This window comes from Lytechinus pictus, chromosome 16, assembly GCF_037042905.1.
Source record: "Lytechinus pictus isolate F3 Inbred chromosome 16, Lp3.0, whole genome shotgun sequence".
In the NCBI taxonomy this organism is placed as follows: Eukaryota; Metazoa; Echinodermata; class Echinoidea; order Temnopleuroida; family Toxopneustidae; genus Lytechinus; species Lytechinus pictus.
In genome coordinates, this window is record NC_087260.1 from 14,376,383 (window position 1) to 14,448,471 (window position 72,089).

General features: G+C 37.3%; 1 protein-coding gene and 1 long non-coding RNA gene across 2 annotated transcripts; both read left to right on the top strand.

Moving 5' to 3' along the window:
• The first annotated feature begins 35,358 nt into the window (after window positions 1–35,358).
• Window positions 35,359–46,443, top strand: LOC129279345 (histamine H2 receptor-like). Its single transcript, XM_064110859.1, has one exon. The coding sequence runs from the start codon at window positions 36,364–36,366 to the stop codon at window positions 37,723–37,725; it is 1,362 nt and encodes a 453-aa protein (XP_063966929.1). The 5' UTR covers window positions 35,359–36,363; the 3' UTR covers window positions 37,726–46,443.
• Window positions 46,444–56,816: 10,373 nt separating this feature from the next.
• On the top strand, window positions 56,817–57,247 carry LOC135157064 (uncharacterized). Its single transcript, XR_010296145.1, has 2 exons — window positions 56,817–56,856; window positions 56,915–57,247. It is a non-coding gene; the product is annotated as an uncharacterized LOC135157064 (long non-coding RNA).
• The last annotated feature ends 14,842 nt before the right edge of the window (window positions 57,248–72,089 follow it).

A 72,089-nucleotide genomic window follows, 5' to 3' on the forward strand; every position in this document is an offset into this window, starting at 1 on the left:
TGTGAAATAAAATAGAAGATAAAGAAGGAGGAATGGAGAGCGAGCGAAATAAGAATACAGAAGACATAAAGAGGGGGAGAGAGGTGGAGAGAGAACTGGATAGAGGGCGGGGGATAAGGATTAAAGTACGGATGTGGCTTTAAGGCATGCGAGAGAGCATTAGAGATATAAGGAGTGAAAAGATATTCGGTACGTGTGAGATTGCGGGTGGATGCGCGCGTGTGCGTGGGTGTGTGTGTGTATGAATATGGTAATTGTATTGGTACTTAAATCCATCAAGATTTAAATTAAGCCTGTAATTGACATGATAAAAATAAATGTATTTCTGCGCGTGCTAACAGGAATCGATAAGAAAGAAAGAGGGGAATTAGGGCACGGTATAAGATAGAATAACGGAGATGCGACAAGAAGAAGGGGAGGGAGTGTGGCTGACGGCAAAACTGAACCAAAGATTTTTCAAACAGAATGAAAAGGTTAGCTTGTATGAAAACAAAAAAATCGAAGAATAAAATCAACTAAAGTTTCAAAATAATCGTACACTCCATAAGATAGTTATGAGCATTTGAATGTTGATATCACTGTTGATGAGGACATCCTTCCATTAGCAATGGGAGCGACATGTGTGATGTAACAACTCCCCTGAATACTTGAATATATATTTTACTTAAATTGTGATTTTTAGCAAGTTCAACACCTATAAATCAGCTATTGCTTTCATGAGAGGATATTTAAAGGTCACTCTACCTCAGGAAAATGTTGATTTGAATAAATTGAGAAAAATCGGACAAGGATAATGCTGACAATTTCATCAAATATTGGATGTAAAATAAGAAAGTTATGACGTTTTTATATTTTGCTTAATTTCACAAAACAGTTATATTCACGTCGTGGTCGGTATTCAAATGGGGGGACTGATGTCATCGCTCACTCGCTATTTCTTTTGTATCTTATTATATGAAATACAAAATATTCAAATTTTCTCACTGTTGTCCTATAAAACAAAGTTTTATTCCTCCCTGAACATGTGGTATTACCATTATTTTTATGATTCAATCAAAGTGGTCCTAATTGTCAAAACTGTAAAAATAGAAATATTGTATATTAATTCAAACAATAAAAAACAAAAGAAATATTGAGTGAGGTACATCATCGACACTCTCATTTGCATGTCCCTGGGTTGTGCATATATCTGTTTTGAAAAAAAAACAGCAAAACTTTAAATTGTCGTAACTTTCTTATTTCACCTCCGATTTTGACGAAACTTTCAGCGTTAAGCTTGTTTGATTTTCTATATTGATTGAAATCAACACTTTTATGGGGTGGGCTTGACCTTTAAAAGTTACGTAAGACATGTAAAACTTATCATGATGGACAAATGTACACTCTTAAAATAGTTTGGCAAAAATGCCAAATTTTTAACCAACCCTGGACAACATATTGTCCACATATCCATTGGTTAAATCTGCACAAATTGGGTAATAAAAACTAAAAATTGGGTGATAGATTTGCTCAATTGGATAATAATTTACCAGAAATTTTACCAACAAATTTTACCAACATACAGTACCCAACACAGTGGACAGTATGTGGCCTAACACTTGAGTGTGTATGGCACACTATGACAGGGTTGTCAATTATGTGATGATGAATATGTTCACTTAAATGAGATGGATTAGATGGTGTTTGTACTTTCTTCAAGTTTTGCTTTGATAGCTTAACTAGACTCGCAGCTGTCTTGCATGCAAGCGTGACATTACAAACTTCACATGATATTAAGCAAACGTCTGGGCATGTACCACCGGTAACTGTAGCAGCCGCGATAGATAAGTAACATACTCAGGCCAAAGATGATCGCCCTGTGGTGTCACAGGGTGTTTAATTCCATTCGATAAATAGGTCAACATTGTATCCAATATTATGTCTGAGCTGTATACCATGCTGTGCCCAGCTCCCACTCCGTCCATGGTAGGTGGCACGCGTGTTGCGCATGCGGAAGTAGCGGACACCTTTCAGTGATAATGAGTGGTGACAGCTCGTAGTCTTGAGGTAAACCAAACCCCGACGCGTGTCAAACTGCAAAATGATGTGGCAATCTAAAGTAATCTGAGAAACGGTATTGAAAAGTAAGCTATTTTTTTCTAAAAATTACCATTTCAGAACAAGTGTGTGACGTCTTCATGTGACCTACTACCCAGATCAACAATAAGTCGCTATTGGGAAAGGTCTCTACAAAATAGCCAAAACAGTAATCTAGTCATAAAGAAAAAGAAAAAATATGTGAAAAGTATTTATCCTTCAAACTGCCAAAATTCGAAATTTTGAATTTTTAAGACAAGATAGAATAGTTCTTTGACACCTTTTTATGTGGACAGCTTGGAAGTTTCACCGAGATCGTGTGGTCCAGTGGTTAGAGCATTGGACTCATAATCGCAAGGTTGTGAGTTCGAATCCCTACTCTACCATTGTCTCTACTTTGATAAAAAGGCCCGAGAGTAATATATGTCGTCTATAAGGTCAGCCACTATGACTGATTAACCTAGACGTAAAATGTTTCCTAGGTAGTTGGTTATATACCAGCTTGGCGTTAACCAGCAAAAATGCTGTCCTGCCGAGTTCCTACGGGAGTTACCACAAACAGAAACAGAAACAGATTGCACAGTGTAGGCCTACACATCCCATGCTTGAGTGAACCCCGAATTTCAGAACTTGCGTTTTCCTTATTTTGGAAGTTCTCACCAACTTCCTTTTGCATTCAATCTAGTACGTGTGATGGCTATTTTCGGTCAATATTGAATATTTATACATCACTTCAAGGCTAAGGATGCGGTGCTCAATGGCAATCTCAAAAAACATTTTTAGTGACTAATAGTTTGTTTTGGTTTGGCAGGTCACCTTTTATATAGCGCTCGCCGGCGCTCATCTTCTCCCCCCACCCTCCTCTTCCTCCCTTTCTTTTAATGATTACATTAGTATACATGTACTATAAAAAGTACCACCCTTTTGTATGTGAACAAGAGTCTATTGCCCATTACCTTCACATACCACATATGTGAAAAATATCATGTTCAGGCGTATGATTGGACCATAGCGGCTCTGGCTGTGACACCTTCTCGAATCAATATATCTTGTCTGACAGGAGACGAATTAGTTTGTAATAATGGTTTGATATCTGTAGCCAGTGAAGTCGTTACGAGTAATCTCACAAATCTGTCATTGATGTGTGGGTGTTTGTGTGTGGTTTGGGGGTGACACGACAATCGCTCCTGTGACATTTGCTCCGGTCTTAATATAGGGCAGAAGGCATAGGGTTAGTGACAGGATTGTATTAAGAGTTTTCGGTTCAGAATAATGTAAAGATAAGGATGAGGGTTTATTTAGTTATGTAGATTAGATTTTACGCCTGGCTTCCATCGGAGTAGTTGTCGCCGGAGCAAATATCTTGCAACCGGTTTTGGGTCTTGAAAGACAGGTTGATGTACATGTATCAATCGGACATGTTCTCTGTAAGATTGACCTTTCATGCCGCCAGCGTTGTGGCCCAGTGGATTAGTGTTCTGACTTTGAAACAGAGGGTCGTGGGTTCGAATCCCAGTCATGGCGTAATTTCCTTCAGCAAGAAATTTATCCACATTGTGCTGCACTCAATCCCAGGTGAGGTGAATGGGTACCCGGCATGATTAATTCCTTGAATGCAGTGAGCGCTGAAAGGCAGCTCGAGCTAAAGCCAGGGTAATAATAATAATAATAAACAATACGCCTCGGAATAAATTATGTCTAGATAGATGGCGCTATATAAATGCCTATTATTATTCTTATTATCCAAAAGGCGTGACCCTGAGTTCGAATCGGGTTTGTGACTTCAGCATATAATGCAACAGTCACACCCACCAACCGACTCCAAACCAATCGATGGTTTGTCATTGGAAATAACGTAATAGCTTTGGTCAGTCAGGAAACGGGATGGCCAGTGTGACTGCGGCATGACATACAGGAGCTCGTTAACATACCTTTTTGTTTTGATTCAATGTGAGGATAGTTCATGTTAAAAATGTTTAGATAAATGCAATATGTGCATTGCAACGAGTTCGTAGTAATTTAGATTTTGGCAGGGTGAATGCAATCTAGGTAATGTATCACGACAGCTGCTTTGCAGTAGACCGTAGATTGTTCCAATATGGGTTTTTTTTCCGATACTGTAGCATTTCGCCGCTCTACTATTACAGTGGAGGCATGATAAATATATCATAGGACAATTTGGTATAGTACATTTATCGAAAAATGCAAAACGTAAAGTATAACTGTTACATGGATCGTTGTCAATCAAATGAAACGATTGTACCCAATTATTTAAAGCAAATCGTATCAACTCTGCTACATTTTTATCTTAATAGATGATTCTTCTTTAATTTAAAATCACATGCTATATTCAGTATCCATTATATTGCAGGTTTGGCGTATTATATTACTCTGATTGAATTACGAACTTGTTTAGGAAAAGGTGAATTTCCTAATCAAACATGACTGGACGAATTCAATTATGCATGCATATTTGAACTGGATGGTGTTGGTCGACTTGGTACATTATTCGCTTGTAAATGGATATCAAACAAAATATTGAACCTCTCAGCAGTCTTAACGATTCTGCGAAGGTGAATGTCGTTATTATGTATTTGTAGCAGCAGCAAATGTGACGTCATGAAATGTATAAATTGTATTCGATGGTAGACCCGTTGGTCGGTGGATCAAAGAAGGAAAAGGATTAATTTTGTCCGAGGTTTTTTTTTTCCAAACAATCTTATCAAATTTGCTGGAAAATTTGATAAAAAAGAATACGTCTTTTATTGCAACGTTATCAAAAGCAGTGATGCATTGTATGATCATATCGGTACGCACATTCGTGAGACGATGGTGTCGCTTCTACTAATCGGTATCTTTTCTTTCTTTTCTTTTCTGTTTCTTTCTTTTCTTTTCTGTTTGTTTTACTCAAATACATCATAGGTTTAACAGTGGGTTGGGCAGACTAGTTCTTAAAGCATAAGTTGTTTCTTCACTGCAAATGAACCTGATGAAGAGAATGTGTCGTTCTCGAGTAATTCCTTTATGAAATTATTAGTCTGTAAAACGCCATCATGGTATTTATTCGGGCTCAGCCATTCCAGTCATTCAGTGACAGAGCTCGTGTTATTCATCAGATCACTTATCCGAAATAGAAACAAGGGTCATAATTTTTTCGTCATGGGCACAAGGCTGGAGGGGGAGAATTATTTTCAATGCAAACAAAATCCATTTACAGCGACAACAAGAGTGGAATCCATAGTCCGCCCCTGGAGAACGCTCTGAACCCATCCAGTGCACTCCACCTACGAGTGGATGGTGGGGAGCAGACACGAGTAGGAGGAGAAGGGTGAATTGGTCTAGGGATCGAGCAGGGGTAATAGATGTGAAGAAGGAGAAGACGAAGAAGCAAAAGAAGGAGAAGAAGAAGAATAAGAACAAGATGATGAAGAAGAAGAAGAAGATGATGATGATGAAGAAGAAGAAGAAGAAGCAAAAGAAGAAGAAGAAGGGGAAGGATAAGGAGTAAGTCGGTCTAAAGAGCTTGGGGGTTATACATGAAGATAAAGATTAAAAGGGGTATGAAATAAGTGGAGCTAGACAGCAGTGGGTAAACAGGGATGAAGATGAAGATGAAGATGGGGAGGTAAGGGTTAGGTGGATCTAGGAATCGAGCAGCGGTAATAGAGGAGGGTAATCCAGTGAGGAGGCGAAGAGGAGGAGGGATAAAGAGTAAGTGGATCTAGGGAGCAAGGGGTACTCGCGAAGAAGGGGAAGAGGAGGAGGGGTAAGAAGTAAGTGGATACAGTGAGCATGGGTAATAGAGATGAGGGTGTGGCTATAGGGAGGAGAAGAGGTAGATTACGGTAAGGGAAGTAGAGTGGAGTGTTGGGAATGGCGAGATAGGGGAAGCAGAAGCGTGAGACAGAAGAGAGAAAGATAATGTGGCATGAATGGTAAATAAATTAGATGCAACTGGTTAAACGAGGATCAACGGATATTGGAATTGAATGATAGATGAACTCTACAATTATTCGAAAACATTGCATTAACCACAATAAGTTTTGCAAAGCGGCATCACGACATTTAAAAAAAAATGTGAAGTACAAAAATCAGGCAAAATGGAAAGGGCAACTTTGAAAATAAAATATATCTATTGTTCTTTACATCAGCTAGGGAGATTTTAATGTGTTATAATTATTAGAGTACAAATAGTGTGGGCGATCTCCCGGTGCGATACGGGGATCCTCACATGCACGAAGCGGCAGAGAAGTACAAAGCCTCCTTCATTTTGTAGTGACATTTCAATCGGGTAAAAGCAAAAAGGAGCCTCTAAAAATACGTCATGATTTGCTATGCGAGGACTCAGCACAAGTGGGTATGCTTGAGATAAGGTATCGCCGCGTTAAACTCTCCTCGGGCTAGACTCCCGAAGTATTGGCAAGTTCGTTCGTTCGGTCAGAAGTTCTTGGGGGTTTTGAGGGCAACATATTTTTTTCCTAACCGTGTATATGATTGTATTTGGTGCTTGTTACGACCAGAGAAGCATGGTTTTGAGAGGTACGCCGAGGCCCTCACGGGAGACTGCCACTTCATGAATTAAACATGAGACAGTGATGGGGCATTTATAGGGCGAGATACCACGTGTGATATTATGCATTCACATATCGAGAGAAACATGAGAAATGGAATAGGCAAAAGTAAATCTAGGCCCTCGATCCTAGTAATTAAAGGAGAAGTTAAAGCCCCGGAAAAAAGGGAGAAAAGGGACTTCTTGTGGATTCGAGTACATATTTCATGTAATCTTGATAATATTTTATGAATAGTATTGGGATGAAATTATAATTGGCCTGTTATTGTGTGTCCTGAGTCAATTTTGTTAGAGTAATTCTTATTCAAACCGGGGGACCGTTTCATCAACATTTCTGTCTGACAAGTTGTCAAATCTGACATCTTTCCTTGATTCTGATTGGCTGAGAGGCACTGTTACTATAGTTACTGTCGGATCAAATGGGACTTGTCAGATAAAACGTCCGACAAATCCTTTCATGAAACGCTCACCGGAACTGCAGATGCAGATCCTGGTTGGAAATCATTTAATTTTTTCGTTAACAATATAGGCAACCCTATCGCCTTTTTGGACAGAGGTGTGGCATGGATGACCAGTCCTGCTTTGAATTTTATCTCCATTTACCAGCATCCACTTTTGTGAAACAGTCGATGTTTGCCATGTTATATCGGGAAGCTGACATGACAAGTTAAGTTTTGCTTATAATATAGCATGACAACGAAACTATGAGGTCAAGGCCTATTATGAACAGACCGACTGAAATACACCCCGAAATTCTATGGTGTCTTCTAAGGGTGAAAATATAAAATTTCCCCTAAATATTGTTTATTCCTTCCTTTTGTGCTTCTTGTTAAACATTCTAAGTTGATATTTCAATCCAACACGGAATTTGGCGAATGGGGGGTGTCAGCATCGGAAGCATATAAGTCCCCTCCCCTATTTTTTTTTTTATACAGAAGGGCCTATATAATACACGAAAGAAAATTTCGCCAACTAATTTATAACGGAAATTTGACATTGATCACGTCCATGACTGATTGCACGGATTAGGAAGCATAATCTGGGAATCACTTTTCAACTTTGCAAATAATTTATGTTGGCAATACTCCTTGACATGCATAATTATATGGAAATAAAATAAGACTTCGTGCCCTCCGTGGAATTCTGGGTCGTATTGCAGTTAGCTATCCCTAAGGTTACCTCGAATCTAGTATAACAAAACCTCAAAAGGCTCAATTCAAGAAATGGAGGGACGATACAAAAAGGGATTTCCATTTACTTCAAACATTTGGCATATAGATATAAAAGAAATCGTTAATGCCAAAATTGAAAATGAGAGTGGTATGTTTTCCATCTCCTTTTCTTGGTCCACATTCTCCTTTTTTTATCCTTGTTTGAATTTATTTTCATTTCCATGTACTAATACCTCTCCTCCTTTTTTCCGTCTTATTTCGCTTAAAAAGTCATTCATCATGTTGATTTATATACCTTGCTAATCATGCTAATAATCTATTACTTATATGTTGATTTATTTACATATTCGTTTTTATAGGCCTATATGTTTACGTATCCAACCATGTTTTCATTTTCATATAATTTTTTTTTCTCGCAAACCTTCGTCATCTTATTTTCTGGAACCTCTTTATTAGGTTCACTGTTCGCTGCTGGTGTATTATCTTCTCTTTTTTTTTCTGATGATGTGATGGTGGAAAGTAAATTAAAGTAAAAATTAGAGACAATTACAGCCGGATGCTTAGGTTAGACTTTCTTCTTCTCTTCGTTGCTTCCATCTTCTATCCTAATGACATTTCCATCTTTCACCTCTTGTCTTATTATCCATTTGTTCCATTTTTGTCATCAAGCAGGGCCAATTATCATGATTATGGAAGATATGACTTGGGTTCTAAATTTCTTCCATTTTCCTCTTCCCTGTTTTCCATGCCCTTCTTCTCCTCTTCATCATCAACTTCTCATTCCTCCTCAGGGTTTTTCTTTGGCTTGTCATTTTGAAGACGGGAAGGTATGAACGATATAGGCTACGGCTCTACGTTTCCCTATTTTCCCTTTCTCTGTTTTTCCATCTCCTTCCTCCTCGCGATTTTGTTTTGCTGGTCATTTTGAAGATCGGGGAAGAATAATGAGAGGAAGGTTTGAGTGGCAATGAGAGGAACGAATTACAGTTCAAGAGCTAGATCTCGGGCATCGGCAGACAAAATATTCATGAAATAGATGATGCTTGGGGGCATGAGAGCAAGAAGGAGGAATAGATTGATCTTGCATTCACCCAGGACGGACGGCCACGGGTTCTACGAAAAGAGATATGTCAAAACTCGGACAATCACCGTATTCATTTATGAATTTATAATCAAAGGAACCGTTTGAGTTATGGATTGCGATGGTCAAGATATATTCGAGATGTGATTTGTTTTCATTCGAGCGTAAGTTACATCGATCATACATGTTCATGTCCGATAATGTCTGTATTAGAAAGTGCACTGCTTGATTTAATTTCCTCCGTGTTTTAACAATATTCTGTTTTGAATAAAACATTATTACATGTACGTGCATTTGTATGAGTTTTCGCTTGTTATTAAGCACTGCCCGAAGCAATCATGACAATGCAGCTTAACATGTGACACATCTGATATATACTGAAAAAATTATTGAGAATTCGTTAAAAGAATAATCTTTAAAATAAATGTCTCATCTTATTAGGTATCGCATTTATGCCCTCAATATGATTTTCTTTTCATTATTGGCAGATTGAAACGTTCTTAATTCATCATTATAAATGAATATTAATAGCTGTTTGTAGTGTTTGTGGAGACGCCCGAAAACCGAAATGGAGAACTTAAAAATCGGGGTAGTATGTAGTAGTGGAGGGGGGGGGGCAACCTTATACTCCCAGTTTCCCATCCCAAATTACTGTTTAAGACGCCGGTGCACACCGAAAGACCTATCCCAAACCATTTCCCGATATACCGATAAAACATCATATCGGAATGATCCACAATATTCATAATGAATAGTGTTTCTCTAACAAGGGCCCGTTTCATAAATAATAACTGTTGTAACTTTGACATTATGGCAACTTCCATGGTAACCTTGCTTTTGATTGGCTGCTGAGCCCTGTTACTTGCCAAAATTGCAAACTTACAACAGTTGCAAGTCCTTTATGAAACGGGCCTCAGGTCTGCGAGTGTCGGTTCTGTTCCTCCATAAGTATGGGTACATAATCCAATCCATCTTTAAAATCTAATTTGAATCCCGGATATTCTCTCGTGCTATGAATAACCTTTCAAGTTTGAAGAATATATACGCCTTCGGCATTCAATTTTCTGGATACAGAGGTTCGTGTCTGCTCGTTCACTGTGCGGAAGGTATTAACTCCTAACATGTTGGATAGATTGCTTTGCATGTGTTGACGGCTTCGGCATGTGATAGTTTAAATAAAGCATGTAAAGAGATCGGACATGGGGCGCCAACCCAATGAAATATCGTGCGTGTCAGAGAAATAGAGAGAGGGAGCGGGGTCCCTATACCAGCTTCATATTTACTCTCGTCCTTTTAGCAGCCTGAAGAATCCTCGTCGTCCATTTCCATTTTGACCCCAAAATAATAATAAATAACTTATGAATGAAGACTGAAATAATAAATAGATAAATAAAAACATACATAAATGAATAAATAAACATGTATACATACATATATGTATACATATGTATAAATAAATATATACAAAAAATCATTCAATAAATGAATAAATAAATAGATGAATATATACAAAGAATGAATAAATAGATAAATTAGTAAATAAATAAATCAATTAATAAATAAGTAAATGAATTAATGAATATACACAAAAAAATACCCAAATGAATAAACAAATGTTCCAGAAATAAAAATACAAATGAAAATAAGTTTTCTATGCACTCATGTGCACCAAACATTATAAATCAATATGCCTAATGATAAAACGTCGCTCAAACGAAATTTCATGCATAAATCAAATCGGAAATTCGATATCTCACCCACTTGTTACCAATGGATACCAATTAGCTGGCACTGAGTGTATTATCAAACGTGACAAAATACAAGTTTAAAATTTGGACTGAAGTTGATTTGCTTCTTTTATTTTACCAGAGTTAATGATGCTAGACAACGCCCTCTGCAAAGGTTGACGATATCATTGCCTCATCCAAGAGAGCCGAGTCATTATTGTACAAATAAAAAGTCATCAATTGGTTTTGGAGGTTGAGCGATATACCCTGCCCCCCTATCTCCCGGAGTATTGGATGTACAGTTATATCTAGTCCTACCTCTGCTCGTGGCGGAACAATCGTGTAATACATTCTTATTGTTGATGCCTGTAAAGTTGGATGGCGCCCTCCTGAAAATGATAATTTTCCGAGTTCGTTTAATTGGACATTTACGTTATTTATTCCATAGGTACTCAGGGGTTACAAAAATAATTATATCAGAATACCTACGAGCGAGGGAGCGAAGCAGCCGAGCTGGTTAAAACAGAAATATTTATTTGAATCAAAATTGAAGGATATGATGCACATATTTTTGTGTGTTAATCTGGCAAAAAAGGGATTTTCATAGGCTTTTAATCGTGGTATCTTTAGGGGGGGTCCCTTGTCACGAACGCTTATAGTTTAAACATATATTTGTTAATCTTTTTATTTTATTTTAAAAGCAATCTTACCATTCCAAATGGGCGATGTTTTCCCCAAAATAATCACGAGTTCTGCTTGTTACTTCAGTCAAAATATCCAATAATAGCATCACATATATCATAGTTCAATCCTAAACAGCTAAAGAGTTCTCAAACAATCTAAAACATATTTAAGATAGAAAGGAAAATTATCCCAGAATATCTATATATATATCGCTTGATTATTCTGTGATGCAAAATCATTTGTAGATCATGTAGATATAAGGCCTTATACAATCATGCACAAAAATTAACCAGTTAATCATATAAACGACTCATAATATAATACAAGTGGTTGATTACAAGAGCAGGTGCCGTCCTTCCCGACTTGTTCCCTCAGATCGAATTATCAAAAATTAACCTAATTCCATTTTATTTTACCTTGAGGCATCCCCGACTATTCAATTTAATTGAGTTAGATACGGAGTATTGACGGAGCAGATAATATGTTGTCTACAACATGTAGATCCCCTTCACCTGCATTGAATAAAGGCGTGCGGTTGAATGAGCAACTGAAGATTTGACGAGAAACAAGAATTAGGTGAAAAGATGAAAGTGAGAACTTGAGAAGGAGAAAAATTATTGAGCAACATATCATTACCCCCCCCCCCCAAAAAAAAAAAAAAAAAAAAAAAAAAAAATCTGTGATTGTGCTTAACAACCCGACTCGTTTATTTTTTTCTTCTCACAAATCTAATCGATATCAATTACTTTGTATATGATAGCCCTGTTCTATCAATGCCCGAATTCGGATTTATTTTCTCTTCATGACATAAAAAGGGGGATTTCTCCCTCAACCCCCCCCCCCCCCCCAATAAAAAAAAGCCGGTCAAACACGGAAAAAAAAATGAAACATATGAAGTATGACAAAAAAATGGAATAGTATGTCAAACTCAATAGTAAAAAAAAAGCTCTAATCTTTGGTCCGCTCGTTCGGTCGATAGCAACTTTCAAGGAAACTTGTCACATAGGCCATGTTGTGGCACCCTTAATTTGGGGGCCATTGGATGTCATAATATTCAGTCATGTTTTTTTTTCTTTCTTTCTTGTTATTGTCAGGATCTACGGAAGTTTTAGGTATATTGTTGAATGTGTCAAAACTCAGAAGCAAGAGTTAAGTTATCTCTTTAAGATTCGGAAAGACAAATGAATGTGATTCGTTTCATGGATGGAAGCGTTCGGTCGACATCTAATATCCCAGAGGTATCGGAGGAACACGACATGGAAATTAGTTGACGGGACTGAAGGCGAGATGGGGGCAGACACTTGAAAGCGCTTGTCGTTCCTTTTGAGTGATGATAGATCTGTACGGGCAGATCGATCGAAATGATTAATATGAAGCATTCGGGGAACGATCGGGAGAGGTCTGAGAATGCATTTCGGAGGGCTCAATCCCAAGTTTTTATTTCATCGTAATGCGCTTTCTCCCGTGATAGCAATTTGATTAATAATTGGCGGGAACTGGGATTATCAAAAGTCGTCTGACAGACGGATGCTCCGGTGAAGGCTGGCCTTGATGTTGGATGAAGAAAAGTAAATGCATGAGACAATTCAAGAGAGGATGAGTAATTTGTTGCAGTCACACATGCAATGAATCCGATTCTACCGATCAAAGCGATTCGTATTTTTTCGAATAACAGTACTGTGTCGCCGGTCTGTTAGTTCCTTCCATGTGACTGAACATTACCGTGCGTGGTGTGTGAAAAGTGGGGACGAAAAAAAGAACCATGAGTGGAGTTACGGAGGAGAAAGAGGACTGACTGTGGGAAAGGAGGTGGGAAGTAGAGAAAGATAGTATATATTCAGGAAGGGTAAGTCAATGGATGGATAATAATAACAACAGAAAATATTTTCATAATGCAGAAATAATTGTACACTGCAAAAACTCCGGTGTTGATTTAACACCAGCCCGGAATCTATATGTCCACACCAGAAAAGTATTGAAACAACACCAGTTTGGAATCAAACCGATGCTGTTTTAATACTAATTGGTGTTGTATAAACACCTATCCGGAGTTAGATCAAAACGAAACTGGGGTTGTTTAATTTTCTCTGGTTTGGACATATAAAGATTCCGGGCTGGTGTTAAATCAACACCAGAGTTTTCGCAGTGTAGTATCAGCATCAAGAGCTAATAATGATACTCTATTTACGGGAAGTAAATCCATTTAACATGCATTTTAGAGGACTCGGGCGTGGTTTCGGTTCCGGATTTTTGTTAATACTTGAATGCAAAAGTCTTGTGTAATTTGCCTATGATCCTAAAGGACTTGTGACACTGATACACCATTAACACAACGTATAGGCAATAATCATTCAAAGGAGGTCAAGTGCAATAAAAAACGAATTATTTTATCATAACAGGCATTCTTATAAGTGATACTTAGCCAGCTATTGATATATGGAATTCAAGAAAATAAGTAAAAGGCGGCTTTAAATAAAAGGTAAAATCGGCATCGTTGCAAGACATCGTAACATGTGACGTCACAGTGTGGGAGCAGCCTTGACCTGGGACGTCGTAAGGTTCGGTCTTTATCTGGAGCAAACATGCTTGTTACAAAGGTCAAAAATATATATACACTCGGTGATTGCGTCCACGGTCCAGACACTGCATGGGTAACGGGCAGCCAGACTAGCACCTTCGATCTACACAAACAATAATCATTTAGCAATATACCGACCACTAGCATACATAACGGGGGGGGGGGTGCTTATGGTTACTGGACCCCCCCCCCCTTCTAGAAAAAAAAAACTTCACGAGAAAGGGCAATATAGGGAAAGAGACAAAATGAAGATAAATTAATAAAGAGATTATGATAATGTAAAAATCTATCACAAAATTAGATTTTTATTTCAAAACAGTCAATATTTTCGCTCGCTTGCTTCTTTATTGATATGTCGGCCCATGTGAAATGTTGTGCCCGTTCATTTATATAGACACGAAAGGGTGTTTTTTGTTTAACTTTTGAATAAATAAATTTTTCTCCCATTAACTTCAAATATATACACATTTGCCTTTAACACATGTTCATTCAGGCATGCCTTAATGGCTCGACTTTTTTCTGTAGAAGTTAGCCAATATTGGTGGGGGAAAAAAACAAGCCCACCGATGACACTACCTCATACTATATGCCGAAACCAATATCCATATTGCATCTGCATTCCTTTTACGCATTTACTTATGATTTGGTGGAGAGGATGGACTTTTAAAGTGGGGGGATCTACTTTTTTGACCAATTAGTTTGACCGAGTGATGATGATCTGCGATGAACTGCGTCTTATCCACCCCCCCCCCCCTCCCCATAGGTAGGCTACTCTTGAGCGACCCTCGTTAGCAGGAGAAATAGTGTTGGAGTTTGACACACCGCTTGCTTTTTAGGGAGCCCTAACAGACAGCCATGTAACCGACCCCTACCCCCCCCCCCCCGCCCTGGATCCGCCACTATGGTAGTAAAGTAGGGCATGTTGTGAAATCCAGAACTAAAGAAAGGACTTTCATTGACAACTTCGGACTGCACAAAATACAATTACGTAATACTCACGTGTAGGGGCTATTATGTCTCATTGATAAACACACCTTTCCGCACGCACATACCGTGCGCAAATATCCCGCACATATTTCTCCGAGCAACAAAACGGGGTTGCAAACAACTTCTGTGGAGAATTCCACTGCACTCCGCACGGATGGCAGACGGTACAGGAAAGCATTTGCATGCATTTTAAATACGTTAGTGCTACTGCAGTTAACAAAAACTGATATAGGCCAGGGGAATCGAAAATGCTAAATGTTCTATGGACCCTAATTTGTGCTGGATATCACCTAAGATTATGGTATAGTTTTACCTCGCGACAACTTCCAAATGTATTTCAGCATAGGTAAGTTTGCAAAGCAAAGTAATTTTTGTTTTTTTTAATTGATCACGATTTGACCTCGGATGTATTGATATGGGAGAGTTCAGTCGCTCTCCTTTTTTCACAATAGATTTATACAAACATCGGGTGATGTACATGTATTTACGTACAATTCAGGAAATATGTGTGCAATGAATGGTGGTTAATGCTAACGATTTAGTGTTAATAATGTTAGTGTAAATGCACTGGTGGGGGGGGGGCAGTGGCAGATGTGCGGGGGTAGGGGATTTAAACTCCCTTACATTTTGAAGCCAACCCCAAACTGCCTTCATTGTATAATGCACTTTTTTTTTTTTGCTTGTCAAATTTCCAAAATTACCAAATGACCTTAATTTTTTTTGTTTGTAGTGACGCCATTTTTGGGGCTTGTCCACTCGACTGGAATAAACTCCCTGCATACATAGTTAACTCATTATTTTGGACTCCTTTAAAAGTAAATTGAATATCAATTAATACTTCGAGCCACTCCACACGTAGCCTTGCTCTTCAAGTTAGCGTGATGTGCCAATCCTGGTATTTTGCTGACTGAAAAATACATATACAGATTGTAAAATTTCTCGCTCAAACCCCCTCAATTGAAAAAAACCTAGATCCGCCCCTGAAAACTTAGTTTCACGGACGATAAGTCACGATATATATATTTCTCGTTAAGTTTTGGATTGCAAACAAGAACTTTTTTATTTCGTATAGTAATTGATGATACTCATTTCATTTACAGTAAATCCTTGTATTTCTATTTGATATTCTACGATTCTTCGCGGATAGCGAAAGTCATGTCGCAATCGCTTGTTTATTTTTTCCCTGATGTCGACCTGATTCATTGTCGTTGTTGTTGTTCTTTCTCTTCTCTAACTTTGACAATGAAATTGGAGAGCCAATATTCATTGCTCGTAAATATTTAATGGTCTATTTCATTTGATCTCGCGGCGAGTGACTTTATTTCCTTCGGTCAAGTCCATTCGGGGTGTATGACTTTACGAGGTTAAATATAGGATTCCCGATAAGTTTTGTCCAGTCATTTGAAAAAGAAAAAGAAAGTAGGGCGACAGTCATCTAGTTCAGCCGACCATTTACAAACAAACGCATGCTGGTACAACATCTAATTCCCAAACACAATGCCATAACCAATTATGATTGACTTTCAAAGCTATAATTACGAGAATAACCTCCCGCAACGGTCAATTAAATCTACTTCGATTTGAATTCTCTTGATTGAACATAAATAGGTGTGCAACCTACATTCTCTCGCCGAGGTTAAGTGATGTGTGCAAACTCCTGGTGTTCTATGACATTTTGGAAAATTGAGTCCTTGGGAGCATTCATGAAAGGAATTGTCAGACGTTTAATCCGACAAGTCCTGTTTTATCGGACAGTCACCTTAATATTAAAACTGCTTCTTAGCCAATCAGAATCAAGGAAAGTTGTCAGATCTGACAACTTGTCGGATGAAAATTTTGATGTAACGCTTTCCTGGTATAGAAATAGGACCATACTATATTCGAGGTCGTATGGACGGTTTATTTCCAATTGTCTAATGCAAATTCGTCCGTTTATCAACTCGTCTGTTATCATTTGGTCTCCCATCAATTTGTCCACTATCCACTTGGTCTAATTGCGATATTGCCATTTCGTCTAATAACCAGTTGGTCCAATAGCCATTTAGTTCCTAAACCATTTGTTCTGATTGGACAAAGTGTTAATTGGGCCAAATGAATGAAAAGAAAATTGGTATTAGACCAACTGGTAATGAGACGAAATGGTCATATACGAACTGGTGATGCGACGAACTGATTATTGAACCAAATGGTCGTTAGACGAAATTTTGATGGACGGAATGGCATTAGGCTAAATGTGATGAGTGGACGAGTAGGCAATGGATGAATCGTCAGTTAACCGTATGGACACTTATCGTAATTTCCCTCTGAAGCTCTCTAGTGATATACTTTTTTTAAAGATGTTAAAAACATCGCAACCGGGCTTAAATTTCACAAAGTTCACTATACGTTCACATCACCCATTTCAAAAACATTGTATGAACATCTTATGAAGGCACACCGTATAATAAATTGAATTGAAATTGAACCCTCTCACATGTCCACCTACCCACCACCCCCCCCCCACAAACACCCACACGCAACGTGCGTCTACTCACGCACACACACACACGAGCATCTTCTCATACCTGGTAATGCACGAACGAATGAGACGGTTATTGCAGTGCTATAATTATAAGTGCCCCCATATCTTTTTTTTATTCAAGTCAATGAAAATAATTATCCTTTTCTTTCCTGACAATGCTCTAGTAATTAGTCCGCTAATAATTTTGTATTTTTTTAACAGTCATGATAATACTCTCACTCTTCTACCAATGTATTTCCCTCTTGGAAAGGGGCCCCCTTTTTTCTAATATTTTCTATCTCTTCTCTGCAATGTCCTTTGTACTGCCAAAAGCACCCTAGCGTGAAGTTTTACCGTACGATTTTTTTTCTTTAGTACCTATCCTCATGGCGTTTGGTGATGCCCCGTTAACTTCCATACTATCGCACTGTTAGATCTTTTTATTGATGGTCCAAATCTATGATATAGAATATTTTCTCTTCTTTTTAGAGGGGGGGGGGGGGTTCAGCGTCAATCAGTATATATTTGTTTTTAATAAGAAATGTGCTATCACAATTTGAAAAAATACTATCTCAGATGTCCTCACTTCATTACAATAACATAATTAACAAGAAAGTATTGATTGGGTAGTAATTGATGACTTGATGTAACAAAAGTAATTTCAGAGTTCTTATAAGCTACGTAAGCGCATTAAATGCACTTCATGTGCAATATCGTCATTTACTTCATAGATTTCAGCGCGTCCGCTGTAAATTAAGACATTTCAAATTATATATGCAGCGGTCTTTTTTTTTTCTAAAGATTGTTTCTCTAAAGTGGTTCATGGAGCATGATTTCGCTAATTTACCAGATTTTACTGCGGGCAGGTGGGCCTACCTATAACGTTTTGTGAAACATGCACTCTCCTGAAATCTCCTGAAATCATTGGAAATAGAATACAGTTATGACCATGATGACCCTACTTCATTTGTTATTTAGTGCTTGATAATGTTTGCATTATTTCAAACACAATATGCCTTTATCACGGTAACATTTACCTGGGACAATACTCCGTTAGCTTTGCTTTCCAGGTGCCTACGTGTTCAAAGGTTAGGGTCGTTTTCCCTATCATTCGATAAATGTCCAGAACTCATTTCAATCTAAATAACACAACATAGATAATGATCTCTTTATACTAACACAGACCAAATAAAGATAACTCTGAAGTTTAAACTTATCAAGTTTATATTCTAACATTGGCAATAAATCTAATGTACAGATCATAATTATCCATTAATCAATCACCTCAGCATACATGATCCAAAAAACAAAGTTGCGAGCGAGCGAAAATTGTACTTTCTAAGCATGAAAATCTTATAGATTCTGACATTGTTCAAAAGTAATATAATTGTCACCTTTTTTCCCCCTTTCCTTTTCTTTATTCTATCTTTTCTTCTATTTTTCTTATTCGTAGAATGAGGGGGGAGGGGGTCCAGTGCCCCAACCCCATTTGTATACGCCACTGAATCACATATCTTGACCATGGTCCGTTGTAGAACGATGCAGTACTTCGAACATTATTTTGTCGTTTGACCGTAATTGCTTACATTCGACCTTTGGATTCGAAGTTTTTTAATTGTAAGGTACCAGCCCTTCATGAGCTCTTTAAATGTACAGTACAAATTAGGCCTATCGATACCCCATGCATACAGATGCGGGGAGGGGGAGAAACCGATAGTTTTTAATCAATTTTCATATTGATACTCTCGTGTCATGTCAGTACACATTTTTTTTTCTCCACATGAATTCACGAAGTAATAATGTGCACGACTATAACATGACGATGGTTACGTCATATTTCTCCTTGATATAATTTCCCATTTCGACTTGCGATGTACAGCGCGCCTGCATAATTGTTTCCAGCTGCTTTTTTATCGGATTTAAAACTTGTGAAGAGGAGTAGCACTTTTCCTTGATATAGCACGAAACCAAGTGTGTGTGTTGCAGGTGTGAATTCATTTTAGGTTATAGGAAGGTCATGCAATAATGAGTGATAGGATTTTTTTTTTTTTGGGGGGGGGGGGGGGCTCAGATTTGAAAATGGTAGGGACGTCGGCCACAAAATCTGCTTAAATATTCGATGGCCCTTTGCTAATGGGGGTGCTTGGGAACTAGAATTTAACATGAAATGGGGGTCTTCAAGATTTTTTGCATGAAATGAGGTGCCTAGGAAGGGGGAGGGGGTGATCAATATGGTAAATGAAAAGGGGTAAAAATGATACCCTTCGGAACTGCTGGCAAGGCGCGTGAAAAGGGACCCCAAGGGCCGCACATACCCTGTACTACCATTATACGTGAGTGCCCCCTCCCCCTTGGGCTCAAACCTTCTTGAGGAATACGCCTCCCTGATGGACAACGCATAGAAAATGTTCAGCTTATAGATGAAAATGGGTCAATACCATAGTAGCTTTGAAACGTAATGGACTAAATGGTTTAAATAAAGAAGACAATTAATCCTGTCTTGACAAGGAAATAAAGAACTTAACAAAAGTGACGTATAAATCATAAAAAAGAGTGCATTGACTTACAATGATAGACTATAGGGCATTGATTGATCCGACGGTATGATCTTTAATATCGATCGATTGGTCACACAATCGCGCGCGGGATCGTATTGATTTTAGGCGCGAATGGCGATGCCATTATCTCGCCTGAAGATTGCGTGGAAATCGTATATGTGTTTTATTGATTGGCCTGATTTTAGCCTTGGCGGCGCAAATTCCTTGTGCACAGGATGATAGACTGTAATTATTTACCGGTAACGTTTACGTGATACATATAATTAAGCATGATGGTCATGTCCTTGCTTGGACCTATGGAGAGAGATTTGGCGACACAGCCTGCGTAATGACACTTCATTACCATAAATGCGTCGTAAGCTATCGCTTTTCTTATGGAATAATGCCACTAAATGGTAAGCGAGTTAAGCGTATATAAAGGGAATGTAAAAAAATACTACAATTTGCCATCAATTGCAAATTACAGTTTTAATTTCACAAATGATTAATCAATTTCAAATTTAAGGACATTTATTAAAGGAAATATATTTGTTGATACCAGAAACGGGACCAGCTATCAATAATTTCATTGCAAATTTGAAATCAGTTTCAAGACTAATTGATTTGGGGACCTGAAATTTGCATGCAATTGATCGCATCAAGATTAGTTGATTATGGAATGATCATGAACGACAGTGCCCTGTGAAATGAAGGGCGAGACAGAGCACCAATAAACATGATACATTGAATCCCCGTTTCAGAAACCCATTTTGATAATACATTGTTTCGAACCGACCCGATCACTCATAATACACTCGTTCAGGCCTCAAGACACCAAAGTTGTATAAAATTATGAAACTACAAATCTAGTAACGATGGCAGAAAATTGTTAAGGCCCACTCGACGATTGTTTCGATTTCTAGTCGCAGCTCTTTGAGTGAATTAATTATTAATGTAATTATTGTAACGGTAATCATAATTATGTTTTAACACGAAACTACCACCAAGTTCATGATTAATCTTATCGCATGCATAGTCAAAACTTTAGGAAGGTCTTAAACATATAATCATTTCAAAGAATTGCTCACGTCGGGGAATGAATATTCTTTTATTTTTATACATTCTCTTGAAAATTTCATAAACAAATTACAATGATATGTTCTTTGATTTCATAGCAGCTACTTTTACTAATAAAGAAAAACAACTATTACCTGGGATAAGACATGGAACATTGAACAAATTGCTTTATTAGTTTGCTCTTGTAATTGACCTTTTCATAAGGTCAGTGGATCGATAATATCGGTGAGTGGTATCGGAAATATAGTTTGTCATCCGTGCAATGCACCTGGCGCCTATTTACAAAATAGTAGGAAACATACTGGCTTTTCCGTGGCTTGTTAGTGACGATGTGAATACTTCGTTCGATGATTGATCGAACTATTATCAACGTAAACTAGATCCTGATGAATATGATTATTGGTATATCAAATGAGCAAGGTTGCCAAGGGTTCGTCTGAGTACGGCAACACGTAACGTATGTAGGCTTAGACTACCAGATTCCAAGTGTTGTAGTTTGAGGTGTCAATGAAAGAAATGCCCGTAAATTTAAATTTCCTATTAATTAAGAAGGCGAATTAGTTTTTGCCATCCCACTGATATATAAATAGTGTCTCCAATATTTTTTGTATGTTTATTTTGCCTTAAAACATGTTGATAATTAGAAGTGTGCATATAGTTCGTTAATATTTAGCTAACATGATAATGAAAGACCTGCGATAGCTCAGTCGGTAGAGCTTTGGCTTCGGATTCCGGTGACCCGCGTTCGATTCCCACTTGGTGCGCTAGTGGCCTTTGGTAAGGCATCTATCCTCATTACCAGGTCCCTCGGAGAGGACCTTAAACCGTCGGTCCTCTTGTGGCTTGCTTACAAGGATTCATGCTTTCTTAGCAATCAGGTAAAAAAAAATCAAGACAATTATACAGCTCCTCGGGGAAGAAACAAGTGTTTATTTTACACACTTAAAATGTTAGGTAACATAGTATTACTATCCACTGTGTTGGGTATTGTATGTTGGTAAAAAAATATATATATATATACTGGGGAATTATCCAATTGAGCAAATTCATTACACAATTATTAGTTTTTATTACCCAATTTGGACAGATTTTAACCAATAGTTGTGTGGACAGTTTGTTGCCCAGGGTAGTTAAAAGTTTGGCATTTTTTACCCAACTAGTTTAAGAGTGTACCATGTTGTTACAAAAGAGGACTAAGGATGGAGCTGGGTGGGGTGAGGAGAGACAGGTAGACGTTTACCTTTAGTCATTTTTATGGAAGAGAAAATGAAATGGAAAAGGTGGCCCCTGCACCCGTGCAGTTTGGCCTTCTATTTTCTTCGGTTAAACAATAAAAGCTTTAATAATTTCCCCAAAGAGAGTATGCCAGACACAATTGGGACAGTGCAGTAAATATATTGCTTAATGATCCATTGCTGGCTTGTATGACTTACCACGTTCACGCAGGTGTTATGACCAGGTGTGTATCATTTTAACCTCATGTTGTTTAAACGAATGATTATTTGCACCCAGATAACAACACGAGTGTGAAATTGCTCTACGTGCCTTTATTTCTCGTCTTCAAGTGGCGAACTCCGAGGCAATTATTGAGATAAGACATTTTGATTTTGGACCAGCAAGCAATAAATGGGGTCGTTTGTAATTTATAATTGTGATAACTGTCGAGTTTTGTATGCGCTTCCCCTTATAGGTCTTGTTTGTGTAGTAATAAATTCGAAATTGTTCACGTACGGCAAATAATACAATAAATACAATAATAAAAATAATACAGATGGCATCTTATATATTTTGTATTTAATATAGATGTTGTTGTTTGCATGTTTAAACTTTTTCATTATTTTGTTTATCAAATAAATGCATGCGCTTTTTTATCACAAATATGTTTCATTGAAAAGCTAATTATTCGATTTGTTCTATTTAGTTCATTTGATCAAATGATACAATCCAATTAAAATGAGCATGATAACATTCGTATTCGTATTTGAACAGAGCATAGCGAGCTTTTGCATTCACCCGTTAAGCATGTTAAGAGAGGTATTCAATTTCAATATTCATATTTCGTTATAAAAACGCCAATTTACATATATTTTTGAAATATGATTATCAAAATTACTATAAAACGTACATCCTTTTAATGAGGCACAAGCTCAGACGATGCTTCTATTACTGATCCCTAACAAAACGTGATTATTCACAATCATTCTGTGAATGCATTCTTCTTTGAAATCATTTTATTGAGGGAAACTAACAAAAATAAAAGAAAATCTGATTAAATGTCTAGTGACGGGTAGTTATCAGCCTAAAGGCCGAACAAATATTAACAAGAATTTGAGAAGGTTTCTCTGTTGTTGCGTATGACCTGGGTGAAAAAGGTAAATTGACCAATTCGTCTGGATGTATTCAAAACTTTGTTTGATTTGTTCTTTGTGATAAGAATGGCTCTGAGCAAAGGTATAGCCACGAGTCTATAGCGTTTAAAGGATCACTGATGAGAAAAAACGTGACATATGCAAAGGATTATATTCTGCATGAAATGGACTTTGGTACATGTATATCCAAAATCATTTAAAAAGCCTGTTCCATCTACCTTATTGTGACAGACCTTGCCGATTTTACAACAAAAAATATTTTCGAGAATTTATATCGCCCGAGTTCATGTTTCTTGCAAACGCCATTGACAGATTTTGTCTTGACATGGACAGCAATTATCACGCAACCAATATGGTTCGTTAATAACGAACATCAATATGAGACAACATTAGGGAATAACATGTGATCCCATGACAGACATCCTATAGTCCAATTATGACCAAAGTCCTCCAGATAAGATCATCGTGTCAGCTCAAACATGTCTGGATGACTGGACTTCATATTGGTATCGTTCATGTTAAGAATCTACTGCTTAAGTCATTGAATGCTGAATTCTGTCATTCATATAGGCTTTTGCATATCGGGACCATCCAGTTCTAGTAGGGAATGGGGGGAATGGGTTAAGTTTACCATGGTTATGTGAATGTTTCATGAAGTCCCCAGTGACAGATAAAACCAATTTACAGGGCAGAACTGACTTTATTGTGACATCAGAAAGGACAAACACAATGCCATCAGCATTGTTCAGCGAAATATTCCGCAATTAAATATTGAACCGTGAGGATATAGACTATCCCTTTAGGAATTAATGTTTGTGATGAGGTCGTCACTTTTTTCTTTACACTTTTCTCTCATTTGCAAAGGTAATCTTTTCTCTCATTTGCAAAGATAATCGCTTTCCTAAAACCTTAAATGAATTGATCCACTTGTATATTTGTGATTTAAGGCTTCCCTTCAATGTTAATTCAGGAATATTTGTTCCATTTTACGTCACGTCAACTTTGTTTACCCCTTGATGAATGGCAGTATTCTTGGACGCAAACAGACATGGCTTCTGAAACATTGGACCTTCATATATTAAACCTTGTTTTTAAACGGCCTTTTTTATCATGTGCATGTAAATTATGGCTTCTCAATTTGAACAATAAACGGATTCCAGAAAGAAGCATCAATCCATTCATAAATATAATTATACGTGGTCAAAATAATACCCTTGAATTGCATGCAAGCATGGTTTAAAAAGGAATAATTGGCATTCCAAATTCCTTAATCATTTGGTAATTTCCCCTCTAATTGGCGTGGATTTAGTATTAATCAAGATCGGTTGTGGTTAGGGACCAATCGAATTCTGGATTTGATTTGAATCCTTAAGATTTACTTTTGAAATGTCAAAAGGCTTGCATTTAAATCATTCTAGTCAGTGGCGTACCTAGGATTTTCCACAGGGGGGGGGGCAAAACCATCCGCCAAAAATTTGACAAGCAAAAAAAAAAAAAAAAGGTCTTCAATCACGAGCTTCAAGCTCGTCAGGGGGGCATTAAAGGTCTTCAAGCTCGTCAGGGGGGGGGGGGGCAAAAAAGGTCTTTCAAGCTCGTCCGGGGGGCAGGGATACGTCCTTTCCATGGGTTGTGGCTCGTCAGGGGGGGCAGACTGCCCCCTCTGCCCCCCCCCCCGTAGGTACGTTAGTGATCCTAGTACTAAAATACTAAAATAAGACATTTGAAAATGTGTGTGGATGTGGGGGGTGGTGGTGTGGTAGGTTTTTTTTTTTTTTTTTTTTTTTTTTTTACAGACGTGTACCAAAGATACATATATATGATTATCACGTCGGGATCAACAGTAAACGTCATCATCAATATGGAACAAACGAAAAAGTGATTTGCATATCACTGAGTTGTGCATGTAACTATATATTTTGTGATAAATAAGCGGTAATTTAAAATGTCATAATTTTTTTATTTTACATCAGATTTTGATGACATTTTCAGCGTTATGCTAGTTTGATTTTTCTCTTTTTATTCATATCAACATTTTTTCTTGGGTGGACTCGACCTTTAAATTCGAACAAGATGAATCCCTAGATGGTCGTGAGGTTACGCACTACTCTAGAGCATTCACTGCTCCATTGTAACGATAGTAATCATTCGCAAGAGCTCAGAATAAAAATCATCCCATTGTCGTGATTGCTACCTGTATAATCTTATCTCATTACATGTCTGGCCTCATCCCGTCTTTGTGGTTTTTTTACGCGTTCACACCTTTCCAATCCGATGCAATACGATATAATTATTTGGTTTTTTTTTTATTATTACCAAAAGAATGAGATGATACGGAACATGATTAAAACGATTCAAACCTCATCCTCACCCTGAAATTCATAAACAGGATAATTTGTATTTATGCGCTTTAATTGTCGAGTGAATTTGTAATTAACATTTTGCATAAGAACACGTTAAACGAGATAGTTTTGTATATTTGATTGTGAAATGTTTGGATAAATTTGAATAAAAGAAATATTAAGGTGATTCTTAAAATACGAGCAATGAATAAAATAGATGTCTGCTTTTATGGGCTTGGGTGTAGAAGAGAAAGGCAACCAATTATTTCCGATATTTTATAATGTACTAATTAATAATGTCATTATTAATCTTGCCTGGTTTGAGATATCTCCGTTCCTTTCTTAGTCTATCCTGTCTTATAAGGAATATAATCCCGTTTTGTTATCTCTTCACCTTGCAACAGGACTGTAATGACGGTGTTTACCGATGGAATAACCAGTCGGATTAACGGGAAGGTCGCTTCGCTCACTCATGGGAAACGTTAGCTTAAATTGATCGAAACTCAATTCGTTATTGATTTGTTTGAAATCCCCAGTGCATTATTCACGGCTTTGATAAAATGTTTTCAAGGATCCATTGAGACTTTGTTCATCGTAGGTGCTTCAGCAAGTGAAATGAGTTCATTTGATTGCCAGTTAAAGTATTGTTAACGAAAGCCTGTGATTAGACCATAATGATCTGGTGTTCAATCATAACAAGATGCCACGATGTTTGTAACATCATGGACCTATTCGTAATAGGTCCATGGTAACATCCACTATTCCAATATTATCTGGGTTAAAGGGAAAGTTCATTGTAAAAATAGCAGAAGAAAAATAAGAACTATGGGTGAAAGTTTGAGAAAATCCTTCACAGATTTTTCAAAAGTTAAAATATTTTTTTTTCTTATTTGTGACGTCGCATGCGAGCATATTTCCATGTATCGTGAGTTAAAATGGTCAATGAAACGTCGTTTTCTACCCCCCCCCCCAAAAAAAAATGAAACTTAGGGATATTGAACCTTCAACAGACAAATTATTTCCCGCCCGCTTTTGAAAGATGAAAATTTGTAGTAATCACAAACCATTAAAACATTGAAATTAATGCATTCATGGGGTAGGTGATCGAACATGACGTCACAAATAAAAAAAACTTCACATTTTGATTTAATAACTTTCTAAATATGTATCGGATTTTCCTCAAAACCTTCACAATTATGTATTTTTTTATTTTTCATTGTATTTTTTACAACAAACTACTTCTCGCATTGGTGATCTTTCCCTTTAAGAGAGCACATTCGAATTTCATTTTCTGGCAAGGTATTAAATGAAAGTTTGGTTCAACAATGTGACAGCGAAATCTAATTAATTCTGATTCTCGGGACAACCTTATAACCGCCAGACCAGATGATTTCCCAGGGGACATTGCGAACCGGAAATAATGCGTGACATACCCAGATTCATCTTATAAAATAGAGTTTGGCCATTCTCGTTCGAGTATTGGATCCTGCCAAGGGATGATTGTGGAGACTGAACTAAATTGTGACAAAGGTTGACAGATACGAATGTAAATTTTAAGACCCCCCCAAAAAAAAAAAAAAAAAACCCATTCCAATTCTATAAAATGCATTTAGATAATGACATTGTAATTATGCAACACACGATACTTATACGGAATGATGTTATTTTTCCCCTTTTCCCCTTGACCTAGGAACAAGAAATGTATGTAAATTTTATCACATATATTACTATACGCCTCTGAAACTCCCTCCCTTGTTCACTCCGTGAAATTGACAACATTTAACTCTTCAAATCGCCTCTCAAAACTCACTTATTTCAGCAGATGTGTAGTAATTAGCTTAATTTGATGAGCCTGCGCCTATGAATGTTTTTGAACAGAAGTATGGCGCAGTATGAATGATGTTGTTCATCATCACAAATATTGCTGTATTACCTCAAAAATTCAATAATAATCGGTTCAAGTTGCCATCATTAATTGAAAAAAAAAAAACCAAGACTTTCATGGGTGGTCATCAGCTGACGGGGAAAATGAATCAAATTTGAAAACGATTATATAATCGAGACGGCATGTACAGTACCAATAAAAATACATTTTTTGTTTCTTATCTGTGGGTTTAAACTTGATATCAGCAGTGAGTTGACAGTCTTTGTTTGGTGTAGCCATCATCGTGTTGGTCGTTGCTCGGCCTTAGTTCACTGATTTTCGCCCGAAAGATACCAATGACCGCTATTCATCTATTTAGACAACACGCTACTTATTATTTCTCCATAGGCTCATTACATTTAATAGAAATGAAATTTGATTAATCATTCTTCATCTCAAGAGAATATGATGTTTTCAGTGTTTTTTTTTTCTCGGCAGGGGGGTCTACAACCCGGAATTCTCTGAACTTGGCTGCCTCAATAGTGAAAAAGTCCCCATAAAACACCGAAAGGCCCAATTGGTTTTAGTCCCAATTCATATCCAAAGTCATCATTGATTTTAAATGAATTTATTTCTATTTATGACGTCGATTAACGGGTCGGGGCCCGGCCTCGGGGGAGAACTCCCTGATATGACCGGATCTGAAAAGTAATGTTGATAGTACGCGGCCTGGGCCCTAGTTTCAAGTTCAGTGTAAAGATACTATAGTTCGGCAACCCATGGACCTATTAGAAGGTCCATGGGCACACCAAGTTTCAAGGCATAAGGACGTCCATGACTAATAACTAATAAAACGGACTAATAACTCCATCTACGAGCATTCACTTGGTATGAAAAGGAATAACAAAATGCTATGATTTTGCTTCTATCAAACGGATAATTCTACTGTTCGGGGGATGGATGGTAGCGCGTGATCTGAAGTGTTTTATGCCCGTGACGTTATGATCTCATAGCGCCCTCCCTCAGAGGATATACGAATACGCGTACACGGAGTTGTCAGAGATGCACCAGCTGTAGATCACCAACGCTTGCAAGGCAATATCTTAACCAGCCTCTAAGATGGTGGCGCTATAGCGTCAATGCACAAAGTCGATTCATTTTATGAGGAATGTTTTGGTATATTTTATTCTAACGATCACTTAACTACCCATCGTTTGTGAACAAAAAAAAAATGTTTGGAGGAGTAAGCTGTCGATCGAATGATTTCAATAAAAAAAATTTGTTTCTTAGTTTTCTTTTTAGAATCGAATTTCTTTAAGGTCAATGGAATGCCTATCAACATGCAACAATTACTTTTGCTTTCAAGTTTTGAGATAAAGGGTTTCCTCGTCAGGACATGTTTTATCATAGATTCCATTATTTTTGTTTATCAGACATCTTTGTTTCTATTGATAATGTTTACCTTGTTGAAATTCTTTCTTTTTTCTTTATTGTTTAAAATAACTGGATGGAAATTGGGAAAACAAACATCTCTCATAGAGTCCTCCTTTATTTTCTAATATCGAGGAAGTGCATGTATGATATCACTAGCTTTTCGTTTTCATGCATATTATCGTCCTTTTTCCTTTGTTTATGCATCTCAGCGTGTGTTCTAGTGAACGATGCTGAAACATGAAACTATTTACCTGTGGTATTTCTTGAGATAATTGGATTATTAACTATTTTTAACACGCTTAAAAGAAAACTATGGATCGCTTTTCATGACCACTATTTAATAAATACATGCATAGCCTATATCGGATCAATGATTTTGTTGTAACCAATACAGTAACTGCTATATCTGGAATCTAATCTACATAAGGCTATTTCAAGCTTTAAGTTCATTACCGGAATACCAGAGTTACCGTATGAAAAACAAATATTTTCCTTCTATTTGTAAAATGAAGATAATTATGATAGAGGTCACCCTCTAACATTGGCCAATACGTATTTCTGTCATTGGGTTTCCTTCACACTATCCACCCACCTTCCCGATACAGCGAAATACGTCATGAAACATTCTGAAAATCATTAATGAAGTATAGCCTTGATAAGGGGTATATGTATTGATTCCTTCCGACAACAGTTTCGATTTTAGTTGATTTCTCGCCCCACAGTCATGACCTCTGATATTTTCTGTATATATTTTCCGGAGGCCGCCCTAAAACGAAGAAGCCCCCCAATAACCTGAAGAACGAGGGTCAGTATGATCCCCTCATTAACGATCTCGATAGAGAAAAGTTATCATGGTTTATACCGACTGGCCGCTATACTGCCTTGGAAGATGTGTCACTTTGCCATGGCAGAAATGGCCTCATGTCACGTACGATGATGTCTACACTTAATAAGTTGAGGTCTTTTATATTTTCCTCAGTGACATCACTTTCCAGAGAGGCAATGCATACATGGAATGATGTAGAGGAAAAGGATATCGTGGGTTAAAAGTCGTATAATAATGCCATGCATTAATCGCTCCTTTCAGAAATTGCATCATTAATCACCACGATTAGACTCTATCGTAATAATCAGTTTCATCACCTTTGCACCCACGACTGAAGCGCCAAACCAACACCACAATACTGTCTTAATTGTCATCATAATCATCATCATCATCACCATCACCATCATCATCACCATCATCATCAGCATCATCATCATCATCATCGTCGTTATCATCACCATCAACATCATCATCGTCGTCATCATCCTCATCCTCATCATCATCCTCATCATTATCCTCATCATCCTCATCGTCGTCATCGTCATCATCAGGATCATCACCACCATCATCCTCATCATCATCACCATCACCACGACCCACCACCATCATCATCGTCACAACTGCCCTTATTATACATGTATTTCCTAAGCTGACCGAACCCTATATATACCCCTATAACGAAAATAATCTGATGTATATGATTCCATGTGCAATGTCAGATATACTTGTATGGTGAAGACTGAAGAGTATATTTCTTCTTCGGAATTTTCTGATTAATTCGGCTTCATTTACACGTGTCCTCAACACGGTCGCATTGTATTTTCATACAGTCTCAATCGGTTTATTTCCAATTGGTCTAATGCCAGTTCGTCCAATTACCAACTCGTCTACTATCATTTGGTCTACCATTAGTTCGTCCACTATACACATGGTCTAATTGCCATTTCGTCCACTCATCATTTCGTCTAACAAACAGTTGGTCCAATAGCCATTTAGTCCACCATTTGGTCCAATTGGACTTGGTGTTAATTGGGTAAAATGAATGAAAAGAAAATGGGTATTAGACCAACTGATTATATGACGAAATGGTCATAGGCGAACTGGTGATTGGACGAAGTCATTATTGGACTAAATGGTTATTGGACCAAATGGTTATTAGACGAAATGTTGATGGACGGCCGACGGAATGGCATTAGACTAAATGAAAGTAAACTATGTGATGAGTGGACGAGTTGGCAATATAATAATTGGCAGTTTGCCTCTCAATCCATGCTGATACCGATGTGTTTTTTTATATTCCCTTATCTAAATTCACCATTGCTAGGTCGTCCGGAAGTACTCAATCTCCGTTTTCACAAAAGCATTTGAAAAGTGCACTAAAAATAGCCAATAACATGCCCGAACGCATAATGCCAACGTATTATACGTGAAAAGGTGTTTAAAAAATCCCCCAAATAGATAAATAAATGAATGAATAGATGAATCAATCAATCCATTCATCCATACGTACATACATACATATACATATACCCTAACATTATTGAATAGATAATAACGTGACAAATATAAATGAAATTAAATAATTGTATAATTTAATGAAATGGTGAAAATATAAAAGTGAATAAACCAAATAAAATAAGGTAGTAATAATAGTAATACTAATCGTAATGATGATATATGAATGAAATGAATTTGAACAAATTTTAAAGAATAACTGAAGAAGGCGTTTATATCGGAAAATGTCATCATTTTTCTCTAATAACCCAAGTAATTATAGAAATATGCCAACATTTCCTCACTACTAGAGAAAATATGACTGATGTTGGGAAACAGAGTAAGTGAGTGAGTGAGGCCTCAGTTTTACATTTATCTTGTCATGTTGATTTATTAAAATGGCAACGATGATACCAGAAACTTTTGTCTTTTCGAAGTAAACAAATTGTTACCTTCACCCTTTTATAGCTTTGACTATCGCTTTTTAGGCTTTTAATCTATTTTTATCTTTCACATGGGTCCGCTGCTTATCGTTTTACCAAATGTCTCGTGACTTTGGTCATGCACTCTTTGAAAGAAAAAAAGAAAATGACATTGAGCAATGATGAATGTATTGTTGAAATTCAGAGTTTTTCATTAAGATGACGGATGGTCTTTCATTCTTTTTTTTTATACTTCACACCACTATCGCGTTATCATTTTTGCTTGTGTGATTGTCTTTTGTCCATCTCGTCCACCCCCCCCCTTCGTTTCATAAATTATGTAAAAAAAAAAGGTTATCATGTGTTGACTTTATTGCAAAGTATGATTCCAAGTAGTACGTGCATGCATGGGCCGTAAGCATGGTAAGTTACATCGAAGTATGGACATTGAATGACAAGGAATTATCTATAATTGATTAATTATTTATAAATGCTGTTGCAACTTCAGCTGTTTTTAAGAATAAAAATCTACGGTGACGAGGGATAAGAATCACGCCTTCGTGGACGTTCACCCTTTCATATTATTCAAAATAACATTATTACAATTTTCCTGTATGTTAATATTGTAAACCAAAGTTGGTTGGCTTATTTTTTAAGCCAATACCCATGCATCACGAATGAGGACTCTAATACTTCATGTTCAATAATATATTTAAACCTTTTGATATATTTTATGTATATGTATTTATAGCAAACTCACCCAGACCTGCGTGAAAACCTGATATGATCTTCCATTCAAATACTATTGCTTTACTGTATTTTTCCGCACTATTTAAAAAATATAATCATGATGCTTATCCTATAGCAACAATGATTTTAATTACAACAATATGTTTTTAAAGAAACACCATAGCAGTATTCAATAGAGTCTATATGAGTTTGAAAAGTGTATAATTATCTAAAATAGACAGACAGAAAACCAGGTTCATATTTGTTTACTGTTCATGGGCAGCAATTGTCAAAAATCGATTTTACTTGAAAAGGCACCTGTAGAAACCCCTAGTAGACGATCATATTTCATCGATGGACTAGGACTAATAATTACTCTCTGGGATTTCACAATTCGATCAATAATAATTCATTTGTAAGAAGGACAAAGAAAAATGATGATACTGTATTTTTTCAGGCAATATATATGATCCGCTTGGGTTCATAGAGATATCATTTTGTAAACCAACCGCCTGAGGGGGAAAAGAAAATTTTCTAAATTCCCTCACGTGGGGTATTGTAGAGAGTAACAAACGATTGATTTGTCTAGCTAACAAAACGTGTAAGCACAGGGTCTTGTTGGTATTCAATGGGGGTTCATGATATGAATGGTGGAGTTGAAAAAGAAATAAGGTTATTAAACTGGGATGATTATTCCCCTAGCTATACGCATTTAGCCTTGTGACGAAGTAGATCGATCGTCATTCAGATTTTGGAGGTGCCGTGGTCGAGTGGTCTAAGGCGCCTGGCTATACATAGAAAGCCCGGGGTTCAATCCCCGGTCGCACCACCTATGCCGTGAGCAAGGCATTTAATCTGCAATGCTCTTTTATCCTGCTTTCAAATAAATGGAAATGCACTTGTTTAAAAAAAATATTAACCTTAAAAAATATATAATAATGCACACTTCTTGAAGGTGCCTAGCTTTCCCTCTGTGGTGCACCTGATCTAAGCCAGGTGGGGGACATTGCTAGTGATGCAGAGATTCGAGCCCTGTATGGTCACATCTTTCCGATGTTAAAGGTCTGTCCCAGACCGAAATAATCAATGACAGATGTCTGAAGAAGCACAATTACACACGCACCCCGCCCACACACACGCACCCATCCACACACTCTTTATTTCTTTCGATGCAATGATTTTTAAGTTTTCACTTTCTTCATACGAACTAAAACTACTTTTTTTTTAAACAAATCAATATTTTTTATTGACAGTTTTGACGGTTATTACTTTAACCAATCCAGTTTCATCTCTTATTCTCATAATACAAGAAAGGTTATCTTCAGACGAAGGGTTTTAAATTCAAGATACTGTGTTTATAAGACGAGAAATAAATGAAATAAAATGCAACAGATGACCTTCGTTGCTAACTTTTTTTTATATTTTAATCTTGAACCTTTTCTGCACCTTTGCACCAGTCATCATGGTCATGACTGTGTATTAAATCTTCGGGGAATCAAGTACAGGTGTACAGACGCGGTCTCAAATTTAAGCAATAATAATATTGTTTAGAAAACATAATGCACACCTTTTCTGTACTTAGGACAAGATTGTTTGTCTTCTATTTATCGGGACATTTTTGTTGGAGGTCGTTGCTTATCTTCGAATAAGAAAAATACCCATTCGACTTTGTACTTCAGCCCGTCGATGTGAAATGTATTGTTTTTTTATACATATATAAAGCTGTGGTATTGTCTAGGAATTCACGACAGTCTAGGTCAGTCGCTAAATTTTGACACGGTTTAGAGCCAGATTTTTATGAAAACATAAAATAATGATTTGTTTTGTTCCATTTTTAGTCGATGTCAAATGTTAAGGGATTACTCACGATCCTGACTTTCTTTTGTGTTAATAAAGTCTCATCCAGGTTTGTTTTAAAGGTTAGGAGAACCAAGTGCCATTTAATGCAACCCAAAACATATTGTCAAATTGATAGACGATGTATTGATTTATCATCTACAGTCCCATATTAACTAAGTTTACATAATTTGAGATTCAAAGAAAATAGCAATAAAAATTGCATTTATTTCACACAGTCAATATAATTTTGATAATTTTGTTACAAGTTGAATAGTTTGCGTTTTATCTCTCAACTCAAACTAATTTCATCTGTGGAGTCCCTCAAGGAGCTATACTGTGACCAAAACTCTTTTGACACTTTCTCAGCTAAAATAAAGTATTGGTGGTTATAAATCAAATTGGGAATTCGTGAGATGAGAAAGAATAGGAAGTTCAAACCAGAATCTACAAATAAGAGTCACATTGACCGGATTGGTGCCCTGTTTGTTATTGTTGTATAATAACAAATTTAATGATTCATAGTGAAATTCCAGATCTGAATACGTCAAACGTCATAAAGCAGCTTGAAAACGGAAATACAGGCTTGTACACATAAGACAGAAAACAATTTCTGTACATGGGAATAGATTGTAAAAAATTGAATCAGCAATATATAAAAAATCAAACAGTCAAATCTTAGTTGCTGCTCTAAGTAACTACTTTTCACTGATAGTTTGATACACTATATTATAGTGTCATAAAAGGCATTTTCTCTTATCAACAGGAATTATATAAGCCATATTGATACAGATACAACGTTATTTCCCTCTTTGATTCCTGCAGTATAGAGATCATGTTTTGATTGTTATTGAGCCAGTTCAAATATCAAAACAGAACCAAATTCCTGTCTTTTTGTTGTGAACACTCACACAAAATACTGCCAAGTTGCATATTTCTTTATGTTTGTTCACAGTTTTGTTCAGGAGTTCAGGGAACCGGAAAGAGAGAAACATGGGGAAAGAAAGTCTAATTTTGTTTCGAGCTACAGACTGTTCTGGAACTCACCTCCATTCAGGAAACACATGATTTTTTTTATAGAAGAATATAGAGTATGTATATTCATAGAATGAGCTTTGTAGGCCTTAATATTATGTAAAAAAATTTCCATTAACATTGAAATATGGCGGTAGCACGTAGCCAGAATAAACTGCTAAGATAAGTTTGTGATTACCCTTTCTTCATATTCCACCGCCTACCATCACTTTTTTTTTTTCGGCGACCAAGTGACCGCATGTAGAATTAATATCAGTATTCTTCTATTCATAAATCTTTTATTTTATTTTATACCCCTTCCCCTGGAGGCCTTTGTTGTGTGAGTGTCTGACCCAAACCGAAAGCAGGTCAACCTGCCAACAAATGTCCCATTCGCTTCATAACGTAAATCCAGCGAAATCGCCAGCTAACAAGGTGGCAGAGTTCAAAGTTCTGAAGAGACACACTGTAATTATGAATTCCGGTTGGGAAAGGGGGGACCACAAGTGTATACAGGGGTTGAGTTGGAGTAAAATTAGGTACAGTAGAGTAAAGGACACAACCATGACAAAGAGGGGGAGGGGGGTATAAGAGATACTGAGGGAAATTGAGAGGCGGGCACAAGATGAAGAATAGGAATAGCATAGATAGAACTGGAAAGGGTTAAGGGAGAGAGAAATGAGAGAAAGAAGGTTGGAGCGGATTAACAGCAATTCAGAAAGCATACATGCAGAACTGCATACAGTACATGCATCATTTGCGTGTGCGTGCAGCACATGGACAATTTGTCAGTCGTGTGCGTGTGCGTTTTTGAGGGAGTGTGTTTTCAAGGGCGCCTCAGAGCGAAGTTCCTCAATCCGCATTGTGTCAAATCAACTTTTGTTCTCACACAGTGAAGTCATGCTGTGCTCGTTTTCTCTCAGACTTTTGTACAACTTGTCATCTTCACGCTGCACTTCATGTTCTTGCACCATAATGGCTTGAAATGTGAACTGACTCGATGTTTTGTATTTTGTTTCTCCCATTTCCAGCTAGACCGTATCCTATATGAACAGTGAGGACGGGAGGCAGCCTGTGATAGTCAGAATGGGGGACACAGCGGCGGGAACTGTAGCCTCGAGTGTTAGCCTGACTTATGCCGCCGTGGGCGAGGCGGGGAACGGCAGCACGACTGGGTACACTAATCTCAACGGATTCGATCTGAACTCCACAGTACCAGCGCCACTCGAACCCCCATATACCCTCAGTCTCGGCGCTACCATCGGACTTGGGATCGTCTTTGGAATCATAATTCTCACCACTCTTATTGGAAACATTTTAGTGTGTTTATCACCCCTTGTGTGTCACAGACTACGTACAGCGACCTATACTTTTCTCGTTTCTCTCGCCATAGCGGATTTATTGCTTGGAATAACCGTACTACCCTTTAGTGCTTATAATACTTTGAAACCCATGCAATGGATCTTTACGCCCATCTACTGTAACATTTATGTGTCCTGCGATGTTATGTTCTGTACGTCTTCCATACTCCATTTGCTTGTAATAAGTTTAGACCGTTACGTAGCCATCACGCGCCCTTATGCCTATCAACGCAATATGAACAGAAAGAAAGCATATGCAGCGTTGGCTGTTGTGTGGACCATCTCATTACTAATTTCCTTTCTGCCATTACATCTGGGATGGAACACTGAAGACGGTAAGGTCCAAAATTATGAGAACCCCAGAATATGTGGACTAGACAGCAACAGATACTACGCCTTATTTGATGGCATCGTCTTATTTTTTATTCCACTCATTGTGATGTCCCTGGTATATGTTCGCTTGGTCTTCATCGCCAATAGACAGGCACGTGCAATCCAAAAACTCATGATCAGCAGCAAAAACGAGACGAGCGAGGAGCGCGCCAACCGCAGACGATCGGTCGATGAACACCGCGCGCTCAAAATTATCGCGATAGTGATGGGGGCGTTTGTCGTCTGCTGGGTACCGTACTTTACACAGTTTACGTTCAGAGACGTGGGACAGTGGAATATTGATCCAGTGCTATTTGAAGTGCTTCTCTGGTTGGGCTACCTTAATAGTCTCATAAACCCTGTGGTCTACGCCTGCATGAATCGGGAATTCCGACGCGCTTTCAAGCGCCTCCTGTCATGCATGCGCTGGAACCCACCCGACGATACCATTGACTCGCGATACTACACCACGCAGTACTCAAGTCGTAGTGATCGCAGAAGCGTGGGATCGGGCTCCAAAAATGGAGTTGTCCGATATAGTGCCTCGAATCACCAGACGACAGGGAATGGTTCTAATAACTACACACTTCAGCTGCCCATTAAAAAGAACGGGATTTACATGAAGCTATTCAGGTCTTCCAGTCGGGACAGTGGTACACGACCCCAGCCCACATGACATAAGGAGACACGTGTGTAGTTTAGGTGGTAATTATTAAGTTTTTCAATAAACTCGCTTACAATTATTATGGCTGCTAGAGTTGGTAATTCTTATGAATTAAGCATGGTAGAAATCAATCATATGGTGTTGTTTTACCAGAAGCAGCTTGTCCTATTATTTAAAAAGGGTAAACCCTGACGAACAATGGTATTTTATTTGATGCTGATGTGTTGTAATGCAATGTAATTTCCGGCCTGGTACGATAAGGGGATCAAATCTGTCATCGGAGGTATGCACATTTTTATAAGTTAATGGAAAGGCAAATATTCATAATATGATTATTGTTAATTGTTAGCATTGCTGTATATTAGGAAACACCTACACGTTGGGGTTTAGGGGCATGAATTGCCCTTGATAAATTTGCCATGACAATTTGCAATATTCCTGATATCAGCAGAATTAAAATAGAATGTGTGTTAAATTTGCGAAACAAGACAGCGAACTGGAGTTTTACTGCCACAATTATTTAGAGCGGGAAAGCGTGAGATGACCGGGAAACTTCCTGAACGGAATTGAAGATCATTCATTTACATTCAGTTTTACTACTTGTGTAATATTATAGAGCTCATGTGTGCCTATGAAGTGATTAGCTCAAAAGGATATCAGTGGAACCAGTTGGCTTTTCTCCTTTTTGTTCTTCAATTGATTTAGAATTGAATGAATCTGATTTGATTTTTGCTAAAAGTATCTTAATGTGAAATTCGTAGCATCTGAGTCGAAATGCTATGATTTGAAAACATGGTTCTTCTAAAAATTGGCACCCATTGCGAATACCGAACGCGAGCTTCCCTTTTTGATGTGCGACATTGCGGTAAGATCGTATTAGAAAATGCTTACCATCCTTACAGAGCGAAGTGTATTCCTAATGTAACTGGATAATTTTGTACCGCAAAGTGCTGATTGTGCTCCAAAACATATTTGTGTCGTTAAGAAAAGAAAAGATAAGAAAATATTATATTTGATATTATTGTAAAAAAAGTTGGCAAATATTTAGATATGGTATATACGGCTTCACATAAATTGTGTTAACTAAGCTTCCATTGAAAGATAAATACCTAAGCATTCATGTTATATGCACAAAAGATCTTGTACAAAAGGTATGTATGAAATTTCATTTCATTCTTACGTTTTCGGTCTAGCAAAATAGCAAACATCATTTAGACATGTTTGACTATGATGCTTTTTTCTTCTCGTCCTTTTCACTTAAATGCATTGCTTTGAGAAACAAATAATATGTATGAATTATTTTATTATTTAAGATGAAAGATTAACATGGTTTATATAATGCGATTCCCTGTGTCTCCTATTAATAGTAGGCCTATTCATTTGCTATCCATGGAAAATAATCATTGTACTACTGGCATGACTGGTGAAATAAAGAAAGAAAACGGGTTTTTCTTGCCTATCCCTACAAATTTTGAGTCCAGTCAAGTACAACACGCATGCGCATTTGAAAGTTATATGTGAAGATTAAAGGACAAGTCCACCCCAACAAAAAGTTGATCCAACAAGAATAACACTGAAGATTCTATTATATGAAATATGAAATATCTTAATTTTCTCCTCATTGGAAGGTGAAATAAGTTTACTTCCTCCATGAACATGGGGAATTACAATTGTTCTAACACTTTATGGTTCAGTAAAACTGGTCCTTATTGTGAAATTTGTAAGAATTGAAATATTGTATAATTCAAACAATAAAAAACAAAATAAATAGTGAGTGGAGGACATCACCGACTCTCTCATTTATGTGTTGCCGAGTTGTGCATTTAACTGTTTTGTGAAAAATAAGCTAAACTTTAAAATGTCATAACTTTCTTATTTTACATCCGATTTTGATGAGATTTTCAATGTTATTCTTGTTTGATTTTTCTCTATTGATTCAAATCAACAATTTTCTAGGGTGGACTTGACCTTTAAGGAAGAGTTCACTGACACTGCCCCGCCCCTCAAGTTCAGATCTTATGTTTACTGATATTGTGGTTATAATTTGGTACTATCTCTGTCAACATGGTCAATTGTCGCCCATCCGTTTGCTTTCGTTATATTCTTTGCTTTGCCATCTCCAGGTTCAAATCATTTTTAGTTTCATTCTAAAAAAAAATGATAACTTGTACTCAAAATTCTACCTCTATTTCAAATTGCTCATTATCATAGTTATCTAGTAGTGTTTTCATAAACTTAATGGAGAAAATTACACGTATGCTTTCTTCTAAGAGCAAGAAGGAAATTTTTCAGACAGTGGAGATATTTGTCCCAATCATGTTTGTGACGATCAGTTACTATTTAACGTAGCACAGGTCAAGGTAGACGTCGATTTTTTTATCGTTAGGACATTTGTAACTTCCGTCAACCCTGTTTTCAACATTTATCGGTGATTGATTCTCTATCTGACAAGTTCAAAGAGAGCAACAGTTGTGTTCTACAAAAAAAAAACGTGTTTCTCGCTAAAATGGCTGAGGTATAGTAAGGGAGTATCTGCGCTTGATTGGAGTGAGTGAGTGGGCGACTGTGAGGGTGTGTGTGTGTATCTGGGGTGGTTTGCTACAATCCATTGTCATTTTTAGACACTATAATGTTAGTGTGAAAGTCTTGAATCAAATATGACATAATTTTTTTTCATTCAACATCAATACAAAGTACATTTTACCTACGGCATTTTCGACGTCCCGCCCGTGTGTGTGTGTTTTTTTTTTTAGGCACGTTAGGTGGACGGCGTTCCCGTTTAAGCTTCTGTTTTCCACAATACTATTTGGGTAATGGTATTTTGTTTTTGTATATTGATGTATCTGTCAGATTGGTTATATCAGGGAAGTGGGAGTACGCTGGTTGTATGCATCATGCCACATTAAATGGAACAGTAATATATATAAGTCAACCAAATGTGTCTGCATAGTGATCATCTTTGTGATTTAATTTTTGCTGAATAATCAATGTTGGAAAGGTTGGGTTCGACGCACTCAATGATTTTTCTCTGGCCATGTTGCAACTCAGTTGTACATGGGGAGTACCGATGTCAAAAGTGGCGGCACCAAGCATTTTAAGATAGAAGAGAGAAAAGGAAAGCGGACAGGGGCGGACAGGAAAAAATGTCACCTGAACTGCAAGATACAGCTACAACGTAAGAACAAAGAATTAATGGTAATTAACCATTATACGGGATTTATGCATGCATGCTTTACCCGCAGTCACGAAAAGGAAGACCTATATCTTTGGCGATATTAACGATAGAGGATGTGAGTTACACGATCCTAAGGCGAAAAGTCGCATTAACTTACCGATATCAATATTACCAAGACAAAATGTGGAAGTTCAATTTGACGTTTCCTGGTGTGACATGGTCCTATTGCCGATGGAAAGGTTGATAAATTAATGGGAAAAGGGCAATCAAGGAAAAAAGTAAATGATATTACGTTGATCATGTTAACCATGTTAGGGTGGCATTTACCAAGGGACCGAGATCTTCCGAACGTGTTCTGTGTGAAAGAAAGACTTTTTACACCTGCAGTGCATGTTAGTACAAAACTGGCTATAACCTTCCAAGGTTTATTCAAGTCCATAGCATGGAGAGAATAATTAGTAGAGAATTCCAACAAACACTTAAAATCGTATCTTTGTGTGCAGATTCACAGACAGCAACAATGGTAGACTTTGCAATGCACCCACTTTCCTTCGGTGTAGGGTTCGTGAAAGGACTTCAACACTATTGCTCTATCTGTGATAATTCCTTTTTGATGCATCCCTTGCTTCATAAACCAGTTGTGATTTGAGATGGATATATTATCATTGCGGATTATGATCATTTATGCATCGATATGAAAATCCGTTTCTACGAATTATTATTGCATTTACATTCCCCTTTGATGTTGGAGCGTCCCCTTTTATGGCTTAAGCCTTAATTCATGATCGTGTCCTCCACAATATTCATGTTGCGATATTGTTCCATTCGACATGGCGTATCTGGTTTTCATGCATGCCCGAGTGTTCATGACGCTGGTGAAAAAGCAATGAATGTGGGGAACTCTTTCTCTCGAAAATAACGGGCACATTTTCGCCGGTTGAATGCCTTCGAATGTTACGGATCGATTCGCCAATAAAGGACAAATTTAATGATCTGAAGAGGCTTTAGAGCGTGACAGAATGATGTGCAGGTGACGGGGTAAGGGGGAATATGATAAGGCCAAAAACATGCCCTCTTCCTAAAATGCCAAGAATGGGAAACTTTGTTTTGCATGGAAAAAATTATATGATTGTATTTCCCTCACCATATGTCGGTAGCTGCTGTCTAAACCAATTAAAATATTGATATAACGTCTCTGTCGATTAACTCTTTGCACGCTGATTTAATTTTGGGGGATCATAATGATAATTGTTTCCACGTTATGTTTTTTTAATTCAAAATATCCATATTCCACCATTGATACTTAATATTATTCTATAGATGTCATCCAAGAACTGTTGCCTTTCCTTTGCTCACCTTATTTGAAGGTAGGAGAGAAAATTATCACGATTGTTGAATTTAATTGTTCGAATGCGCAACATCAGCGCGCAAAGGGTTAAAGTGAGATAAAAACATCCCGTCGTTTTTTGGTTTGAAAGGATGTAATAATTCTGAGTACATTGTCGAAATGTTGAAAAATCCAGGCAATTCCGTTGTAACAACGTTTATCTGGTAATTGAAAAGTGGCATTGATGGCAAATACAATAGGGGAGATGGGACATGGAAAAGGGACCATTTACTAAACAATGGTAAATTTCCATGGTTACCAAGGGTAAATTATCTGAAAAGAGTCTTCAAACACAAATGGCGATAATTGAGAAAATGTGAGAAAGGGCCGGGAAGCGTTTGACCACTTCCACCGTTTCATATTTAAGAGCACATCTTTCCCATTTAAAATGATTTAATATGAAATGAATTCTCCCCTAGACTATGCAACACTTTCTGTGAGCCCCCCCCCCCCCCCCACTAATCGCCTGTTTATTGTACTTTGTGACTAAAGGCTGAATGTGAAGAAGAATCCTAGAGACAGTGCGTGCCACCCGCTTGGCTATTTTTTATAATGGTACCCTCAAATTATTGAAAGTTAATGAACATAATCAACCGCATATTTTTTCCTTGGTAAAACCCATGACCAATAAGTCGATAAAAATAGCAGAATAAATGGTGATGTGATATTATGATGTGGGTTTTGGTGTCTGCTTGAGGCGGGTGGTTTGTAGTCTGAACTTGGGGGTATTGTCTGTTCTATTTTTTATCATGATGACAATGTCTCGGAATTGCATGATTTGCTCTGAGATTGCTTTGGTTACTACCCTTTTCGAAAATATGTTTCCAAACAATATCATGTGATACATGACAAAACGTGCATGCAGCTACGTAATAACTATAGTTTAAAAAAATAATCTCTAACATTTCAAGAGAAGTCAGATCGGAATTTTTGTAATTGTCTCTGTAACTATTCTCTTTAGGGTACATGGCGAGATGTCAAGAGGTTTATTAGTGTGATTCGCCAAATTCAGTTCTGATAACAACTTGTAACGCCTGTTTTTTTTATCATTTTACCGATAGGCCCATTTGATTTTGGACTCGGAAAACCCCCAACAAAACCCCAAACTCTTGAAACAATCATGAAAATGTTGTGAAAGAAGTGTGCACTGGATAGATTTCATTAAGCTGTTCGTGAGTTACGCATGACTTTATCCATAACATGTGTCGGGAGAGACCCAGGTGAATGTTCAACGTTGGTCTTAATTTCCAGTACCCTAATTAATATCGTCTAAAAACAACTGTACAACGAAATGCTTTTTTACGAAGATCGTATGACAATCTAACGTTGATGAGAACTTTAATAATTGGGAATCTTAATTAACACCTGAGAACATGCCCCATCAGCTTGTAAGGCCACGCGAAATATACGAACTGCAATATCATTGTTTGTGAACTAGTCCCCGGGTGCAGTACTGCCCAGGTATGTAAGACTATTCTGATTATTGATGAATGTGTGGTTGTGAGTGAGAATATGGGTGGGTGTGCATGGGTATTTGTTCACACTTACCCCGCTGGCAATCGAGGACCTACACACGCCGACGTTCACGTTCAAAACCTAAACACACACAGGGAACCGAGGACAGTTTTGAAATCCGAAGTTGGTCATGCAAATTGCAAGTAGTCCGAAATCATAATGCTTTTGCAATTTGCTTTACATGTTACAGATACAAAGTTCTGGGTTAGCAATGATAAGAGATATCGGTTGTACAGAACGATTTCATAATGATCATCCGTTGACCAGACACAAGTCATTGATTATGTATTAGAATACTATACTGAAAAAAAAAATGTCCTCGATTACTTTGTATGTGTGTTCGTGTGGGTGCGAGGGTGTGTTGGTCGTGGTGCAACGCGATTTACATCACAGTCCACAGAATATCATAAGCCAATCCAGTGCAACAAACTTAGACCCCACTTCGTGGTAAAAGACTCTTAATCAAGTTCATGCTTCATAATCCATAATTTATTTTTCAAGATAGATGCCGGTTGTGATGCTACTTCGAATGTCGCTATGTTATCGGGGTGTGAATGTCAAAAATGTGATATGTTGATTAGGGGAATAAGTAGTATTGTGAATGTAAAGTGAGACATGCAGGTCTTTCAAGTGAATGGAATTGTTTATAGGAGTGATATACAGACACCTTTTGTGTAAAGCGTGTTTTGGCGTGTGTGAGAGGCTAATCGTTCATTGTGATTTTTTACGCTGCCATATTGACCGAGAAACACGGAGTCAAAATTTCCAATTTTGATGGATGAATAATACAAACAAGAATAGACATGTCGAATAGACAGGTCAGAGGCTGTGTACTTGATATCTTTCCTGCTAGGAATGTGTACACGTACAAGGTGGAAACAGAGTAATTTGTCTTTACCTGTGACGGAACTTGTATGAACAGTGAACCATTGTAGTGTAACAACCCTCCCACTGGCACATAAACACAAAAGAAACAAATTAACTCTTGATATAATCGAAGATGTTCCACGAGGAGGAAAGTGGTTTGCGCGAGAAATGTAGGCAAAGATTTAATTGAGCGACATTATTTCAGACCAGACATGTGCACTTTATAGGTGGAATGGATCATGTTCGATTACCAATAATGTTGTGTTCTTAATTTGTAAATGCATCGTACGATGAATGTGCATTTAAACGAATGGTAAACCAACCGTGGCCATTAAAACTGTCACATTTCTTCTCTCTCCATGGAAACATGGTCGTGACGTTCGAATGTACTTTGTAAAGTTGTATGTTGAAAACTCCATGATGAGGATAATCAGTTTGATCAAGACCGTTTTTCATCCATATTGTCTACATATTAAGCAATTTAGGGTTTCCTTTCAAGAACAGGAAGATATATTTTAGCATGGTACATGGTTAAGGTTACAAGGCTAGTACTGAAATATTTGTAATTTTTTTATAAAAGTAAAACCCCACTTCCCTGCCCCCTCACACTCCCTCTTGCAGTATTCATATGACGCAAATGATATGTAAGGAGAACTTCCAAACGTTATTCGCTGGGATTGTGTTAAATAAATGCATATTTCTGATGCCAACCGAAACGTTATTGCATATCCTAATATTATATATAGGAATAACACATTAACATTTTGTCCTTCTTTATAGTAATGAATAAATATTGAGAATTTTGAATAATATTCAACCACAGATATTGATTTTTTTATATTATCATTATATGAAATACGAAGTTAGCTTGGCTCCCATATGGCGTACCATAAGACACAGCGCCATAGATTTGCCTTGGCACTCGATAAGTGGCAACTCAAAATTCACTTTAATATGTGTAATCATTTCTGTCAGTTTTCAGTTTATATAAAATGTGAGGGATCGTTTATCGTGTAAAATCATATGCAGTTGATATATGTAATTAATGTGTAGCAATCGGGTGAAAATGTGAAATGGAATATAATTTTATCATAATCCATGTCCAAGTTTGGTAATTTCTTATTATTCCATTGGCATGAATTTTCGCATCCCCGTTAATCACTATAATACATACATGTACTAATTTAAATTGTGCTTGCTACAACATAAATTTAATTATTGTATATGTTATATTCATTTACCAGGTTAAAAATAATTGAGTTTGACGTCGGTATATAGGCCCTTTGGATCTTGTTCAATTGGCATGCCAAAAGTTTTTGATGTAACCACAAATAAATGTAAATATCACTAAGATACTGAATATTTGCAAGTAGAATACGAATTATTGTGATAAATATCCTTGTCTCTAATAGGACCTGTTTATAAATTTCAACCTATAGTCATTATGCTGCATCCAACCAATTTCTGTTTTCTTTAATTGTGCCCCCCCCCCTATTCCTACAGTACCAGGTCAATTCTAAGATGTAATAGGCTCTGTAATATCCGCCATTTTGAAATCCAAGATGGCGACGATTAACGGTATATGAATGTAAACTGTGTATCTACACGATGTTATTGAAAAGCTGGAATATGTTGTGTGTGTATTTTTTCGCTCCGTGTCACTGTCTGCATAAAATGTTATATGTTGGTGTAAATATATAAAAGGGAGATAATTTTGTCTGTATATCTTTACAATAAAATTTATAAATAAACTCTATTAAAGTTGTATACAACCAGGAACAAATTATTAGATCTTATGTGTCATATTCTCATTTTATGTATGCCTGACCAATTATTATATTCGGAATATGTGGGAGTGGGTGGAAGGGCGTAAGTTGTGCGTGAGAGTGGGAGTGTGATCATATGTTCTGATGTGGGGGAGAGAGGCAGGGATTGACATTTGACATTACTCAAGTGCATAAGTGCGTATGCATGGTATGTGAAGGGGGAAGAAATATAGAGAAAAGTGTCGAAACAAATTGGAAGAAAAGTACATAATGTGCAACAATTTTCGAAATTAAAAATACGGAAATTGAAGACGTATTTTTTCGAAAAAAAAATTCGTGGAAGAAACGGTTTGATTGAGGAGAATATAACTCGATAACCAGGGCAAAAGACCAAGAAAATAAGAATAAAGAGAAAAGAAATACTATTTGAGATGCATTTCTGCTGAGAAAGGGCGGAAGTAGGTCCGCTTTTAGATGGATGGGCCCCTAGACACACAGACTCTAAATCCTTTAAGTGATGAATCCTGGGAATTGGAATATCGAAAATTATGGAAATGTTTGGTCCTCTGGGAAGATCGAAGATGACGGACATGCGATCAGTGGCATATCGAGACCCTGTCCTTAGGTCCACGAACGTTCATATTAGATTTAATTATCATGATTACTGTGATGAGGATGATATCATAATGATAGGCCTACTGGTGGTAGTGGTGGTAGTGATGACGATGATGATGATAATCATGATGATAATGGTGGTGGTGGTGGTGATGATGATGATGATGATGATGATGATAGTGGTGGTGGTGGTGGTGGTGACGATGATGCAGATGATTGCGATGATGATGATGATCATCATCATCATGATGGTGATGATGATGCTGCTGCTGATGATGATGGTGGTGGTGGTGACGAACTGACGACGACGACGACGATGATGATGATGGTGATTATGATGATGACGATGAGGAGGAGGAGGATGAACAATGGTTATGATTACCACACTTGATCATGTTGATGCAACATTTAATTCCTTTGTATTTCCATACAACTGTACAAGGAAATGATATTCATGTATATCCCTCATCACGCTGATGAAAGATATTTTTGTTACTACAAAGGGATACCACGTACCGAATAAATCCGTTATGAATCAACGATAATAAACAGTAACGACCATTGGCCTCTTTCACAAGGCTTTAAAACATAAATCAATTTCAACCGTATAAAGAACGATCATACCAACCTTTCCGGGATTCAATATTCTCAACCATTCGGAATCAGTCATTTAGGGGTTGGTTGGCATATTTTACTTCCGTTTAAAAATTGTAAACAAATTTGCATCACAGATAAGTGGTTGAATATACAAAAAAAAAATTAAAAAATGTGCAGGTAGTTGACCGGCTGTTTTAGTTCATAATACATTTCAAAATGTATTATTGTTGATATTTGTATATATATTTTTTCTGCTATTTTTTTAAACAATAAACAAAGAAGAAATTTATCAGATATAAGTATATTTCAATTAGATTGTATATTATGCATATGTTATTAATTATATCATTATATGGTTCGTTGTTCCGAAGGTTCGTTAGTCCGAAAACGAAATAAGGTTCGTTAATCATTACGTTTTCGGACTAACGAACCTTCGGAATTACGAACCTCATTTCGTTTTCGGACTAACGAACCTTCGGAAATACGAACCTTCGGAATAACGAATCTTCGGAATAACGAAGCTTCGGAATTACGAATGTATGCGGCAGAGGTTGCCTTGTTGCTCCTGCTCCATCGTCCACAGGTTTAAAGATAAATTCCAGTTTTGGTAACGATCTCAAAATGACTTTTTACAGAATCTAATATAATGACCACCCAAGTGTTTGTTTGTATGAATAAAAAATATGTGCCAAAGGATTCTGGAAGAAATTGTGTAATTGCTGAGAAATAAGCAAAATAAGCGCGGATTCGGTCACTTCCGTCGGGTCTTTATTCCAGCAATAATAATACACTGTCCCACGTGTGCCTATCTGTGTTGGTGATCTTCAGTGTGAACATTTTTCAGCGTAGATTTCAGGATTTCACAAAGTTCAGTTTATGTAACTGTACCAGATCTAGATCCTCGATGATATACTGCCAATTAAGCCTTGTTTTACAGACTTTCTCATGAAATCAGTGTTTACTGCAACTACTGGAATTTCTCTTTAAATAGATTTTTGTTAAGCTGTAGTTAACAATATGCCCCTTATCACGTTTGTATATGGTAAAATACATGAAATCGTGATAATCAGAAGTATAACCCGATGGACTTGATCCGCGACATTATCCAGATAACCGACTTGGCTTTTTCGCTTCCAAATTCCAACTCTTCTTGTATTCTCTTCATTTGCATGCCCAATATCAATAGAAAAACAATAATGATACTAATAATAACAATAATGAAAATATATTTTTTTAATCGTATATTTTGTTTGTTTTGTTTTTTATTCTATTTATATAGATATGTATATTTGTGAATATGTAATTGTTCTATTGGTGTAAAAATTTCTGATTCAGTTATATCTATCATAACGCATGTATGTAATGTGGACTGGGCATATGTGGAAAGCAGTTCTGAAACTGACAATGCTACGCTGTTTGAATAAAACTACAAATAAATAAATACATTTGATGATATGATGACCAATTCGAATAAGTAAGTGATATAGGCATGGAAGGACTTAATAAAAAAAAATGCAAACAAAATCACACGTATCGTGTGATAACGATGTGTGGATCGAACCATGAAAAGTTTTGAAAAAGGAAGTTAAATAATCGAAATTCTACCAATCTATAATTTGTTTAGCGTTGAAGCTAGGACATTGAAATATGAAAAAGAAAATCTGGCTCAGTCGAATGTTGATAAATTTGTCATTTGGGCAGGAATAAACCATGCATTGCCCAAAGGAATTTACCAAATGATGAATCTAACCAATGATTTACCAAACATTTTCTACCGAGTTGACTCCACTAACCATGTCTATTCTACAATAATTTCCCAAAATAGTTTTTACTTACCAATGGAATTGTTAGGAGTAACCGGATTTTCCAAAGTTTTACCGATCACATAAAGCCCCGTATCCAGGGTTTTCAATTAGGGGGTTCGATTGGAGCCCCCTACCCCCCCCCCCCCCCCCGTTAGGGGATTGCACATATCATTAATAATAAGAAAAATATCAATTAATTAATTAATGATTGTAATAATAATAATAATGATAATAATAATAACAATAATAGTAATAATGATAACGATGATAATATTAATAATAATTATTATTATTATGATTATAATAATGGCAATGATGATGATGATGATAATAGTAGTAATAATTATAATTATACTTCTTTAATAGCAGACATTTTTAGTATTAGGTCCATGGTATTACCCCGACTGCAACCGAGCCGCCACATAGACGCTAAAGCAGTCGGAATAAATCTTATTGGGTACCCATTCACCTCACCTGGGTCGAGTGCAACATACCTTGGATGAATTTCTTGCTGAAGGACAGTACACCATGGCTAAGTTATAAATTCAATTTTAATTGTTTCTTTTATAGCTTTAAAAATACAAAACAAAGTGGATGAAAAGCCGCCATAAACCTCATTTATCCCTTACCCAAAGCGATGAGTGCATGAGAATAGTTTCCCACAAGATTGATGGTTGATAACTGTCAGTGGAGAGAGAGAGAGGTCTCATCAGTGATGCATTAGCCGAAGATTTCTTGAACCAGAGCCCCCAATCCATTAGCATATTTATCATATCATTCAACCTAAATGATCACTTGACCCTCTATGGACGTAAAGCCATATTTCATTACCCCCCCCCCCCTCTTCGCTTCATTCAATGGGGAAGACCTACATAAGCAGAAAGTGGCTTATTTCAACGATTCGAATAAACAAAAGGTAGTTAGGCTTTATTTTGAAAAAAATCGTGAACTTCGACGTGCGTTGTATTTTGGATTAAGAACACTCAGGAAGAAATGAAAAAAAAATCAAATTCTTTTAGATACTTTCAACGCATCTGTGACTGAAAAATGATCAATTGATTAATCTCCTGAGGAGATTTTATATTATATTGTATGGAATAACAGATTTTAAGCACTAAATAATGATTGGGGATGCAGCTTTTCATGGCGCCATTTCTACGGGGGAGGGGGGGAATCAAAGACACGAGTAAAAGTGTGATCTTGCAGCTCTGCTCAGATTAAATTGGCGGAGATAGGCAAAAGAAGATCGGTTCTAGAATAAATAAAATGACAGTAAACGTGTTTTTTATCGAATTCTAGCCAACAAGTCCGTACTCTGATATAAGGAGTAGACACAAAAGCTGACACGTCTAATATGATCGATTGTTTTTTAGTCCTTTTCAACAAAATTTTGAATAGAAAAGTGCAGGTAAAAACAATTACTGTTTATGAATGATATTCATTGAAATGGGGAAATGTTAAGTATGTTCTCTATGTTTGAGTGAGTTTAAACATTTGACTGTGTTTGGGCCCTACAGGGGAAAATCCGTTCATGAATGTTGAGGAAGTGAATTCGTTATTAAAATAAATATGTACATGGAACAAGATTCGATATGAGAAACTAAAGTTTGATTAATGCCCCACCCCCTTAGGTAAAGAAGAATAGCTCTGTCACGTTATCATACATTTTTGCATTCAGATGGAGAAAATCTGCGGGATGGGAAGTACTGAACCGATCAAAAGCTGCATTTTGAGATGTTTTTCATACTATTTTTTCTGTCAACAAAACTGGTCCCTGACAATTCGTTACAAATACAGACAGATATGTATGTATTTGTAACGAATTGTCAGTGACCAGGTTTGAAGATAATTAAGTAGAGGCATTTTTTCAGGGTTTCTATTGAAAGAATGTGACGAGGAAGTAGATTAATCGTAATATCACTTTAAACGGGAATGCTCTGAAATAGGATGATTTAATGTAAAGGCAAAAAAAAAAACGTGAAAACCGTGAATGTTTCAAAACATTACATAACCAACACCGCATACATTCGTAATTCCGAAGCTTCGTTATTCCGAAGGTTCGGATTTCCGAAGGTTCGTTATTCCGAACGTTCGTATATCCGAAGGTTCGTTATTCCGAAGGTTTGTTAGTCCGAAAACAAAGTGAGGTTCGTAATTCCGAAGGTTCATTAATCCGAAAACGAAATGAGGTTCGTAATTCCGAAGGTTCGTTAGTCCGAAAACGTGATGATTAACGAACCTTATTTCGTTTTCGGACTAACGAACCTTCGGAACAACGAACCTTATTTCGTTTTCGGATTAACGAACCTTCGGAACAACGAACCTTATTTCGTTTTCGGATTATCGAACCTTCGGAATAACGCCACAAATGTTCGGATTAACGAACCCTTTTACGTTTTCGGATTAACGAACATCGAGGTATAGGCAATTTGCGTGTTTCGGAATTACGAACTTTCGGAATAAAGAACCTTCGGAATTACGAACCTTCGGAATTACGAAGTGTAACCCACTAACACCATGAACATTTTAAATTGGCAATAAATTTTGTCCCTTTATGATAACTTACAATGATAACTCTTCCGTTCATTGGGCAGATAAAAAGTAGCCTCTTATAGTCAAAGACAAACAGGACCTAGACAAGAGGCTAGATAAAAAGCTGATGGAGAAAGAAATATAGAAGGGGAGAAAAGGATCAAGTGGTAAAACGCTGTTTAAAATCTTAAGTACGTTGTTTAAGCCCGTCACTCTCTAACAACTATTGTTTAAACTTTTTTAACAACTTGTTTAAAAAGTCTAAACTATTACAAACAAGTTTAAACAACTTGTTAGAGTTACAGGCTTAAACAATGTGCTATTTTTTTTTTACTGTGTATACATATCTTTAACTCATATACGTATTATTCAAAGTAAATTGTATAACTATAAAGATAAAAAAGTTCAATAGTGCTCCCTAGATATAACACTTACAACAAATTTGTTTTGTGCAATCTTGCCCCCTTAATGAAAAAGGTGCAAAAACGCACGTCTTTGTTCCTGTTTGCAACCCAGGAAATTCAAAGTTCAACTTTGCACCCTGTATAAGATGCAGTAATTTTTCATTAAAAATGTGAAATCTTTGGGTTCCATTACTCTTGACAAACTGAAATGGTGCAAAATGTGACTAACTGCACCATTCAATGTGCATAAATGTTTCTTTCATTCTCAAAACAAATTAGTCAGAATTGACTAGTTAATCGAGTCAGCTGGGTTCATCTGTTAATCTAGTCGTATTTGACTATATTCAAGTCGTATTTTACTAGATAGAACAGAGTTATTTCTGATTAGAATATAGCCTGATATCTAGGCATCATTTACATCCAGTTGACAACTGATTTAGTCAATTTTACTGATTTGTTTTAAGAGTGTAGAGTGCAAAGTTGCATCTCAAGAAGATTTCGCATCGGAATGTAATTTTGCATAATAATGGTGCAAAATTTCACCTTTTTCTCAGTGTGTATAAAAGAACTTATAAAAAAATAGTCCGTCTTTTTTTTTTCGCACTCGCCAAGTCAATGATTCTGGAATTCATGTTTAGATATCAATGTTAATGTTTAAAGTGAACCAACCCGTATCCCAAAACCTTGATCGCACCAGTGGTGTAAAGATGGTGCCTTTAGGCGCTAAAACCTGCCTCGTTTGGGAAGAAAACACGATATATATCATAACTGCATATAACATGACATGAACGGCATTGAAATTGACTTGTTACAAAGCACTTCTCTTTTCACCTTCTCTTTACTCAAACATCTGCATGACAATGGAAAATTGGAATAAAAAACATTCCTGAAATGACGATTTATTTACTTTGACAAATGACTCCGTCCTTGCAGTCAATAGCCCGTGAAGCTAACAAAAGTCCCAAAATAGCTGGGAAATCATGAAAACGAGATTTTTGATAATATTTTCGGAGAGTCATCAGTTTTATTGTTCCTTTTTCATGTTTGAAATACGCCTCCATTGTGAAGGGATATGATACAGTTAACAGTTTCAGGACAAGAGGTGATTCTTCACGTAGAAGCAAGGAACATATCAGTATAAAACATCCTGACAGGCATGCCTAGAAAAACAAGAAACGAGATAGAAGCAGTTCCTTTTAAATTATATCTAAAGTCAGAATTATCAACTGATTGTCGCATGATACTGATAGGCTTAGCTCTGTGTCATTTCTTCTGTCAGGTTAAGCATAGCTAAAGCAAATGTGACCCTTTTCAGAAACTACTCATTAGAATATGTATCCTATTATCCACATTGTGCTGCACTCAACCCAGGTGAGGTAAATGGGTACCGGCAGGAGGTAATTCCCCCTAAAAGCTGTGCGTATCGGAATCGGTAGACCAGCTTAGCCGGAGTAATATAGGAGCGCCTTGAGCACCAAGGTGGATACGTGCGCTATACAAATCCTATGTTATAGCATTATAAGGGCTGAGTAATCATTCTTGTCATTATAACATCTGACCATGTTGACCTATTTCACCAATCTTTTAGAACAAACGGGCAAAAAATAATGTTATGTCTTGGAATACAAACACACGATTGATTTTCGTCGAGTTCATTAGCTTAAGTAAACACAGATGTCACCGGCATTAAACGGAACAACACAGTCAATGAATGGCCTAGATTCGCTCTCTCCTGGAAAGTCACACCTACGAAACCTACTTCATCAGACAGATCAAAGCTACTTTGTTATTTTGAGAGGTATATCGCCAGTCGGTTCGGATTCGGTTTCGTTGGTGTGACTATAGCATAGTGCAACATACAAACCGACGAAACCGATTCCAAACCGATCAAAGCAACTACGTTATATTGAGTGGTATGTCACCGGTCGGTTCGGATTCGGTTTCATTGGTGTGACCGTAAACGTGTCACACACAACACCAGGTAAACCGACTCCAAACCGATGAAAGCTACTACATTATTTTGAGTGGTATATCACCGGTCGGTTCGGATTCGGTTTCGGTGGTGCAACTATACTAGCCTTCCAATGACATACCATCAGTTCGGTTTGGAATCGGTTTCAGTGATCCGGCAATGCATTTAACCGGTCAAGCTACAATGCATGATGGTTGAAATGGCCAACTTTAATCTGTTTTGCTACAATGACATAAATATATCGACACGCCCTTACGGGATGGGCCAAGATTAATTGAATAGGGCCTAATACTTCAACGTAATTCTTCAATCAGTCCATGAATGACGCCAATAACCTAAAATGTTTTATGTGCCAATAACAGCTGACGTGGTAGCCAAAATATCTTTAGATTCCAATTAAAACTGATATTCATATCAAAATTTCCCTTTGAATGCACAAAATACATAAGAATATAGTTTTGCATACATTATAAATTTGATATCAATTTCAAAAGCCAAAATTTCATATGTAGATTTTGTTCTTTTAGCATTTTGTAAATACATCATGTGACTGGGCGCATGCATGTAACAATGAAATATTATCCAATTGCAACGCTTATCAAGTCTAAAATAAAATACCAGTCACTGTCATTCATCTACCATTGTGATGTACAAACGTTTCGCCCAGGGAATGTTGTCTAAAAAGGGGAGACATTACCGTTTTCATGTGCGTGTATAGAGGGGGGGGGGGGAATGATTGACTGACACCTTGCAAAAATCAGAGGGTTCGTCAGGTTTTGGTTCACCTTTATGAGAGAAGTAAGCCGCCCCCCCCCCCCAGTTCTGCGCCCCCTGTGAGTATACACCTTTCTTATCTTGAAGCAACAGGTGAAAAAACAATGAGTGTTATATCTTTCTGTATGTAAGTCTACCCATTTACCCTCAAGTAACATGACTTCTCTGGAAAAAATATTGAATACTAAGCTCAGAGGAGTCAGAGAGACCAATGTTTTAATTGAATATTTAAAAGGAAATCGGTTTAAATCATCCACGTGGAAATTAAACATGCGGTAACATTTCCTGTCAATATTTTTATTGTCATGATTGTTAAAATGTTAAATGTATGATTTGTTTTTGTTCGGTTATTTTCGAGGTCAACCACAAAGATATAATGGAAATACAAAGTTTGGACATAATTATGCATAATTTATGGCTTTAGCATGTTACTACATATAGAGGGTTTCTGACTATAAAGTTGTTCTATACCTCCCGAACCTGATATTACAACAGGTTGGAAGACTGGTAGTCAGTCACAATCAAATAATATGCTTCATCAAATACCTTTAGTTTCAATTCGCATATGATTATAAAGAAATGGTGGCAGTCTATACGCTCTTACAATGCAGATTTGTGGAAAAGCCCATGATGATTTCTTCCCCACCTCCATTTCCCATTTGTATGTTGACATTGACTCATTATTATAAATCAAATTGTTACCCTTGGCCAGGGCAAGTGTGAGTCAGTTTTTATTCCACCTTTGATCGAGCAAAAAATCGATTGAATTTGACACTTTTATCAGCGGGTTTGTTCCATCAAACAGGCGGAGTGTAAAATGGGACACCGCGTCCATCCTACTCAGCCACTCTCGATGATCTGTTCGGAACAACTCTGATATCTTGTCACAATCTTCTGATCTTTCTTTTCCTTTTATCCTCTTTCAATCTCTCTCTCCAGACCTCCCTCTCATCACACGTACACAAACCCTCACACAATCCCCCCCCCCCTCTCTCTCTCTCCTTCTTTAAAGGAGAATGAAACTCTTGGAGCAGGTTAGCTTTTGTGAAAGCAGAAAAATCAAAGAAAAAGATCAACCAAAGTTTGAGTAAAATAGGACTAGCAATAGAAGAGTTATGAGCATTTGAATGTCCAGATCACTAATGATAAGGAGATCCTCCTATTGGCAATGCGACCAAGATCTATGATGTCACAGATGAACAACTTTCCCCTTTTGGACACTGAAAATATACCCCAAAACATCTCTTTTTGCTCATTCTAATCATATGACAAACGATTCATCAATGATATAATGTTGTGAAACCTCTGTACTTGTCCTCTCATAAAGAATTCACCTCACCTTGTGATATGACTCTATAAAAGTGAGAATATAAGTGAAATAAGTACTAAAGTAATGAGGGAGTTGTACGTGTGTGACATCACAGATCTTGGTCGCATTGCCAATGGGAGGAACTACATGGCATTAGTGATCTCAATATTCAAATGCTCATAACTTTCTTATTATTCATTCAATCTTCCTCAAACTTTCAACAATATGTTTCTTTGATTTTTCTCTTTGATATGGATTCAGCTGGTTTCAAGGGTTTCATTCTCCTTTAATAGCATCTTGGAAGCGCCGATTATCTAGTTTCCTATTCAACGGCGCACTACATGTATATAATCCGCATACATTCGTAATTCAGACGCTTCGTAATTCCGAAGGTTCGGTTATTCCGAAGGTTCGTATTTCCGAAGGTTCGTAATTCCGAAGGTTCGTAATTCCGAAGGATCGTTAATACGAAAACGAAATAAGGTTCGTAATTCCGAAGGTTCGTTAGTCCGAAATCGAATTGAGGTTCGTAATTCCGAAGATTCGTTAATCCGAAAACAAAATAAGGTTCTTTACGAAATTACGAACGTTCGGAACATCGAACCTTATTTTGTTTTCGGATTAAAGCACCTTCGGAACAACGAACCTTATTTCTTTTTCGGATTAACGAACCTTCGGAACAACGAATCTTATTTTGTTTTCGGATTATCGAACCTTCGGAATAACGCCACAAATGTTCGGATTAACGAACCCTTTTTCGTTTTCGGATTAACGAACATCGAGGTATAGGCAATTTACGTGGTTCGGAATTACGAACCTTCGGAATTAAGAACCTTCGGAATTACGAACCTTCGGAAATACGAAGTGTAACCATATACCCCGGCTGTAGCTCCAGCTGCTGAAGGCACTTGGTGCATTCAAGGAATTAATAATCCTGCCTTGTACCCATTCACTTCACCTGGGTCGAGTGCAGCGCAATGTGGGTAAATTTCTTGCTGAAGGAAAACACACAGTGGCTGCGATTCGAACCCACGTCCCTCTGATTGAAAGACGAGAGTCGTAACCACTAGGCCACGACTCCACAACGCTTCTTTTTTTTCCTTTCTTTTTCTTGACTCCTTCTTACACTACCTTTTCCAATAACTTGTCCGCCTCTTCTTATTGCGCTCTCTGCATTTTCACTGACCTGATGGAAATTCCAATCATTTCCATTACCTGATACCTGATACCATTATGGTTTATCCCTTAAAGTCTTCAACGAGTTTCCATCCCAAAAATAATAACATTAAATCAAAATGAAATTGAAAAATCCTTTACCTGTCCTTCCACGGCCTCTGAACCACAATTAATGATATTGAAAATAATATTCACATTACTTTGAATTTGCCACATCTTAGGACAAGGATAATAAAATTTAAGTTGATCTTGAAAGAAAACATTGATTTAAACCAAATTATGTATGATATGTAAGCTGCATTAAAGCATGCTTAAGTACAATGACCCATGATAAATATATGCACCTGAGCAAATACAGATGTATTAGTTCCGTGTAAAATCGTGTATGGATAAATTGATCACAAAAATCATGTTATGATGATTTTGCTTCCTCGCTTCAGTGAATAACATTAATTGCTTTCCGTATTTCTGATCATGCACCATAGGAAGTACAGTCATCGAAATTAAGTGAGATAATAGAAAATACAAACTACTAAAAATAATATAATAATCATAATAGTCATGTTATTACATGCAGTTTCAAAAATAGTGGTGACCTCGTTTTTAGAATAATGGTGAATTCACAAGGCCATGGGACTACTAAGCACACTGTGTGCGATGTCATCTGCGTTTTACAAGGAGAATATTCAATCATATCCTCTCTTCTGCAGAGAAGGCTTTTTCATCTTCAAACCCTTGAAATAACCGATCGCAAACAATCTAGCCTCGTCTTCAGTATAACTATCTCTCAATGACCAAGTAGCACCCAGTTACACCCCCAACCGATTCCGACCTGACGATTAATCGATAACACTAAATGCTATAGATGCAACGATGGTTCAGTGCAGTATCGATCATTGGTTGGTGCCTGAGTGTGACAAGGGGCTTAAGGAGACCCATTACGGTCGCTCCCCTCAACACACACTTGTGTTTCATCCATTTAATTCTTAAGATGAATTCATGCTCGGCAGCATATTAACCCTTCGTCAGTGCGGGTAGGGGCGCTAAGTGGTTAAATCCATGGATATTATTGGAGGTGAGTTAGTGACTGAGTTAATGGATTTGAAGGACAGGTGCACCCATTTGTAAATTCAAGTCACATTTTTGACACCGTTTTCTGACCATGTCACCATCACTGGTCTACTTCCATCAACCTTTCATCAATTTCTTTCAGAACACCCCCGCCAAACACACCCACCTTCCTGCGCTCTCAATATTTCCCAACTATACATGAAATGAAATATGAGGCTGCATCCTCCAAGCTCCGCTTTGTTATTTAGCAGCCTTCTCCGTTCCCAACCTGTTTGTATGATTATGTTGATTATATAATGATTATGAATCGATAAGTATGAACCAATGTTAATTCTAATGGAGCTAGGCCATGCAAAGCAAAGCCCTGTTTATATGTCAGTAGGAAATACAGAATCAATTTTGTGAATATACCCCCTTTTTTACACTTTTCTGTAACCCCCAAAGTGCAATTTCAAAGTGTTTGACTCTAACTGTACAGGGTTTCGAACCATCGACCTTTCGTACATGAGGTGGACTCTTGACCATCGAACCATCGTGTCCATTCGAAGCAAGCCTTTTTACAGATCTATCAATCATACTATTCATTTTTTTAGGAAGTAATTAATTTGCTGGGATTGCCACGATAACTTCGGCCAACGTTCATGTGCGTGAAGATTGAGTGGTATAGTAGCCACGGTCGAACTACAGTATTGCCAGTGGTACAGCTAGTGCACTGTCCGATTCGCCTCGAATTGAAAGCGGAAAGTGTGTTCGATGAAATCGATGGCAAGCCCTTGAGACGAAAAGAAATGAACGCGTTTTAACCTTGATTTTAATCCCTCATGAATACAGCAGTTAAGTCTTCCCTATTATCACGTAACACACAAAAAGCTGTCATCTTTAATCAGGCGAACAGTAAGCACGTATTTAATGTTTGATTTGATGTCTCGTCGTGTTACCTGTCGCTTTCATGAACTGTGGCACATTCAAGAAGCAAAAGCGAAGGCATTAGCTGAAAGATTATTGACACGTTTTGATGCGCGCTTTTTTTGTCTTCAGTTGGCATTGTAATCTGTTTGTATCCCCTTCGTCTCCAAGCAGATGTTTAATTCTTAAATCATCTAACACCATTCATGGTCAGACCCAATTGGTCTACTATCAATTCGGAATATTTACGATCTGGTCCAACCATCATCTTGGTCTAACTGACATTTAGTCTAATGCCAGTTGGTCTAATTCCCGCTTCGTCTACGTACCATTTTGAACTTTGTCAAATACAAATTCGGTCCACAGAAAATTGCTATTAGATAAATTAAGTGTTGTTAGACCAAGTGGGTATTATACGAAATGGGAAGATTTATCCTCGACTACTTGGAATTAGACTAAACGGACATGTCAGAAAAAATAGAATGGGTGTAGACCAACTGACAATTTGGTGCTAGAGAGTTTGCTATAATAAGAAAAAATCATAAACATTCGTTACCAAAGGCAAAAGGTAGACGTTTTTAGTTGTTATAAGCTTGATCCGTTTGCCTGGGTATTTCAGAATTAAAAGCCCTATCGATCCTTACTGGCCTGCCCATTTACCCATTACATTTTTTACATCATGACGCCCCCCCCCCCAACCCAACATCCTTGCTCTTAACTCTGCGGCAGTGCTCATCATTGTATACAGTTTTAGATGTCACATGTTTATGATATGATACTGTCCATAAGTATCAGTTAACGGCTTCACCTTTGACACAGGGCTCCACTATTCGAGATTCGGTTTAAGAGCATAAAGGGCTTTATAACTCGGTATTGGTTGGTCTTTGAGTAAACGACCTTCTCGCTCTAAACACACTTTTTTTCTTGAACCCAGGTCGAATTCCCTAAACACTGGGATAGAAAAGAGCGGCCAGTGTCATCAATTTGGAAGCGTTCGAAAGACAAGGTAATCCATCTAATGTTTCAACACGGCCAAAGTCGAAATAAATGGCAGGTTGGGGCGGCGCCCAAAGTGAAGGCGGGCAAGGGCACATTGCCACTATTAAAAGAGTGAGGAAAAAATAGAAGAAAAGGAAATTAGACAGACAAAAGGCAGTCGCGTGCGCCTAGAATCCAAGCTATATGGGGAAGTTACAAATTGATGCAGATGTGCAAGGTTCGAGCCCTGGTCACGTCTTTCGGATGGTGACGTTAAAGGTCGGTCCCATATCTGATTGATACACGTCTGACAAAACTCAAATACACACACACACAAAAGGGTATCAGACAAGTGTATTGGTCACGTTACTCTATATCGACCACCCCCTTTTATTATTCAATCTATAAAGTACATCCCATGTTATCTTGGCCCCTCTCCTTCAAGTTTCAAATATCAAGTTTATTTCATTTCTCAACTCATTGATACAGCATAGGAAATAATTACACAGATATAAAATGATAACCATACAAATCAATACAAATGAATATACATTGCAAGCAATATGACTATACAAGAAAAGTAAGTGAGTGTTTATGGTAAACACTAAATAACGTGAAAATCATTTTAAACACTATATACAATGAAAATAGAACAAAATGTATAACATTCTCGATAAAACAATTTCCAAGGCTACCTTTATAACTCTTATTTCAAATAGAATAAAAGTTGAGTAAATCTTTATCAATCTATTCTGGCATCGCCCCTAATGTCAAGTATGCGGATATGAAACAAAAATGTATTTATGGTACAAGTTGGTAAACAATTAATTACCACGCACATATTTAGTGGATGTTTTGTTATTTTTGTTCTTTGTCAATTAAAAGCAGTGGGGCATTCATGAATGACAACCTTGTTTGTCTGTATGCGTGGTATGCAGCTAAAAATACCTCCCATTAATATTTTCTATTGGTTTTTTTTTCTCTGTAACATCGCACAGGATGTCGATCTGTGTTGACTGATGATGTCGTATAGTCATCACAGTGCCTGATACTTATTGATCTTTTAATCAACTTGATACATTTTCCAAAACTAGTGTTAACGTATGCTCCAATAAACAAATATTTGAATGTAATATCAGCCGCTGTTAATAAATGAAATATAATGAATAATGTTGAAGATTAGTTTTGAAATACAATCAAAAGATTGCGATTTAGCTAATTTAGAAAATGAAATTGCCAGTTTGTTCACTTATTGTAACGATTCGTCGAGTTTAAATAGAACTTTTAACCCTTGTAACTTTTTCATCAACAAATATGGCAACAAAATTGAAGTTACTGAAATGCATTTACTTTATTTTTAGTTCATGTAACAGGCTTGTGGCGGAAAAGATCTCGACAAATGTTTTATTCCTTCGTATGTTAATCATGTCGTTGTATTGAACAATGTGAGATTAAACCGAATTTATAGCTGGCGTCAGTAACTATAATTCAGTTCATTGCTTGTGCAACGCAGTGTCAAAACTTCTAACAATTCATTCACATCCATGAACCTGGGTGCACGCAAATTAATACCCAAATATCATTACGTGTTACCCTTTGCATGATTAGCCTCTCAAAATAGAAAGAACACATGCACATTCAGTCATGTTCGTTTCAGCATGAATGTAAATTTGCAAAATAAACTTTTCATAACATTGCAGGCTATTCATACCGATGCCAGACAAAAGGCAAAATAAATTTAGGGAACAATAGAGGTTGACATTGTGCCATGACACAGACTTTACTCTTGATAAAAGCGTGTGATTTTATATAGGCTAAAGTGCACAAAGCATAAGTATTCTACCACCCACCCCCCCCCCCTCCTCCATACATACCTTCACTTTCATTTTATTTGTTTTCTGATCGTGTTCATTATAATGTATATATATATATGTGTGTGTGTGTGTGTGGTTCGAATCTCAGCCAGGGCGTAATTTCGATCCACATATGTGCCGCACTGAGCGCACTCTACCCAGGTGGGATGAATGCACTAGCGTACCTACGGGGGGCAGACTGCACCCCCTGACGAGTCACAACCCATGCAAGGGACATATCCCTGCCCCCCCCCCCCCCCTGACGAGTCTTGAAGACTTTTTTTTTTGTTGCTTGAATGTCAAATATTTTGTCTGGTACGAAATCCTTTATTTGTGGTTAAAGACCTTTTTTTTTTTTTTTTGCTTGTCAAATTTTTTGGCGGACGAATTAGCCCCCCCTGTGGAAAATCCTAGGTACGCCACTGGATGAATGTTTAACTTAAAAATACTTTAGAGTGCAGCAAATTAGGGACATGACACATTTGAAAGTTGGTATGGGGCGCCGAGCCTAAAACCTTCCAAAAAATCACAATCAGATGGTAATTTTCACTTTTTGTACACCTTTTCACAGAAAAAAAAGCAAACAGAACTTACACCTGCAACAATTGGTTTTACTAAACATGAAAAAAAAAAATCATTCTACCGGCTCTGGAGATTACATTGATACAGGGCCTGCTTATTTGGGACGTCCGGCCCGTGGATATGAAAATAACCGAGGTAGTATAAGTATGCGTAAAGGCCCACTCCATGTCACGGTGTCCTCTTGGCTAACATGGTCAAAGTCCGCTCAATAAAAACTATAATTGTTGAACAATAACTGCGCGGTGGAAGGGCGAATCTTTGACTCTTTGCCCTTCTGTGTGTAAAGTTAGTGTATCAGAAAGTTCTTGACATTGGCCTCCAGAGTAAACAATATTATTTGTCTGCTGTGCTTTGTAAACCTTCCCAGGTCTAATACTTTTCGTGAGAAAGTCAAGAGCTTTATCAATTTGGAGTGTTTGGATATAGGAAAATATGAAATTGAAGAGGCCTTTGTCGCAGAAGGGAACAGTGCACATATTTGCCGAGTTATGTGTAGTTTATGTTACGTCTAATCATGATTTTTTTTTACCAGTTGCGTTCTGACCTACGTATGAAATACAGTATAAGCAACAAGTCGGTTTTAATATTCTATTAGTGGATTAGTAAATACATATTTTTGGGGGTCAGACTGTCAGACATATTATTTCTTCCAACTATACTTTGTTCGTGAGGTCTAGTGGTTTAGCGCCTTTCGTATGGAGAAGGTACGAACGGAGGTGTCTGTAGGCTTACTTTTCCCCCTTCCGAAATCATGGAAATGAAACCCATCTCTATCAATTCTTACCTGGTGTAAAAGACTAAAAAATGCTGTCTGGAAAGAACGATATATGCAGAAATAATATCTGCAAAGTTTAATAGCCCAATACTAACCGTTAATGTTTTCATGAATCTAAAGCTGTACTCACACGCTACTGTTAACAAATCAAATAGCGCCGTTTCTCTAAAAAAATAAATAAAGATATAAAGCCAATTTCATGGAGAGTAGACAATTCTCACAATGAACCAAAACATAAACATGTATAAATGCAAATGAAAATTAAAGAACAATTTAAAAGCAATTGCTGACAAGCCGATGTTAACCATGTTAACGGAAAAGATGTGTTTTAGATTTGTAAAAGCAAGTAGATTGAGTCAAACCGCGTTCTTTTAGAGTTGGGGAAATCTTGTGATATGGATAACTGTAATATTATATTGATTATTATGATTATAACACATAAGCTTTGCAATTAGTGACTAGGGGCATTTTTTCATGGATTTATGTATCTTGTGATTTTTATTGTCATAATTACTATTACTGGTAATGATATACTGTTCTTGTTGTCATCAGTTTTATGAAACAATATAAATTATTCTGCCAACACTATTGTCAGAATGTAAGATCAGTAGGACAAAATATGACATACGGAATAGACTCTAGAGTATATTAATCAAATGAATCATGACTCTCTATAATGAAAAAAAAATACTGCTACTGAAATCTATGTTTATTGTTCAAATGGCCTACCTGCATTTGCGTTTAGTGTCTTTGTTTGTTCCTGATGTAACGTTTAGTTTGGACTGTGGAAAATTGCATTTTTTATTCATGCTATGAATATTTTAAAATTGTGAGGGTAGTCGAGACTGATACCGTTTTGCATGGTGCATGGAATCAAAAGTAATTTATTCAGGCAACATATTCGTACGTTAGTGTGTTGGTGTTTTGTTATCATATCCAATGATAGGAATATTGTTGTAGGTCAATAATAAAACAAGGTTTTTATTTTATTTTAAGGGTTCTTATATTATCTAGCTTAGTATGATACCCACCCACTGTCTCCTTCTTTCCCTCTCCAGAGCTTCCCCTCACAAGGCAGTCTCTATCTTCTTCTTCCGCTGGCCATCCTTACACACCATCACAATCATAACACATCATCTCCTAATTGATTTCTTTTCTTCCCTTCAAAAAAAAACTTGCAAGAAATGTCAATTAAACTAAGTCGACACACACGGGCTTGCTTTCTAATGGGGATATCCAAGCATCTAAGAATATCTGTTCCTGAATAGGCTTGTTAGCAAACTTCTGCCCCCGCCCCCTAAAAACAATTTGTCACATCGATCATCAACATTGTAAACGGTTCGTAGGCATGCAGTAGTCAGGCAAAATACATGTTCCGCAAGCTTATGTTTCCCCCTGTGCATTGAGTATAGCAGTTTCTTATTTCCAACGGTTGCCCCCTTCCCAACTCCCTCACCCAACAGAATACCACTTCCGAGTTTTTATCATACCCTGGAATCTGTTCCATGTTGGGCAACAAATCATCCCTTTTGCGCGATGGAGCAGCTTATGCAGTTTTCACACCCGGGTTCTAATTCCCGAATATGTGCGATGAATTATGGATGGGATTTTCATTCAGCGCTCCCCGCCACATGTCGACAGGTCGCTGCCCCCGACGCGATCCGCTTGAATGTATTGCAGGAGGCGATACAACCAAGCTGGGTAATCCCTCTCTGAGAGCTTTCCCCCCGTCGGGGGCACTGATCTGTATACATGAACAGGTCAGTCAGGGAATTGCATTTCGTGGACCAGCAGGATTTTAGAATTTGACGGGGTGGTGGCCCGGGGGAAGGGGTAGAAGCATTTGGATAAGATTAAGAAGAAATGTGAAAATATGACTACTCAAAATTGGGACCTATTTCAATGGGGGCGCTTTTACTTGAGGGCCTCTTTTCATCCTTAGTTTAAAAAAAGGGCACCCGAGTGTGCTCTACAGAGCCCCTTGTACTATCTGTGTAGATATTTGGGTCGAACTGATGCATCTGATCAACGTGCCCTCACCCCCCCCCCCCCCTTTGATCCGCTCGTGGAAGGATCAGTGTATTGGGAATCGAACCTTGTGTAGAATTATCAGTAGAACATATTCCAGCATTATCTGTCATTAACGTACCTAAGGAATGGGGGGGGGGGGGACAAGGACAGCGTATCCACCCCCGACCCAATTGAAATTTAGATTTTTTTTTTCAGGAAAACTTTGGCCGTGAAAATTATGATTTTGAAAATTCAAAACTACATTTTCCTTAGAGTTATTTTCCCCCTTTAGCATGCGAGGGGGTGAAGCCATCCTCGGGAATAAAAAAGGGTCGTGTAATTTCTTAATTTATTTTTTTATCTTTTTTGTTGCACATAACATAACTGAGAGTTTGCACATATTATTTTGCCGATTCGATGATCATGAGAATCACCAACGATAATGGTTATGATAGAATGAATTCAAATCACGATTTCTATCCCAAGATAAAAAAACATCGTATGTTTGATTAATTTAGATCAATTGAATCAAAATTACAAATTCGAGGTTCACTATCCATATGAAGTCTTTTAAATAAAACAAAACATCCAATAATGATACCATTCCGTAATTGTTCCTCAGCCTCTCCTCTTTTGAATTCATTCAAATTGCATTTACTTCGTTTTTATTGCAGAGAAAAGTTGGAAAGCCAATAGGCCTACACTGATACAACCCGGAGACAAGCGATAATGTAACGAGAACATGGCGAAAGCGATAGCAAAGGAAACATCTCGAGGCTTTATTCCCTCGAACGAAATCGGTCATTGTCGAGTTCATTCATGAGCTGGCATCGTTCTACTCGATTCCATCAATGAGTCACGCCAGCGATGACGGATGATGTAACCCAAGATGTAACTGGAGGAAAACGAAGCGGAGATTGTGACCACCAGACCGTGTACATGGCGGGGGCGCGAAAAAGGCGGTTGCTTCGTTTCTCATAACCATGTCAACCCTGAACATGCTTGTAGAGAAAATAATGTAGTGATAGATAAATAGCTTACGCGGAGGCAATTTTTCATTAGGTCTTCAGCGACGAGGACTACGATTTTATACAAGCTAACACGGTTAACTTGGTTCATAAGGTGCTATTCACACTACACAGTCTTAGAGTGTTGCTCAAGCAGATCGAGTTTGAATTGAATTTGAATTTGCATTTATGGTTTATTTCAGTTATTTAGCACTTTTTAGCTTACAAGTCAGAAAGACAGAAATACAAATCACTGATCAACAAAAATGAATAGGAAAAAACACGAGCTTACAGTTGTCATATCAATACAAACGAAATTATTCAATAAATTATCATAAATTAATATTTCTTAAAGTAAACGAGTAGTCAGGTATATTATCAACGGTTCACTTGAATTTGATTCTTAATATGTTGACAGGCAGACAATGACACCTTGGTTTTTTTTTTAGATTGTTCTTTGGGCCTGATGTTGCCATCATAAAATGATGAAAAGTGGCCCATGGATAATGACTCAAAGGCTCTGACTTTGCGTTTTCATATTTTAAATTTTATCTTCCTTTTTGTTCAAAATATCATCACTTAATGTGATGGTGTTATGAATCGCTTCTCAGTTGATCTCTCTTTTTTATTTTCTTTCTTTTTAGCATACATAATAATAAAAATAATAATAATAACGTTTTATTTACCCAGGGTAGCCACTTCAATCGTAAGACTGCTCTTCCAGCGGGCCCTGCATAACATAATGTGTTATTAATACCCTTCTCCAGTCTTAATGCTGAGCGCCAAGCTAGAAGGAAGAAGGTCGCATTTTTATAAGTCTTTGGTATGACTCGGCCGAGGATCAAACCCACGACCTCCCGTTCATGAGGCGGACGCTCTACCACTGAGCCAACATGCCCGGTTAAATAGACATAGACAACTATTCATATACTTTAATTACTTTAAAAATGTTTTGATTTATCAATGATATCTGTATATTGTTTGTATTGATATTACCAATTTGAAAGTGCAAGCTTAATTGATTTGTTTATTGATTATGTATTTTATTTGTATTTGCTTTTCTATGATTTGTATGTTTAAAAAAAAGTGAATATAGAAATTAAATTAACCAAATTGGATTCAAATAAAAAAAAATCAATGTCGGAAATTCTCAATATGCTGATGTAATTAATTGCTTTGACCATGGACCCTACTCGATGCTCTGACATTAAAAAACAAATCTTTCTTTATAATCCTCCATTCTATTGTTTGGGGGAGGGGTGCGAGTTTTGCGCTCGAAAATCACATTTGGGTACATGTAGGCCCGATCGTGTTCCTCAGTCAGAGGTATAATGAATCTTCAGGCTGTCTGATAACTGTGTGTAGGCTGTGAACGATGAGTCTTTGGATCTGCAAAATCAATTTGCCATAAACATTTCTTTTGAAACGCGATTCCTGATCCGGGGTTATCTGAATTCGTCACATGGGTAGAATGAAAGACAAAACAAATCTTAATGAAGCGAAAGTCACTGACTTTCATGTTTGAAAAATATTTCGTTCCTCTGTATCAAGTAACAATGGAGTAAATTAATGAAATATTCAGCTGCCCAGCGGAATGGGACTCTTATAAATTCAGTCGCACATGAAGCAATGGCAAATTGGGAAAGACAGCATTTATCGAATGCTCACGAATATTTGCGTCCTTACAACAGGCAAAATACAGAAAACGGATAACACTAGCGTACAGAGGGGGGGGGCAGAGCGATGGTGGTGATCATGTATATTGCGAATGCTAATACATATCTCCATGATAAAATCAGATATCAAATTTGCACTTATTGCTATTACCCCTCGCTCCTCCCAAGTTCCCCAACGTATGAATACCATCGTCATCTACTGTTCAATCAAGTAAAACTGACACTTTCCATGTATTCCCAGAGCGTTTTTGGACATTGGACATTCCGAGCGAATGGAATGATTGTCATCAGAATAATGTGAAGCTAATAGTTTTACAAAGTGTTATTTGCCTTTCCTTCAAACTTGCACTTGTTTTCGTTACCCCTCGCTCTTCCCACGTTCCCCAACGTATGAATACCATAGTCATCTACTGTTCAATCAAGTAAAACTGACATTTTCCATGTATTCCCAATGCGTTTTCGGACGTTGGACATTCCGAGCAAATAGAATGATTGCTTCATTTAAAAAGGGACTTAAATCCTTTCTTTTTTCCAATCCAGATCTTTAGGATTGTAAGGTTTCATTTTTATAGTTGTAACAATTTATTTTTCTTGTTGTAAGCGCTTTGGGCCATTCTGGGAAAAGCGCAGTATATAAATAATAATAATAATAATAATAATAATAATGTGAAGCTAATGGTTTTACAAAGTGTTATTTGCCTTTCCTTGTCGGAATGATTTCATTGGTGCAGTGAACCTGGATCACACATTTCTTTCCGCCGATTGTTTCGTTTTTGGAGCTCCGCGTACCAGAGCAAACCCATTTTGAGAGAGGCGTCAAGTACTGGACTAGTTGTTTTCGCATCAATGTTTAAACAAACATGGAAAGGAAACTTGCAAATTTGATTTTGTCAATACTGGGATTCGAACCCACAACCCTGCCATCTTCCCATTATCCTGCTTGTAACATGTTAAAGTCGTATGCATGGTGAGAATGTGGAATATGACGTCATTGGCTTCATGTAGTACCTTATCTTATCCTTATATTATACAGAGTGAAACAATAAATGAAATAAATTGAATCAAATCAAATTCATGTCTGTGTAACTTTGAATTATTGCCCCTCCATTTTAATGAATATAACAATACAATACACAATATTAGAAAGGTTATATTACTGCGAACTATCTTTCTTATAAATCATATAAAGATTGAATCAGTATGAAGCATTGAATCAGCAGGAAGATATCATTTCGATAGATAAATTGTGACAGATGTGACACCCGTCGTTGAGTAAGAAGAAGAAAAAGCGGGAAACTGTGACACGAATTACAAGCTGAGACAGGTAACACTAACAAACAATGAGAACATCATAGATTTCCATATTCCAGGATTTCGAATCGATCATCGATAAACGTTATCTCTAGTTGTGACACATGTCATTGCGTTAGACACGGGAAATAAAAAAAAGGTAAAATAAAAAAAGTGAATTGTATACTCAGGCCGAGCACACGTTTCGGGGTAACATCTTTCCAATCAATGGAGCACGCATAAATGAATGAATAAAGGAAAGTCGAAACCCAACCAAGTTGAAAGGCATTGGTCATTCTTCCTTGGGAATATTCTAGCTTGGCCCCTCTGTAACCTTCGAATAATGTGCTCTCATGGTCAAGGGATGTGTATAGGTGCCTGGGGAAGATAATTGCATCAGGGGCGCCTGGGAACTGGAATTTCTATCACCACACTTGTTCTCTTTCATTGTGATGTGGCTACCAATTCATTAGGTCGTTGATACATCTTTACTTTATAAATATGAATTGAAATTTAAAGAAAAGTAACATTGTTCCAACATAATCAATAGAGAGTTTTCGTACAACGACGCAGAACGATTTCTATAACACAGTAACTGTATTGAAAATGCAAGTCAAATCACAATGATCAACTGAGAGGTCATTGTCGAAAATTGGTGAACCGGAACAGCGGTTTCGTCCTAATTTCCGGAGCTGACGACTGGAAAATTGCAAATTTGCCGTTTGTCCAGAGTCCGGGACGATATTGCTGATTGATTCGCCAATTATCGATAAAGACTTCTTGTTTGCTTTTTTGTCTTGAAGGGCATTTGACAATACATTATTAAGTTCTTGAATGCGTTTTGCTTCGCGATGCGAAAACTATCTGTTGAAGACATGGGGGAACACAATGAAACACTTTGCCCTTTGTCAAGGCAAAGATGAGGACCCGATTAAATTAAGTTAAGTTTTGACTTTAATGAACTAGTCACGTGGACCGGACGAGGCACCAAAATCGAAGGGTGGGTGCTGAAAGGTAAGGTGTGGATGATTATGAAAGATACTGGTATGGTGTAGAACATTACATTCACGGCGTCATTTTTACTATCAGCAATTGTTTACGATCATTTTAGCAAGGGATTTTAAAAAACATGTTTAGTAACTTAATTATTTTCTTACTCAGACTTGTTTTGGGGTGGTTGGGTGTGCATGTGTGTGTAGGTGCGTGAGTGCGTGTGTCCATTTATTCATATGACAGATACAAACTTGTAAGAGTGGTGAAAATCATGGAGCAATCAAAACTAATTCGTCATATATGAATATACTAAATGAACTTGTGCCGGTCCTTGATTTATTTATATAAATGGTTATTTGGCAACGTGGTTTTCCTAATAATTTTATGGTTTCGAACAATTGAAATCCAAGACTTTAATGAAGCTCTTTGAAAAATGCAATTCAAATTGACACGATCACCAGAAATTATAAGTTATCTAATTTTGTATCCGAACATGAAGTAGGTAATAGACAAACTACAAGGGAAAAAGCAATTGGGTTTTCATCTGTAATTCACATCTTTCTTTATGTGTAGGAATGTCAATGTATTCTTACAGTGTTGCCTATTCCAAAAGTTTAACCACAATACATTCCTATAATGAAACCACAACACATTCATACAAACAAATTGTCATCCTTTTCGAAAATTTAGATATTTTCGATCACTTCCCCTTGGGTTATTTTTTTAACAAAAAAAAACACATTTGACACGGACAAACCATTCTTATTCATGAGAGAGCAATTAATGTTATTGTGCCCAGGGATATATCAAAGGAAAGCAATCAATCTTAGATGAATATTCATTACATTGTCTTGAATTTGATAAGGCGTGTACAGTATCTATTTCGTTTGTCAATGTAAGAGATAGTAAGTGATACATCAAAAAAGTCACGCTGGTGGAATAGGTGGGACCGAGGTCGTAAAACGGTGTTGTGTTTCTCGAACTGCACAAGGAAGGGACAACGAGTGATGCTTATTTGATATTATAACTTACAATGTTTGAATCAGGGCCCTGGGAATGATTATTCAATTGGGGAGGTTGGTTTGGAAGAAAAATTTGACTAGCAAAAAAATTAGTAATAATATTATAAAATGATAATAATAAGAAATGTTTTCACTCCAAATGAAGGTGATTTTGATTTGGCAAAGTATGACAAGTAAGAAAGAGCTTTCACTCCAAAATTAAGGTGATTTTGGTTGAATTTCACCGTTTAAGCATTCCTACCGGATTTCCAGGGGATGCTCCCTATGCACCCCCAGGCAAATCTTGGGGGAGGGGACTTTAGCACCCCAGCACCCCTAA

Coding starts and splice junctions, on each gene's coding strand:
- LOC129279345 (XM_064110859.1), top strand. CDS start 36,364: ATGAACAGTGAGGACGGGAGGCAGCCTGTGATAGTCAGAATGGGGGAC.